Below are 70994 nucleotides of genomic sequence, written 5' to 3'. Positions count from 1 at the left end.
TAAGGCAATTATTAACTATAAGAAAAAACAAAAAGTTACACAAAAGGGGAAAGAAATCAGAACTTTTTACATGATTTCATAGTAAAAGGATTTACATTAATTTAATCAAAAATATTTAGCCAGGGCCGGGGTTGTGGCTCAGTGGTAGAGCGTTTGCCTAGCATGTATGAGGCACTGGGTTCAATCCCTAACACACATAAAAATAAAAATAAAGGTATTGTGTCCATCTACAACTAAAAAAATATATTTTTTAAAAAATATTTAGCCAGGCATGACACATGCCTGTAATCCTGGTGACTCAGAAGGCTAAGGCAGGAGGATCTCAAGATCAAGGTCAACCTCAGCAACATAACTGGGATTAAGGTTCAGTAGTAAAGCACCTCTGGGTTCAATCACCAGTAGAAAGAAAGAGGGGAGGGGGGGAGAGGAAGGAAGGTGGGTAGGAAGGGAGGGAGGAAGGAAGGAAGGAAGGAAGGAAGGAAGGCAGGCAGGGAGGGAGGGAAATTTTAACTCTATTGGCATGATGGAGAGAAGGGAGAGGGAATAGATAAACAAGAACAAATCCCATCTCCCATAATAGGAAGGTCTAGTAAATAATGCCTAAGAAGTAGTATTATAGGTGTGTTGGATTTATGGAGGTAAATACCAAAATCAACAGCTAAACAAGTTGAAACAAACTGTCTCTGTTGTTGGAGAATGGAGGGAGAATGACTCAGGTACTAAATCTTATATAAATATTTGACTTTTCTGAATATAACCAAGTTGGAAAAATAAATTTTACTTCCATACATTCATCTAAGAAGTATTGGAGATGCTGTGGACCACTGGGATCACTGGCTAATGTGAAAACTGACAGAAGCACTTTTTGAAAAACAGATACATAGCACTTTTTAAAATTGCACGGTACCTAGCAATTTCACTTTTAGATCTGTGTCAAAAGAAATTTCAGCACATATACACCAGGAAAAACATGCAGGATATTCATATCAGCACTGTCCATAATGGTTAAAATCTAGAAACAGCCCAATGTCCATCAATGAGCTAATGGACAGATACAGTGGATAAATAGTATATTATACAGCAAAATGGAACTTCAGAAATGGATCTTAGTAATACAATATTAAGCCTTATTTATAAGCACGAAATGATGGGTGCAGACCTCAACAGATTTCAGGGGAAGCCATTTATTGTTCTTCTCAGTCTTGGGTGGATGGGGACTCATTTTCTGGATGCAAAAAATGGCCATCTGTGTTACAGAGGGGATTTTGGTTTTATAGGGTACAATTAGGGTGGTTTCATCATTGAAACTTGTAGGTGTACCACTCAGATAGTCAGGGGCTAGTTATATAGGTTAAAACTTTAACTCAGGAGGGCAGCTGTAAAAGGCTGAAATTCATTGTTACTTGGAGAGATAGGAGTCCAGATTGTGAGGGATGGGTATTTCTTTTTCTGGAACTTATTGACTCCCAGAGTTTCAGTATTCATTTCCTTCCTTCAGAGCCCATTGTTCAGTATTACTGTGTGTTCTTTTAGGACTAATTTGCAATGGGGGAAGGTCAAAGTCCAGAGCCTAACATTCACCCAATGTAATCAGGAAAGGATTTACTAAGGAAGGTTAACACTTGGCTAGTTTCCCCTTCCTTCCCCTTCCCCCAGCTTCATTTCTCTCTGATTGTTTCGGAAGATTATCACTTTCCATAACTCTTCAGTATTAGCAGGTTCCTGGTGTAGGATGTTGCTCAGGAATTATTGATAGTGTTAAGTGTGACAGTTGGATTATGTCAGAAGATGCCAACAATTTTTAAAATGAATGTTAATTTATGTATAAGTAAAATAAGGTGTAGGACTTGCTTTTGAATATTCCAGGAAAATAAAAACTTAATAGATGAGGCAAATTCTTGCTTATTGTTGAACTGGAGTGATGAGAACCATTGGGTGTGTGGGAGACTCCTCACTGAAGTCAAGTCACAAGAAAGTCACCTAATCCCTTACCCCTCCCCCTCCTCTTTGAAGGGTGCCAAGCCAAGTTTTCTCAAAAGTTTTCTCCACCAATCCCCGCAGGACAAGGTGTCCACTCTCTCTGCTCTCCTCCTCTCTTCTCTGCCTCTCCTTTTCTTCCCCTTCAGACAGCCCCCCAATAAAATCTCTTGGTTGAATCTTCTGTCTCCATTGAGTTACTCGCCTTTCAAGAAGGAAGACATTAATGATGTGAATCTGAAATGTCATAAGGAAACCCCTCCCCAGGGATTGAACCTGAAGGATACAGAAAATAAGTCCAAGGACATTTTCCCTATGCTCTTGTCATTTAAAATCCCAGGCCTCAGCCAGAACAGAGAAACACAAATGAAAATGGCACCTGACCCCCCAACACTAATGGGTCACCTGACCCCAATACAATAAGCCCCAGGAAATTCCCTATTCACATTTCTGTCCTACCCCAATGAATCAGGGGGATCCCAATACAATGAACCCCAGGAATTGCCTTCCTGTTTCACCCTAACTGAAGCCTATATAACTCAGACCCTTGCTTCAGCCCACCGCCATTTTCTGCCCTGAAAATGAGCTGCACCAGGGTTCCACCAATTGATTCCACTGCTAAATACTGAATAAAGAAAAGCTTGCTGATCCTAGGTTTGCTTCCCATTTCCTGCCTTCATCATGTGTGCGTTATTTGTCCTAACAGTTCCCTGAACAGGAGTAAGGTAAAATTAACCCTTCGCTGTCCCACCTGAATACTTCCTCTTCCCCTGTAGTTAAGTCAAACAATTGATGGGATCTTGGAAGTGTCTGTTGAGTGTCCAGCATCCCCAAGGATCTCTGAGGTTGGGGGAACAAACCTCCAGCCACAGCTCATGCAGCTAGGGCTGAATCCCTAAACTGATTGCATTTCCCGACCCCATAGAATATAGGCCCTCCACACCCTCTACTGTCCACTTTCTGAAAAAAAAAAAAAAAAAATCATGCATAAAATAGGAGAACTCAAAGCAATTCCCTAGTGTTGCACCAAGGCTTTAAATCTAAAATTTGACACCCCAACAGCCAACAGGGATACCAGATATCAACCACCTGCTAAATTTGTGTGCTTTATGCCCATGGACAGTAAAGGGATTTGTACCAAACCTTTTGTTAATGTTAAAGGAGGCCTACTTCTACTTGCCACCCCCAAACCTTCTCTTCCCTTGCACAACCAACAAACCTCTGGATCAGGGACCTTGCCATTTTGCTTCTATATCCACCACCAGCCTTCTTGTCTTCTCATCTCTTTGGAGAAGTAAGACCCTATTCATTATTCATTTCATCTTTGCTGAACAGCAATTCCGCCCGGAGGATAACTGGGACCATGTCCCTTACCACTTGGATTGAGGGAAAGATGTTTTCCCAACTCCTTGTGGGGAAAGTCCAGTCCAGGACTGGCACATTGATGGCATAAAGAGTGTAAGGTATACCTTGCCCTCTGTTGTCACCTTCTGTAGTCAAGCTTCTCCAAGGCTGAAAACTACACAATCAGCTTCCAGAGATACCCCCTAGGCTGTCTCTCTACCCATTTTAAGACCCTCTTCTCCTAATGACCTCAAAATTAATGCTTAATTAGCCTTAGAACTCAAACTTGGCCACAAAACAAATTAGATAATTTGCACCAATGGTGCAAATATGAAATATTTGATCAAGAAATTCTCCAAAATTCAAAAATTACCTATTATAGATTGGAAAATTTGTCTAAAATTTACAGAACGGCAAGTTTGTCTGAGGTTTTCTACCTCCAAGTTTTTTTCTCCTTCACTCAATTACCAAATATATCACCCCAGACCTTCAAACTCCTGCTGGTACTTTCTTTCCCCCATCCAATTTTTCATAGGTTCTACACTTGATACCCATAAAAACTTAAAACAGTTCCCAGAAGCAACTTCTATATACTGCTTTCAAGACCTTTAATAATAGGGAAGACAAGGCCAAACAGAAGAAAGAAAAGCATCAGCTCCTAGCCTCAGCCATCCATAGGCCTAAAAAAGGCCATTGCTGCTCATGGCCCCACCAGGCCTTCTAATAAATCTCCTGTGCCCTGTTTCAATGTGGAAACTTTGAGCAAAAGCCTGCCTAACCTGAGGCCCCCACCAAGCCCTGCACCAAGTGTAAACAAGTCACTGGACTGAAGAATTGTCCTCAGGGCAAAACACCCCTCCTCTCCTTGCAGCCATCTTCCCAGGTCCCATACACTAAGCTTCTGGAGGGAGAGGACCCAAATCCCACAGCCATGATGGATCCTCAGCACCACATAAAATAAATAAACAAAATAAAGATATTGTGTCCATGGATAACTAAAAAATATTTTTAAAAAAGAAAAGATAATACATCTTAGGAACCCCAAGTTATAGGGATGATGAATGACCAAGCAGCAAGCAAATATTCTCCTTCTGAAGAGATTTTAAGGGCACAACGAGCTAGTAAATGTCTCCCCTTAACTTAAAATAATTATCAAAAGGTTAATTAGTATCTTCATTTTTGAGTGAGATCCCAACCCAAAGTCATATGAACAGGAGACTTATTCTAAGCCCCTACCCTCAATTTACCTAAGGAACAACAATTTAATCTGTTTGTCACTGAGAGGAAAAATACTTAACACCCTCAGTCTCAAAAGTAATGGGAAAGGGCTGGAGTTGGCCCAGTGGTAGAGTGCTTGCTAGTATGTGTGAGGTGCTGTGTTCGATTCTCAGCATCGCATATAAATAAATTAAATAAAGGTCCATTGACAACTAAAAAATATTTTTTAAAAGTTATGGGAAATAATGTTTCATAATTTTATACATCCAAACCTAACCTGATTATTACCAACCAGGGAAAAAAGGGTTAAAAAGCTCTAGGCAGAGATTTCCCTAGTTTGGCTGCACTGAAGCTTACATTGGAATGCCAACAACAGACTCAATAAGGGGTCTAGACTAAAAAGGAGGAGGAGCAGGAGGAGGAGAAAAGTATATTCTTTTTAACTTTTCCCCAGGTTGCAAAACAAAAAAATGACTTCAGTCCGCCCCCACCCTTCTTATTCTCTCATGCTGCTTGACTGTAATAATTAAATATGGTTTTGGTTTTTTGTTTTTGTTTTTGTACCAGTGATTGAACTCAGGGACACTGGACCACTGAGCCAACATCCCCAGCCCTATTTTGTATTTTATTTAGAGGCAGGTCTCACTGAGTTGCTTAGTATGTTGCTTTTGCTGAGGCTGGCTTGAATCCACAGTCCTCCTGCCTCAGCCTCCCAAACTGCTGGGATTACAGGAATGTGCCACCATGCCCCACCAGCTAATTAAATGTTTTAGGATGGAAAATTATAAAAGTTTCCGGATGAGAAAGTATTTTGTCTGGTAAAGTAATATTCCTGGGCTAAATTCCGAAATGAAAGAGGACAAAACTAAAGATATGAAGTTGTGAATGTCAAAGTAGATTGCAGGTTTATGGAAGGTAAATCTCAAAAAGTCTGTGATTAAATTGGCTACAATTAGCAGTCAGATGAGGCTACTTTAACCTTAATGTACTGATATAAAGCAAAATCTAAAACATTGATTTGCTCTTATCTACTTGAGGAAAATAAGTCTTAAGGGAAGTGAGATTACACTTGTTTTCAAATGCAATGATTACTTTGTAACTGGTTTAAAAAAACAACTCTTATTTAGGTTATAACAATATTGTTGACACCCTAAATATATGCAACTAGGTATACATATGTATCTTTCTAAGCCTTGTCTCAGTGTTATATAAAAGTTTATCAAATGAAAGTTTATGTAAATTTACTGGCAAAATAACCAATAAGTGCTCTCTTTTATATATAGTATCTGACATAGAAGGGCCACCCTGGGCTGGGGTGTGGCTCAATGGCAGAGCACTTGCCTGGCATGTATGAGGCACTGGGTTCTATCCTTAGCATAATGTATAATTAAATAAAGGCATTCTGTCCATCTACAATTCAAAAAAAAATTTTTTTTAAAGCCACACTTCATTTGAAGACCTGTCTCATCTGCCTCATATCTGTTTGCTCTAAGTCAATTTCTTTCTTTCTTTTTTTTTTTTTTTTTTTTGGTACCTCAAGGGTACTTGACCACTGAGTTACATCCCCAGCCCTGTTTTGTATTTTATTTAGAGACAGGGTCTCACTGAGTTGCTTAGCGCCTCACAGTTGCTAAGGCTGGCTTTGGTCTCAGCCTCCCAAACCTCTGGGATTCCAGGCATGCACCACGGCCCAGTTAAGTCAATTTCTGATGATTAACACTGTTTCCTAAATGTATAAGAGATTTAAGGCTATCTTTTGATTTTTGTTAATACATGCAGACCTGTGATTATTGTTTGCATACATTCTGGATTCTAAATTGTGCATTAAAATTTCAACTTAGTTAAATGTGAAACATAGGAAAGCATTTTACCAAGTTGTTGTTCTCTAAATTAAAATTATATATAACAAAATTCTCCACTTTGTATAAAAATAACAAATTTGGATAAAGTAACTTGTTGTCAATAAGTTATATATACAAGTTTGTGTTACTCTTTTTTAAGTTTTTTTTAATATTTATTTTTTAGTTTTAGGTGGACACGATATTTTTATTTTATTTTTATGTGGTGCTGAGGATCAAACCCAGTGCTTCACACATGCTAGGCAAGCGCTAGACCTCTGAGCCACAGCCACAGCCCCAAGTTTGTGTTACTTTTCACACTGGAATTAGAATGTCAATGTATTTTTGGAAGGTATTAAGGAGAACCTGATCTGTTCAAAGGTAACATTGTAAAACATGGAAGCATTCTGCCACTTTTTCCCAAAAAAGAAAGTTAAAAGCTCTTTTTTTTTTTTTTTCAGTGTTAAGCCAAAGCTTTATAAAATTGTGACTTGCTTAGGTGTGTTTTCAACTTCTGAATTTCATAATTGATTTTTTTTAATTGGTTGTTCAAAACATTACAAAGCTCATGACATATCATCTTTCATACATTTGATTCAAGTGGGCTCTTAGCCTATCTTTGGTTCAGGTGTTATGACTTGAGGCAAACAAGCGACAAGGAACCAGTCGGGTGAGGGTGAGGGTCCAGTGTTCATCCCACCTTACAGCTAACATCTGTTCAGCGTGCTCCGCAACTAACAACCATGATCTTAAATGGGGCATATAATCCATAACTCAGCAAAATTCAAGATAGCTATTACACAAACTGAATGTGTTTTTTCTCTTGTTAATTTCATTTTGTATTTTCTTTGTATAATTCTATGGCTGTTGCCTGTTAATGTTTTGCAGAAGTACTTCTTCAAGAACAAACATAATAATAAGCCATCACCTACAGGACAGGATATAAAGCTAACTTTTAGGAGTAATACAGACCCTAATTAAATAACAGGGGTAAATGACTGTAAGGTTATAGACATTAAAGTCCAGTTCTCTTACCTTAAGACTGGTGAGATTGGCTTGCTGAATGTTTAAGGCCAAGGCTTAAAGATTCAGGCTTTTTTAGAAAAGAAAACAATATTTGGCTCCTGCCCTCTGAGTCAGCCTAAACCCAGATAATAAGAGAACTTCTCTAAGGTGCTTTACAACTCTGGGCCTCAGGACTTCCCAATCAGGGAGATTAATGAGACTGCTGGAGAACTAAAAGTCAATCGGTACACCTGCTGCAAAGAGGAGGGTCATTGAACAAAGGAGACATCCCTGATATTCCAAGGGAAGCCACATCATCAAGGAGACCCTACCTTTTTAGATGGCACTAAAAAGAGCTAAGAAGCTTCTCTCAAGTTCCCCAAGAGTGACTCCAATGGGAACTCAGCTGACTCTTAACAGCAGATGGAAACAAGGTCAATTTGGTTAGCTTGGTCTTGAGCACCTAGCAAAAACAGTTATAACCAAAATAAGCCCTACCCTGGCATTTAAAAGTGAAAGCAATCATTCTTCTAAATAGAACTTACAATGTACACTTGTGTCATTCTCACAGCCCTGATGCCCTTCCAAATTCTGATGTAAGAAAGCCCCCTAATTTTTACCTAACGCATAGGACTAAAAACATCACCAGGATTAGCACAGGAGCAGCAGGATCAGGAACCTCTATTCACTATAAAAATTGTCAGCACAGGTCATTGCAGATATCCAACAGATCACCAACAGATTACCAATTTGTTTTGACTCTACAAAATCAATTGGACTCTCTGGCAACTGTCATCCTGCAAAATCAGTCAGGAAAGAGTGCCATTTCTATGTAAACCAACTGGGAATAATAAGAGACAAAGTTAAATGGCTCCAGGACCATCTAGAATATGAAAAATAGATCTGATTCAGGATCCTTTGTGAATCTGGAATATAATAAGCTTAAAAATGTCACCCATCTTAATATTTCTTTCATTGGGAATTCTATTTCACAATATATGTGGTTTTTTGGTTTTGTTTTGTTTATTTATTTGTTTGTTGGTTGGTTTGATGGTTTCTGTTTGTTTATTTGTTTTGTTGTTTGTTTTAGTACTGGGGATTGAACTCTGGGGTACTCAACAACTGAGCCAAATCCCCAGCCCTATTTTGTATTTTATTTAGAAACAGGATCTCACTGAGTTGTCCAGTGCCTCGCATTTGCTGGGCTGGGTTCGATACCTGGCACCACATAAAAATAAACATATAAAATAAAGGTATTGTGTCCATTTACAACTAAAAAATATATTTGAAAAAAAGCAAATGTGCTCTTTATTCTGCCTTTAACTTTCCATATTGCTCTGGAAACTAATTCCTGGGGCTGGCTCAGTTTCCTCACCAACAAAATGAGCCATTTTGGCCAAATAGTTGCTGAAGCTCCTCTTAAGGAGGACCACTGAATCCTGACCAACAAATACACAATAGATGTTTCTGGCAAAATCCCTCTAGTCCCTCCCAATTGCTGGGAGCCCTAACCCCCAGCCCACCTGTGCCCCTCATTCATCCCATCCTCTCCCAGGGCCCCATCTCTCAATCCCTATCTATTTCTCCTTCCAGGACCCTGGATTTGGCCCCCACCTTATTTTTGCAGAATCTTTGCTGACCTAACCTCTACCCAAGGTCTCCCCTCTTTCCCAATTGTCCTCCCATTCAGACATCCAGAGATCCTAGCCCCTAAACATTCTCAGGAAATCTGTCCTGGATTAGGTCCCCGAAGATCTAGTGTAAGACCTAAAGGTCCATGAAACTACCACATTCCCTTCTCCATGTCTGCAATGTTGCTCCTGAACACAAAGGTGTAGGCAGATCCAGGTCTCAGCAACTCCAGTCCAGAGAGTGTAACTTGATTCTCACAGCAGAGGTGACTCAGCACAGCTAAGGACATCATCAGAGCCTACTTTGCTGGCCATGCCCCTCCCGAGTCAGTCCCATTTGTTCCCCTGCCTCTCCCCTTTTGTCCTGCCCCTGTGCAGTGGCTGAGGATCTCTGAAAGCCCTCCTGTCACATCCACTCTGATCTCAGGAAGCTGAGACTCAGACTTCAAACAAGAGTTGGAACATGTGACTGACATCATCATGGGTCCGTCCCCATCTCCCCCCCCCCCCCCCCCCGGTTTTGCACTTCTGTGTGTTCTGGGGACTTCCAACCACTGTAGTTGCTTATTCCTGCCTAGAGGCTTTCTCCAAGCTTCAGAAAGTGACCCTACCCTTGTAAAGAGCAAGATAGACATGCAGGGGAGTGAAGTGAACCCCTTGAAGCAGCCCTTCCCAGTGACTGACAGGGGTCAGTGTGTAAGTGTCTCAGGTGGGATGAAACAAGTATTTTCTCACCATTTCCCAGTGGGATGAAGTTCCAACTCCCATAATACTAACCTGCTTCATTGGTTCCTGTCTCACATCCCCCCTCTCCATGAATGTATGAATGTTTCTTTTTTTTTTTTTTGGGGGGGGTACTAGGGATTGAACCCAGGGGTGCTTAACCACTGAGCCATATCCCCCAGCTCTTTTTTTTAATTATTTTTTTTAGTTGTAGATGAACACAATACCTTTATTTTGCTTATTTATTTATTTTTATATGGTGCTGAGGATCAACCCAGTGCCTCACACACGTGAGGCAAGCGCTCTACCACTTGAGCCACAACCCCAGCGCCACCACCACCACCCCCAGTCTTTTTGTATTTTTTACTTTGAAACAGGGTCTCAAAAGGGTGACTTTGACTTGGTATCCTCTTGCCTCAGCCTCCCGAGCCACTGGGATTACAGGCATGAGCCACCATGCCTGGCCCCATGCCCAGCCCCATGCATGGTTCTTGAACCATGCCACTAAGCCCTTTTTCACTGGAATCTTTGTCATAAGATCTGCTTCTTGGAGAACCCAACTACAGTGTGATGTCAGAGAATATGTAGGCCAACTGCTTCCCGCTCTAGATAAGGAAACTGAGGCACAGGGAAGAGAGATATCTGTCCTTTCTGAAACCTGGTCATCACCATGAAATAGCCCACGTGGCTTTCTTTCAGTAGTGTTTCCCAGACTCTTCATGCAATCTACCAACAGCCCCAATTTTCCCCATGATCCATGTACATTTTTCATATCTGTGATAACCACATTACACCTACAGTATTTAGCTAATACAGTTTAATAGACTTTTTATATTAAATTTATGGTTCAGGGGGTGCTAGGGATTGAACCCAGGAGCACTTTACCACTGAGCTATATCCTTCGTCTTTTTTATTTATTTACTTATTTTTATTTTGAGACAGGGTCCCATTAAATTGCCCAGACTGAAATCAAACTCACAATCCTCCTCCTCACTCAGCTTCCCAAGGTGTTGGGATTACAGGTGGGTGCTAGTGCCTCAAGCATCTTTTTTTCTTGTTAATTTAAAGTTATATATCAATAGATAATATATTCATATGATTCAAAATTCAAAAGGTTCAATAATGTTCATAATGAAGTCTTCCTCCCTTTCCTACCACTGGCTCCCAGTTCCATAGTCCCAGTTTCTTGTATATCTTTCCCAAAATAATCTCTTACTATATATATTTAATATATGTATTTAAAAGTTAATGTTATTCAAAAATCATAAGTAAAAGCCAGAATCGATTGCTTTTGAATAGATGGTAATAATAAAAATAAATACATGAATATAAAGGAAAATAAAATTTCTAGGAACATGAGCTTGACAAAGGCTTGGATCTGAGATTTGTTCTTTCTCTGTTGCAAACATGAATACTGGAGAATAGTACTGAGGATTTAAAAGTCCCATCAGAGACTTTCCCCCTATATGAATCAGCAAGCTTACGGGAGTCCTGAAAAGTGAACAACATTCTGTTAAGTATGTCACTGATAACTGCTAAGGCTGAGTCCCACAAAACCATCAACTTATCATTGGTAGTGCATCCCATCCAGAGACAGACCGCATCTGACGGCCTTGAGCTGTAAACTAGCTCTGAGTCAGAATTGGCTTTGCCACTTCCTACTTGTGTTAAGCATTAATATTCTCACTGACTTGAAAAAGAAAATAGCATTGATAATCTCTGATTTACAGCATTCCTAGGCATGTGTCCCATGAGACCTCTCTCTCTCCCTCTCTCTCCCTCCCTCTCTAGTTCTCATTCTGTCATCACATGGACACTCAGATGGCACTTACTCCCTACCAAAAATGAGGAGACACAGAGAAATATAAAAAATAAATCCCGGGGCTGGGAATGTGGTTCAAGCGGTAGCGCACTCGCCTGGCATGCGTGCGGCCCAGGTTCGATCCTCAGCACCACATATCAACAAAGATGTTGTGTCCGCCAAAAACTGGAAAATAAATATTAAAAAAAAAAATTCTCTCTCTCTCTACAAAATAAATAAATAAATAAATAAATAAATCCCATTGGTGGCATATGTTGGCATTTGTTTTATCTTTTTTTTCCAGAGAATTTATTTTCATAACTGCAACCATAGTGGATTTACAGTTTGAAATGTTTGTTGTACTCTCTTATAACATGAGTATTTCATTAAAAATAGTTTGGCTGGGCATGGTGGCACACACCTGTAATCCCAGCAGCTCAGGAAGCTGAGGCAAAATGATCAAAGTTCAAGGCCAGCCTCAGCAACTTTGCAAGATCCTGTCTCAAAATAAAAAATAAAAAGGACTGGGGATGTAGCTCAGTGGTTAAGAACTCCTAGTTCAATTTCCAGTACAGGGGAAAAAAACAAAAAAAAACTGTTTGACATTATATCTCATACTATTTGGTTCATAACATTCCGTGGTGGTTTGAAGGAAAATAAGGTTACACAGTTAGAGCTGTCTCTATCTATTCATCTGGACTGAACAGGGTATGTTCCCTAGCCTCATTGAGTTTCCTCAGTTGAGTCCTTTCTTGATACACCCACCTCCATCCCAGTCTTGCTAAATTCTCTGCTTAGCCTATACTGGGACCAAAGTTGGAAAACAGTATCAATAATTTAGATTGGCCATGATTACCACCAATTTTACTAACATAAGCCATCCCTCAAAGGATCTCAGAATACCTGTCAAACTTAGGATGGGGGTTAAATAATAACTGTGTGGAAAAGATTTGAACTGCCGAAAACTGACTTCATCATTTAGTCTCCAGTGAGAACTACTGAGAGCCTCAGCTATCTCCAAAAGAATGGAGATGTAATTCTCACATTCTGCAAGAGGGTTGAAATGAGTTTATGAATTTGAAAACATTCTATAAAATCCTAAAGCAATACCTACATAAAGTGTGATTGCATTGAAATTAGGATATTATGAGTTAGGGTTCAAGTTTCAAGCTCCAGTTTAAAATAGTCTAGAAACAAGCCAGGTATGATAGCACACACCTGTAATCATAGCTACTTAGGAAGCTGAGACATGAGCACCACAAGTTAGAGGCCAGCTTTGGCAACTTAGTGAGACCCTGTCTCAAAATAAAATAAAAAGGACTGGAGATATAGCTCACTGGCAGAGCACTTGCCTAGCATGCAGGGAGCCCAGTGTTCAATCCTCAGTATCACAAAAAGAAAAAATATCTTAGAAACAATGAATTTTCCTACAATGTGCTGGTATCAATACAAAGAGCACATGCTCAGGATTCAGAAGTCCTGGTCCACTGGCAGGAGCTCACAGTGCAAAGACAAGCATGTGTCATCACTCAAGCACTTTGAGGTCACAAAAATACCCCATGCAGATGACACTTAGGACAGAACTTTTCAAATTTTTTCTCCAAAAGCCACAAGGAAAAGAACTCCATAAAAAAGGACAAGGTGTCAAATTAGGAGAAAATACTTGCAACACACATATGTAATAGACAAGGATAACTATATGTAGTATATAAAGAACCACTATAATTCATCAAGAAAAAGGAGCAAAGTGATAGAGCGTGTGCCCCTGGGTTCAATACCTAGTACTAGAAAAAGGAAAAGAAGCCAGGCACCGTGGTACACTCCTATAATCCCAGAAGCTTGGGAGGCTGAGTGAGGCAGGAGGATCATGTGTTCAAAGCCAGCCTCAGCAACTAAGTGAAGCCCTTAAGCAACTCAGAGACCCTGTCTCTAAATAAAATACAAAATAGAGCTGGGGATGTGGCTCAGTAGTCAAGTGCCCCTGAGTTTAATCTCTGGTACCAAAAAAAGAAAAATAAAAATGAACAAGTAATATATTTATTTATAATTTTATATGTATACATTTATACATATGTATATGTGTATACATATATATTTTTCAAGCTTTATTTATTCATATATATATATATTTCAAGCTATTTTTAGAAGAGGATTTATAACTGATCAATAAATGCATGCAATGATTTTGAGGTGATGAGTAGGCCAATTTTTAATTATTACACAATGTATACATGTGTTGAGAAGTCACACTGTACCCCCATAAATATGTACAATTATATGTAGTAATTAAAAATAAAAATAAAATTTTTAAAATACATGCATGGAGTTGGAAGCATAGTTCAGTTGTGGAGCACTTGCCTAGCACAGGTGAGGCCTTGGGTTTGCTCCCTAGCTCTACACACACACACACACACACAAAAAAAAAAATACATGCAATGAGAAATGTCTGAATTAAAACTGAAACCATGTTATACCATCTGTTTATTTATTTATTTCCTATCATGTCTGCAAAAAGAAAAATAAACTTTGAATTTGATAATATTGAGTGTGCTGGAGAAGATTTGGAGAAACTATTCTCATGTGGTGTTGTTTGGCGGGTAAATTAATAGAATCTTTCTTAAAACTCCAAAGTTGTGCCAGGGGTGTGGCTCAGTGGTAGACTACTTGCCTAGCGTGCATTAGGCTCTGGGTTTGATCCCCAGCACCAAACAGCCTTTTTTTTTTTTTTTTTTTTTTTTAAGACAGGGTCTAAGTTGTCCAGACTGTCCTCAAACCTCTACTCTTCCTGCTTCAGCCTCCCAAGTCACTGGGATTATAGGCACACACCACCACACCAAGCTGAAAGCCCCACATTTAAATAGGGTTACATGGGCTGGGGTTGTGGGGCTGGGGTTGTGGCTCAGAGGCAGAGTGCTCGCCTAGCATGTGTGAGGCACTGGGTTCAATCCTTAACACCACATAAAGTAAAATAAAGACATTGTGTCCACCTATAATTAAACAATAAATATTTTAAAATAAATAAATAGGGTTACAGACACACCCTTCAAGATTTCCCCGCCTAGAGAAAAAGCAGGTCCAGACCTGCAAAGGTTCTACTCTCGTAAACTTCCTCAATGAAACAGAGAGTTGTAGCTTTTCCCCTCATATCCCTACAGGGAATGCCCATACATCCAAGCAAGCAAGAAGTTGCTCCAAAAGAACCCCTTGTGGAGACTAGTGATACCTCTCCTGGGCTGCAGGAACTGGACAGCCTGGATAAACTGGGTTAAGTTCTTAGGAAAACTTATGAGAGTAGGAGATAGAAATGTGTTAGTCAGACAGGATTAAGGGCTGTCCCCCCATCCCATGCAGGAGTTTACAAATAGGGTAGACAGCTCTTGACCAGTGACTCCACTGAAGCCTGAAGTTCTTCATCAGAACCCTAAGCCAGTCCCTGAGGCAAAGCAGCACACGATCAACATACTGATTGGACAGGGGACTCATGAACACCAGGTGCCCTAGTGGACTCAAAGATGAACTGTTTTTAAAATTCTAGCCTATGGTCTTCAAGTCCAACTTACCCCCCCTCTAACCTTTTCATATAAACCCATAGACAACAGACATCTGTGAGCAACTCACCCCCTGCAGAAGCTCTGCTTTCTATTATTTTTTAAGAAAATATTTATTTTTTAGTTTTAATTGGACACAATACCCTTATTTTTTAATAATTTATTTTTTTGTAGTTGTACACAATAACTTTATTTTATTTATTTATTTTTATGTGGTGCTGAGGATCGAACCCAGGGCCTTGCACATGCAAGCCAAGCACTCTACCGCTGAGTCACAACCCAAGCCCCTCTATTACTTTAATATATTCCTGCTACTTTGCTCTCACCCTTCATGTCTATGGATCTCATTCTCAGAATTCAGGAGACAAAAAGTACCACATAGATCCTTGCCTCTCATCTGTTCCTTGTCCTCAGGGTTTGGAGTCCTAAATGAGCAAAGAGACTAGTGTTGGCTTCTAACCTGGAGGATTCCACAGGAGGGATAGATATAGCTGGGAGCAGCTCAAGGTGGTCAGACAAGGAGAGAAATAAGAGCATGTCCTTTTGGCTGGGCAAAAATATGTAAAACACCCTAGAGATCAAGTGAGTGCTGACAAAAGTAGCAGACTCGAGGTTTTGTGATAGGCCCCTACCCAAGACAGCTGACTGCCTTGGCAAAGGGACCAGGCAGAGAGGATGCAGGAAATGCAACCCAGGGAGGAGTGGGAACAGGGCAAAAAAGGGTTGTTAAAGAAGACTGGGGGGGCTGGGGATGTGGCTCAAGCGGTAGCACGTCCGCCTGGCATACGTGCGGCCCAGGTTCGATCCTCAGCACCACATACAAACAAAGATGTTGTGTCTGCCGAAAAAAAATAAAATAAACAAAGAGAGAGAGAGTTTTTAAAAAAAAAAAAAAAAAGAAGACTGGGGCTTTAGCTTGGTGGAGTGCTTTCCTAGCTTGTGCAATCTAGATTCAATACACAGCACTGCAAAAAAATAAATAAGGGAAGAAAGAAAGGCCCGGGTCAATCAGAGTGTCCTCCTAAATCATCTTTGAGGAACCCAACACCTCCCATGGGGAGGATCTCAGACTACAGGCATACCAATCATGCGTCACCCTGCCCTTTCTCCTCATATCAACCCTAACTTTTAAAGAGTCAGCAGAACAATAGAAAGGAGGATTCTGGGGAAGGCTGTGGATCAAGAAGAGAGTGCAGCCCTGTGCCGTGGTGCAGCTTGTAATCCCAGAGACTCGGGAAGGACTGAAGTTCAAGGCAAACTTTGGTAACTTAACAAGACCCTGACTCAAAATGAAAAATACAAAGGGCTACAAGCTCAGTGGTAGAGGGACCCATGGATTCAATCCTGATATAGAAAAAAAATTAGAAAAAAATCCAATTAATGGAGATATGGTAAAATAAGCAATGGCATATCCATACAATGGAATACTATGCAGAAAATATACTTGGTGGGGGCAGCTGGTAGGAATTGAACCCAGGACCTCACACATGCTAGTCAAGTGCTCTACCACTGAACCATACCCTCAGCCCAGTGTAGTAACATGAACAGATCTCCTGACAGTATGGTTCAATGAAAAGAGCATGCACAAAATTACACATAGAATAATGTCAAATTCATGTAGAGTGTCAAGTATATAGAAAGAAAACACAATATATTTTCTATGGGATATTATATACACACACACTATTGTTCTGGGGAACAACAGTAGAAAAAAACAACTCCAAATGCAGTCTCTCCCACTATATATTCAGCATGCTTCTGACGCCAGGGGTGGGAGGTGGGTTTCCTACACATCAAGCAAGTAATGTTGTAGCAACAGACACCAGCTAGGTGCCTTCAAATCTACCTGGGGAAAGGATGAGATCCCACAAGTTGAGGGATCAGTGCCCTGCTGCCCTGATTCAGATGCCAACTACAAGTCACCTGTGCTTCTGACTAACCAGTTATAAATCAGGTGTCAGGTTCCTAAGACCCCTCCTTGAATTTCATTAATTTAATAAAGAGACCTACAGAACTCAGGGAAATACCTACTTATATTTACAGGTTTACTATAAAAGATATTACAAAAGACACAGATGAAGAGATGCATAAGGCGAGGCCTGTAGGAAGGAGTGCAGAACTTCTTTGCCCTTCTAGGGATACTACCCTCCAGAAACTTCCATCTGTTCAGCTACCCTAAAATTCTCCAAGCCCTGGCCTTTGGGGATTTAAGGAAGTTTTATTTTCTTAAATGTAGGTGTGATTGATTATACTTTTGGCCCTCAGTGATCAATTAACCTTCAGCCTCACTCTCCTCCTGGAGGACACTTGGCAGATGGGGCTGAAAGTCCTAATCCTCTAATTCTGCCTTGGCCTTTCCAGTGACCGGTCCCTAACCTGAAGCTCTCCAGGGGCTGCCAGTCATCAGTAAACTCAAGTCAAGCAAAATAACATCACTTTAGAAATTCCAAGGATTTTAGGAATTATATGCCAGAAAAATGGGATGAAAAATCAAATATATATTACTGGCCAAATTGGCAACAAAGGAGGAAGAGGAAGGAAAAGAAGAAATCAGGAGTAGGGACCCATGCCTGTAATCCCAGTGACTCAGGAGGCTGAAGCAGGAGGCTCAAGAGTTTAAAGCCAGTCTCAGCAACTTAGTGAGGCCTTAACAACTTATTAAGACTCTGTCTCTGAATATAAAAAGAACTGGGAATGTGGCTCAGTGATTAAGTAAGTGTCCCTAGGTCCAATCCCTGGTACCAAAATAAAAAAAAAAAAAAATCAGGATTGGAAGATGTAGTTGACAAAAATTGTATCCTTATGTGTAAGATATTAATTACATTCCCTCATTATTTATATTGTTTAAAATAATTTTTAAATCTTATATTGCTGAGAGTCTGGAGTCTAAAATACAAATAACCAGCACCAGTGCAAAACTTCATAGACATCTCTTGTTTAATCTTGAAAACTCATGCAAACTCTGCATTCTGCTTTATAATATGTTTATTTAAATACAAACAGTATGTTCAATTTGTGCTTATGGTTAGATTACACACTCTTCTCACTGCCATCACTGTCAAGAATAATAATAAGGGCTATGGGTGTGGCTCAGTGGTAGAGCTCTTTGCCTGGCTCTAAAGCCCTGAGTTCAATCCCCACCACTGTAAAATTTAAAAAGAAAAAAAAGAGAGAATATTTCAAGATGCACCATACACCTGTAGAGTCAAGTCCTTTAAGGTGATCCTGAAATAGAGCCACTTTTATATTAAAAGTAAACTCCCTGATAACTGGTTTTCTGCAGCCGGAGTTTCCAAGGAAGTTGAAACTATGACACTTTCTCTGATTAGCACAGCCTAGTTAAATCTAAATACGTGTATTTCCTTGCTTTTGTTTCTATAATTTTTTTTAGGGGGGCCATACTGAGGATTGAATTCAGGGGCACTGGACCACTGAGCCACACCTTCAGCCCTATTTTGTACTTTATTTAGAGACAGGGTCTCACTGAGTTGCTTAGTTGCTTTGCTTTTGCTGAGGTTGGCTTTGAACTCGTGATCATCCTGCCTCAGCACCCCAAGTCACTGGGATTACAGGCATGCACCAATGTACCAGGCTTGTTTCTATAATTTTTAAAATATTTTTTTAGTTATAAATGGTCCTTTATTTTATCTATTTATTTTTTTGTGGTGGTAAAGATCAAACCCAGTGCCTCAAGTATGCTAGGCAAGCACTCTACCACTGAGCCACAACCCCATCCCTGTTTCTATAAATTTTAAATGCTTCTACAGTTCCAGCAGAGAAACAACCTAACTGCTTATCTCCAATATGATCAAGCTGCTTTAAATTCTTTTTTTTTTACATCATTTGCTTATTTCTTATGGGCAAGTGACCAATTCCATCAAGCTAGGATAGCCAGGAAACAAGCGTTTCCCTGCCTTTACTGCCAGTAACATCTTCATGCACCCCAGGATACCAAAACTGCAGTGTAAAGAGCCACAGAGCTCTATTAGTTGCAAGGCCTAGAGATGTGAAGATAAATGAGATATGGAGTACCAAATCACTGAGGACATCAGAAGGCACAGGAAATGTCTTAGCAGTTTCTCTAGGTTCCCAGGCCCCCCAAAGCAGATGGGGGAGTATTTGTCTTAGTTCATTTACTGTGGCCATAATAAAATGCCTGAGACGCAGTAATTTACAAAAAGAGGTTTCTTTACGTCACAGTCCTGGAAGTCCAAGAGCATGGCACCAGCATCTGTTCAGCTTCTGGTAAAAGTCACAGGCTGCTCCATGTGTAGGAGAAAAACAAAAGTTGGGTGTGTGCAGAAGAGAGGATCATGTGGTAACAGAGGAAGTAAGAGAAAGCCAAGGAAGCCAAACTCACTTTATAACAACCCACTCTCCCCAAAACTCACCCACTCTCAAGGGAATTACTTTAATACCTTAATGAGGGTAAATCATTTTTTTTTTAATATTTTTTAGTTTTTTAGGTGGACACAATATCTTTATTTTTATGTGGTGCTGAGGATCGAACCTGGTGCCTCATGCATGCTAGGCAAGCACTCTACCACTGAGCCACAATCCCAGCCCATGGGGTAAATCTTGCATGACTCAAAATACCTCTGCTTTCCCGTTTCTCAATGTCATTATACTGGCCAGGTATGGTGGCACACACCTGTAATCCCAGCAGCTCAGGAGGTTGTCATGAGGATCACGAGTTCAAAGGCAGCCTCAGCAATTAATAAGGCCCTAAGTAACTTAATTAGACCCTGTCTCAAAATAAAATCTAAAAGCTGGGGATGTGGCTCAGTGGTTAAATGTCCCTGGGTTCAATCCCTGGTATCAAAAAAAAAAAAAAAAAGAGGGGCTGGAGTTGTGGCTCAAGTGGTAGCACGCTTGCCTGGCATACGCAAGGCACTAGGTTCAATCCTCAGCACCACATAAAGATATTGTGTCCACCCAAAAAAAACTAAAAAATAAATATTTAAAAGAAAGAAAGACCATCATTACACTGGGAGCAAACGTCAATTTTGGTGTGGACAAACGATATTCACACCATAACAGTACTAAAAGAGGAGATACTGTCCTCTAGGACACAAATGCTGAAAGGATCCACTTCTTTGTTTACATTTCATCATCTTACATCCCAAGGGAGATTGACTGGGTCAGACCACTCAACAAGGAACACCTCAATTTGGCAGTGTTGCCCACAAACTCCATCTCTCACCCAGTCAGCCATGGCAGACATGGGATCATTCCCATCAATGCACACAGCTCAAGTCGGGGCAACTCTATGCAGCAAGAACATGTGGCCACTGTGAAAAGAAAGTTCCCTGACATAATTCCAACCAAAGGGAACATAAATGACTGAGAGGTCAGACTATGACTAAACATAGCAGAGAGACAAAGACAAGGATAGTACCTGGAAGACACAGGACTCCTCGGATAGTTGGCTTTGGCTGCAGGAGTCCCCAAAACAGTCAAAGATGCTTCTCTCCTTCCAATCTTCTCTTCTTCACTCAGGGTAGGATTTCATCACAATCTGATGGCCCTCCCCATTTTCTCTCACACAGGTATCTGCCCTTATAAAGTTCTTGAATATTTAATCTTGGTATTGCCTTCTCAAGTACCCACTTCCTGAGAAAGAGACTAGGGACTCTTGGATACCAGCATCTCTCCTCAGCCACCCATATAGAAAGTTCAATGCCATGGATGTACATTAGGAAGAAGGTGCTTGAGAGATCCAGAATGGACAGTGAGTAACTCTGGAGGCTTAGACAGTCAAGACAGGAAAATAAATTGTAGTGTTTGGAGTGTCTTGAAGGCATTCCTAGAGAGAGAGTTCCAAGATGTAGGGAGTGTAGGGACCCCAAGAATTCTATAGGGCCCAAGTGTAGGAATACATGGGACAGTGATAGAGGGTGAGCATGGAGAATGACTGGGAACCTCAAATGCAGAGCCAAAGACTTAGGGCTTGATCCTATAGGCAACAGGGAGTTGTTGAAAGTTTTGAGCAACTAAAACATCTGACCACATTTGTAGGTTGTTATTGGAGTCATTTGCTTGTTTTTTGTTTTTGTTTTTATTTTCCAATGCTGGGGATGGAACTTTTTTTTTTAGAAAGATCATCTAAAGGCAAAGAGGGCAATTCGAAGGCTACTGTCTAAAAACAGGTCATTTATCTCTTCACACAGATTTAATGAGGAAGCTCGATTATAATAGTTTTTATTAATGGTACTGGATTCTACAACCAAGTAATCCTTTTAACTTTATTGCTTTACTTTCTAGCATGAAAGAACTTCTTAAATTAATCCTCCATGTCTCCCAAAGCCAAGGTCTACAGGCCTCCCTCTGAGAGACACACTCAAATGTATTCCCCCTTTAAGTCTTTCTTATCCCACTCACAATCTCCTTTTACCTTCTCAGTCCCATAATCAGCCCCCATCAAGAAAATTGTTGCAGTAATTCACTTGCAGGTCAGCATGGGAAAAGAAAGAAGAAGCAGAGCAAGCAAAACAGCAGCAGAAAAAAAGTCCTTTATTGTGTACAAGCAATCTTTTTATAGTCTTGTGAACAAAGAAGTCAGCCTTCCAACATCAATAAATCAGGTCTTTCAGCTAATTAAACACAGCATACAGAAGTTTTACTTTCTAATCAGAAGTGACCCGCTTCTCATGGCTAATCTACTCTCGGCCCGGAGTATGTTGAGCTCTGCTCTTTGTTAAGAACAGATAATAAAATTTTTCTCAGCGCCCTCCTAGCCCACTTGGCAGAACATCCCGTTTGCAGGCAAGTCCTCCCAAGGACAGCAGACACCTTGTTTTCAAGCATGTCCGCAGTTACCTTATCTAAACCTTGAAGGAGCCTCTCGTTTGCAAGTAGGCCCTCCCAAGGACAGCAGACACCTCGTTTTCAAGCATGTCCGCTGTTACCTATCTATACCTTGACAGAATATCCTGTTTGCAGGCAGACTCCATCAAGGACAGTAATAGTAACACAGTCACATCTGATTCTCTACAGAAAATCCCCACACAGATTCAGGAGCCAAGGGACCCCAGGCTCTGTCTGTTACACAGCAGTAGTGACAGTTCCAGCCTGTGAGAGTGAATGATCAGGGCCATCACCTTCCCTTTGGATAAATGGTAGAGCAGCCTCTAATCCTACCTGCTCAAATCCCCAAAGGCCTCTCCCTCCAGCAAACTCACCTTAAGCCTTAATGGTTACTCTGGAGCAGCCTCTGAGATAAAACTAAAGGTGTGAACCAAGAGGTAAGTAGTGAGAGGTCTATTCTGTAAACCCTAGTGGGAATCTTTTATTTTCCACAAGCAGCAGGGCCCAAAGAGGGTTTAGCATCAGGTTTTTTCTCTTGGTGGGCAACCTGGGGGATTTCCTCGGTGTCTAAAACATTCCAGAAGCAAAGGGAAATAAGTTGAAGTTTGATTTATTTACCCACCAAGGATCTGGCAGTTTTTAAATGTCTGTAGAATGGAGGAATATATTTTGGACTTATGACTTGATCTAACTAGTGGCTGGCTAAAGAGGCAGGGTGTGCTTCTAAGTGTGATCCCACTGTGACCAGCAGCATCAGGATCCCCAGTGAACTTATTAAAAGTGATCATTTCTTGTTGCCTCAGACCTACTGCATCAGAAAATCAACTATCTATGTTTTATCTAGTCACTACTCCATGATTTGAAAAAGACCATCTGAAACAAGCACTAAGTAAAAGGTCTTCAGGTTTGGGGAGTCTAGAGTTCCTGCCCCAGGGCCTTACAGAGAAGTGGGATGTGAGGCTCCAGGCACCCCTTCTACAGATTTCTCAAACTTCTCACCTCAATCTTCACCAAATCTAACCCGCATTCCCTCTTCTCCCTCAACCTCAGTTTCTTCCTGGAACTCTGGGCCTCCTGGTCCCCAGAGAAAGATTACCTAACTGACCTGACTCTGGATCTCCCTTCCTTATGGGTTCCATTCACAAGGACACCCTAATCTCTCTCAGTTGTTCCCATTTATGCCAACTCCCATACTTTTCAGAACTTTTGGAGACACCCCAGTATCCAGCCCCTCTGCCCTGTCTTCAGCCCTGGCCACCCGCCCCCCACCCAAGTCCCTCCAGGCCTGACAAAGGAGACTAAGCCTCCTATGGTCAGGACCCCAGCACCCCTCTCCCACCCAGACAGGTGGCTCAGGCCTCCTCCCCATCAGGCCCCACAAGCAGTAGCGGCTGGGCGTTCTTGCCCTTGTCATGCCAGCACACGTCAAAGAAGGGATACACCGGCCCAGGCAGGCGCTCGTGGAAGGCAAAGAGCAGCTCCAGCGCGTCGGAATTACTAGCATCATAGAAAGAGAGGACACCATCACAGAAGCTTAGGTAGAGGCCCACCCGTGAAGGCCGCCTGTCAGAGTTTCGCAGAGCACGTGGCTCCTTGGCCTCCACGTGCGCCTCCAGGATCTTGCCATCGCGCAGCCCCAGCAGCCAAAGGCCCTGTGAGGGTACTGCGTGCAGTCGGCCACGTCGGGTGGCATCCGCTGCCATCACGCCGAGAGCCCAGCGAGGCTTGTCGCCCACCTCTACCTCCCAGTAGTGCTCGCCATCGGAGAGCAGCTGGTGCGCCACCACCGCCACGGCCTTGTCGAACTGGCGAGTATCCTCGCCAGCTGGCGGCGCTTTCTGCTCGGAGCATTCCACACGGCGGCCGGAGGGAGACACCACCAGACTGGGGTGCGCTGAGCTTGGGTCAAAAGTCAGCTCCTCCAGCACTGCCAGAGAGACAGTAGTCAGGCCCTTGCCTCCTTGAGCCTCCTCTCTACCAGCGTAGGGCCAGCTTGTTTCCTCTAATCCTCTCAATATTTCTGGATGTGGGCCCCTCTCTGCTTTCTAGCTAGGGCCAAAAACACACCACTGAACTTCAGTTTGCTCAGCTGTAAAAGGAGGCCGTGATTACCTCTCTAGGTGGTGGGGAGCAAGACTAAGTTGAAATAAGGAATACCACTGACTATCTGAGTGAGGCCCAGGGTCACAGAGCAAGAAATAGAACAGTTCACATTCTAGCTTGACCTATCCTCTGGGCCATAGTTGTCTCTTAAATATGCTGGGGACACCTCCAATCCACCCCAACCCCCAGAGGCAGTAAGGGCGGCACCAGGCATAAGTGTTTGTGTGGAGCTCTGTAACCTATAGCACTCAGAGGTGCTCTAGCTCATTGGAATGGAGGCTGAATTCTTGGACCTCCCCAAATATAGTCCATTAATATCAGTGTCTCACCTAGGCCAGAGTCCTCAAGGTTCCAGGAATTCTGCAGATCCTCAGCCCCCAATTAGCAGAAATCATCAACTCCATACCCAGAGAAGGGCAGGGACTGGCCAAGGATCATACAGGGAATCAATGGTTCAAACCCAGGCCCCAGCCTCCCATCTGCTGCAGCAGCAAACCCCGAGATTAGCTGCATTCTTTCCTTGTCAGAAACCCACTGTCAACCCCATGCCCTTAAAGGTCCTCCTCCAAGTACAATTTATAGGGCTGCAGAGGTAAAAAGGCAATGGGCACCTTCCAAGCTGGGGTTGGCAGGCCTCTCTACATGTGGCTGGGGTCTGCTATCAACACCCGCACCCCATTACACAAACCCTGAGTCAGCCCCTCCCAGTACCTGGCATCAGAGCCCGGAACATCTTCTTCCACACCTGAAACTTGAAGTCATCTGAGATCACAGGCAGTTGGATATCCAGACGTGCAGGTGGTGGTGATTCTGATAGGATTTTCTGCAGTCTGGAGGTGGAGAGATGAGAGAGAAGTGATTGTGTGCAAGAAGAGTAAGAGAAAGTGCCCAAGGACAGAAAGACAGAGGCTATGGGAGAGGAAGCTCCAGGATCTCCCCACATCACACTCCTGCTTAAATCTCTTCTACTGAAGTTTCACTTTGGGAATGTAAAAAAAAAAAAAATCCTGGAAATGGATGGAGATAGTTGTTGCACAACATGAATATACTTAATGCCACTGAACAAAAACTGTGCATTTAAAATGGCCAAATTTGTGTTATATACATTCAACCACAATATGGGGGCAGGGGACCTTCTGTTGAAACAAAGTCCAAGCTTCTCATCCCTTTCAGTTCTTGCACTTGCTTTTCACTCTGTCCCCCACTGGCCACCCCTTTCCCTCTCCAGCAGCATCAAGCACACAATGATGCCTCTGTCCCTGCCCATGTCTACCCTAAAGTCCTCAAGAATAAGGACCAGGTCTGGTTCATGTCTATGTTCAATACAAAGTTCAGGGACACAGTAGTGGGTGAATAGGGGTTTGCAGATTTATTGTGAGTAGAGGGTAAGCCATCTAGTGACCCTAGAAGACTAGTACAAGTTGGGCTAAGGAGTAGAGCCAAGTTGATCTCACCTGCTGGTCACCAGGCAGTATTTCTGGAAAGAGAGAGAAAAAAAAAAATAATGGAAGTAAAGCACACAGGAAGGACTCTAGGGATTTCTGAGGATGGGATAGACAAACACAAATGCTGAGTATAAGATCAGGAAAAATCAGAGAAATTAAGATACACACGCTCAAGGCCATCCCAGTCTTTTACCTTTATGTAAATTTAAAAAAAAAAAGTGCCCCCTCACCAAGAAACTTGAATTTACCTGTTAAATATTTACACTAATAATGAATAAATAAATAATTATTATTTTTAGTAAAAAAAAAAAAAGAAAGAAAGAAAATTGTGCTACTAATTATGCAAACCTATAATGTCTGTGATATGGATGGTACCCACTTAAAGATAGTATTCTTCTGCAATGTCCAGCCTAAACTACAGTCCTGAAGCCTACTCCCTGAATATGTGACCCTGGTTCATCCCTGACCCTCTCTGGGCCTCAGGGTCCCCATTTGACAATGGGATGAAGCCTGAGCCAGGGGACTTGGGAGAGGAAGTCATTCAATGCTCACCATGAGAAATTCAGTCTGTGGCTTGTCAGCTACCTCCTCCAGCACCTTCTCCATCTGCCGCAGCTGCTCCAGGTAAGAGTTCAAACCTGCCAGCTCCCGCCGCAAAGCAACTCCTGCCTCACCCCGAACTTTTTCTGCCTCACGGTCTAAAGAACCCTCCAGCGCAGCCAGGAACACCCGCATCTTGCCCAGCTGCTCCCCAACAGCACTCCGGAACTGACGCACTGTCTCCTGGGGGAAATGGGAGAGAAGCAAAAGTATTTGGCTGGGAACTCCCAGCCTGGACCACCAGCAGGCTCTGCCATGCTAGCCCCTCACCTCCACCTCCATCAACTGATGCTCCAGCACAGCCACACTCTTCTCCTTGTGCATACAGGCCTCCTGCAGCTGCAGCTTCTGCTGTGGGAGTTGTGTCTGGGAAGCAGGGCAAAGAGGGAATTTGTGCTGCCCACTCCAAACCCACACCTTCTCCCTAAACTCATCCTCTGTAGCTCAACCTCAAAGCCAGCTCTACTTCCAGCCACATCCTCAACCCCAAACACATTTGCATGCCTTAAGGCCCTGGTCAGTCAGTTTTGTTAACTCGTCTCTGGCCTTACCTTCCACTGACCCTATCCTCTCATAGGTCTTTGCCAGAATCATAAACACAAATGCTGTTTGGACTCCCCCCTTCCACCCCCAGTCAGGGAAGTACAGTACTTGGCACATAACTGGCTTTCAGGATGAATAAAGGATGTGGAAAAGAAGAAATGTAATCTCTCCCTATTCCTGACTTCACACCTTACTTAAAAGCAGAACATCAGCCTAATTTCCAGCCAGGCTTCCTGCACACTCTGGGCTCTGGGAGCAGGCAATTTAATACATAAGATCCCTGCATGGACCAAGCAAACACAGCTGGATCCTACCCAAGACCTGTTAGTTTGTGAAATGAGAGTATAGGGAAACTCCTAATTGCTCCTGCCAAAGCCACTTCTTGCTGCAAGGTCCTAGAATCACCCATGCCTTACTGCCTACATGGCTTCCAACCTCGATTTTTTTCCTCTGCAGAATGGGAGCAGCCATGCCCACCTCAACAAATTGGAACCTTCTATTCTCTCAGGGGGAACCTGGGGGCCCATTAGGTGTTTGCGGAGTCCCCGCCCAGCAGGAGCCAGCCTCCTCCTGGGCTGGCTGCCAGATCAGTCTCCTCCCTAAGACGTCCTCTCAGGCGTAGTCCGACTGGTGCGGGACAGACAAGTCCGGAGGCTCAAGGAGCTGGCTTTCGGAGGTTCAGAGGTTGCAGAGCTGAGCCATGGGGAAGAAACGCGACGCCATCCTGGAGGCATTGGAGAACCTGACCACGGATGAGCTCAAGAAGTTCAAGCTGAAAGTGGGGGCGGTGCAGCTGCGCGAGGGCTGTCGGAACATCCCGCGGGGGGCGCTCCTGCCGCTCGACTCAGTGGACCTCACCGACAAGCTGGTGGCCTTCTACCGTGAGGACTACGCAGCAGAACTCACCGCAGCCGTGCTGCTGGACATGGGCATGCAGGAAGAGGCGACGAGACTTAAGGGGGTTGCATGAGTCTCCAGCACCAAGGATTCATTCATTCTGTATGAGTCTGGTACCGGGGCACGGGACCCAACCCCTCTTGCTCGCAGGGCTCCAGGTGTCCAGTTCTGCCCCCCGAGTCTTCCTGACCCCTCCTCCTTCAGGTTCCCTCTTAAGCTCCCCTTCAGACCTCTGGCCAACCCCTCCCTGTAGTTTAGCGCTGGGCTGATGTGGATCCTGGATGATTGGGTCCCTGGAACCCTTCGAGGTTCCTGGGTCGCCTAACACCCTGTTCCATTTAATGGGTTTTGTTCTATCTTCACAGATAAAAGATGGGCGAGTTTGGGAGTTCTGGAGTCATCAGCAGAGGTGAGAGCATGGACTGGGCAGGCCTCTGGGAGGAGGCTCCTGCCATGGGCTAGGAGACCACCAACCAGGACTGGGCTGACTGCAGAAAAGCAGAAGCGGGAGGGGCTGTTAGGCTACTCCCCTGGGGAAGTCTAGAGGCCTCAAATACCAGCATAAAAATGGTTATCTACCCCCTCTAGGAGACTGGGGGCTAAGAAGAGGAGCAACAAAATGCTGATGAAGCACCCACCCCCACCCCGGCCCACGCATACACAACAGTAGGGGAAGACAATGACTTCTCCTCAGCAGGTCTCCTCAGCAGAGATCAATCTAGGAATCCGCCCTTGCCTCCAGACTCCGCTTCCCCCAAACCTGCACCTGTCGTATATAACCCAATAAATACTTCAAGACAGACCTTCCTGGACCTTTGGATCTTCTTGGCAGCTACATGCATGTGATTTGCATTCGTATAATATGCGCAAGCTAATGTGTGCCATTGTCTCCATTCCTCAATGTTTGTATCTTTCCTGGGTGCCCATGAGGTTTGCAAAACTTGGGGCACATACAACTATGCGTGAGCTGTCGAGGTATTAAGGACTTATAGCTCCTCCAGAAAAGCAACCTGGACTGTGCTCTTAAGTGCCACCCTAGGCCTGCACACTGAGGTGCAGGACTAGGCATGCCTTGCCCTTCCTGCCTCCCTTTCTCCCTTTCAGTTAGGCCCCATGTGGTGACTCTCAGGCATGTGAGTTTCGCAGCTTAAGTTCGTGTTGGGTGCATGGGCCTCAGCCAAGCAGCTGTGCACTACAGGAGAGCATGTGCCCCGCCTCCTGGCCATGCCTCAAATCTCAATCCTCTAGTCTTATGGGATCCCACGCCACACTTACTTGCCAGCCTGACAGGACCACCGGGGTCATTCAATCACACATGGGCCATCAGGTTTAGCCCTCAGTTCAGCAGACTCCGCCCCCACAATTCTAGGTTACTCCTGGGACTGCCACTGGGAAATCTAGTTGAGCAGCGCTGCTCCCAGCCCGCCCCCCTACACTGGCCACCTTGCCCCATCCGCTTCCCCTAGCAATTCCAGGAGCCCAGGGACCTCTGAAGTCAGATTCAAATCAATGCAGCAACTTCCTAATCCTTCAGGTCCCATGCTATCCAACAACGCCATCCCACCCGGAACCCTGCAGGGTCCAGCACCTTGAGGCGCGCATGGGCCTCAGCCGCAGGCAGCAGGCGGTGGCCGCGGTGTGAACCAAGAGAGGCACAAACACCGCACACTAGTGCTCTGTCCTGCTCGCAGTAGATGCTCAGAGGATCTAGGTGTTCCTCGCAGTGGCCTTGTGGCACCTGTGCCAGACCTTCCACCAGGCGAGCCAGCTGCAGGTTGGTGTTAAGCGCCTGCGGCCGTGTGGGTGCCTGACAACAGGGGCAAAGCACTGTGCCATCCGCTGCTGGCTCCCCTGCCACACGGCCCAGGCAGGCGCGGCAGAAACTGTGGCCGCACTCAGCAGTCACAGGAGCGTCGAACAGCTGCAGGCACAACGGGCAGGATAGCTCCTGGTGCAGGAGACCTGGTGCAGCAGACATGGGGAACCTGGGAGGAGAAAAGGTGGGTCAGGGAGGCCCAAGGGCCTTGGCTGAGTCCTAGTCTGTGTCAAAGGAAGGAGTTGCAGCCTAAAAAGACCTCACATCCCATACTGGAAGGGACTCTGGTTTGGGCCAAGGGGAAAGAGAACTCAATTTCAGTCACAAAGGCAAATTCAAACATTTCTTCATTAAAAAATATATCTGCCATCCGTGTATGTATAATATGTCAAAATATACTCTATTGTCAGGTATATCTAAAAATAACACATTTTTAAAAATATTAAACACACACACTCACTCACATATCAGTACCCTTAACAACCCCAGTTCCTAAACACAAAGTCAGGCTCCAAACAGTCTTGCCCACTATTCTTGCCCATCCTGGCCCCAGGCATCAGCCTCTAACTCAGGCCTGGTCAACCCCCAGCCCCAAATCCTATAGAAATTCACCCCTAACCCTCCTCTCACTCATTTCTTGGATTCCCCAGCCCACCCCTCCCCCATATCTCCAGGCCCACAGGACTCACAGGTCTGGTTGGAGATCTTAGAACAAAAGAGACTCCCAGGAGGACCAGTAAGGGTCAACCCTACCGTAGGAGAGTCAGATACACAACAGGAAGACTCAAAGCAAGGACAGGGATCTTACAGGGGCAGCTGGCAGTGGACACCACAGATGATGGGCACATAGTGAACAGAAGTCAGACCCTCCCAGATTAAGCCATGGCCCCAGGACTATATTTAGCTGTCCTGCCCATCCCCTCCCATCACTTCTGGAAACTGTTCTAAAAGTGAGGGCTTAGTCGTCAGCAGGCAGGCATCTCATATCAGGCCACCTGTCCTGGCCCATCAGCTGCTCTCTCCCCAGCCCAGACTGGAGACAGAGCCTTCTACACCACAGAAAAGCCAGAAAACTGGGAGAGCTCTCCCCTTCTTCATGTCCACCTCCACACCCTATGGATTCCTTCCTCCTTGCCTATAACCCCTCCCCAGTTTGCCACACACTCATTTCCCAAGTTTACAGCTCATCAAGTCACAATGATGTTATTATCTTGCAGGAGGGCTTGAAACCCTGAAACAGTTTCTTCTGAGCTAAGGGAAAAGGATTTCTTCCCTAGTGCCAGCACAAGCCCTGAAACAAAGTGGGCTCCCCTAAATGCTTGGAGATTGGAAGTTAAACAGATGAATAAATGAATGGACTGAATCCAGAGCCTGAAGCCCACAACTCAATTCTTCCTTGGGAGCCTCAGGCCTTCCTGTAAGCTTATCTTTCAAGTTTCAGTTTAAATTTCATTCAGAATAAAAAACCAAAGTCCTCCTGAGGCCTACAAAGCCCTACCCCATTTGACCCCTTTCATTGCTCTGATCTGTTTCTCAACTCTCCCTCCCCCTTATTCTTCAGGGACTTTGCACTTGCCACTCCTTGACTGGAAGACTCTCAAACCCAGATATTACAAGACTTCTTCCTTTTCCTCTCAGATCTGTACTCAATGTCACATTTTCCTTTAGACCATTTTTTTTTTTAAGACAGCATCACACTAAGTAGGCTAGGCTGAGCTCAAACTCAGTATCCTCCTGCCTCAACCTCCCAAGTAGCTTGAACTATAGGACATAGTACCATACTACCACACCCAGCAACTCCCTGATTTTATAACTCTTATCTCCCCAACACCTCTCCTGCTTATTTTTCTCCATAGCATTTATCTCCATCTGACATGCAATGCATTTTACTTGTTCGTTGGTTTATTGTCTGTCTTCTCCTATCAGAATATAAATTTTGTTCAATGCTTGACTCCAGCTTAAAATGATGTGTCCCACCGTAGGGGCTCAATGAATACTCAAAGAATGTAATAAACACAGACTCAGACTCAGTCCCTCTCATCTGGCCTCAGTCTCAGCTTTGCTCAGCCTTTACCCAGTTTTGCTCATTCCTACCTTGAACTCTCTCTGTCCCTCTCAGTCTGAGTTTCTGTTTCAATCTCTTAATCTCTCCCCTTTGGACTCTCTCTTTGCCTCTCTTTTGGGTTTTTAATATTCAGTACCTTAAATGTGCACATGAGATATTCTGAATCAATCGTCAGATTTTTATTAAATAACTCACAGTAAATGCTCTGGACCACCTTGGCCCTAGGATGATGTGATTTAAAAGCCAGGTCATTTAACCTATGTAAGTAACCAGACTCCCCAAAAGCAACAAGAAAACACTATTTTCTTTGCTTAAAAAGGGAAGGAAGCAGGCACAGTGTGCACGCCTGTAACCCAAGCAGCTCAGGAGGCTGAGGTAAGAGGATCATGAGTTCAAAGCCAGTCTCAGCAATTTAACAAGACCCTAAGCAACTAAGTGAGACCCTGCCTCTAAAAAATAAAAAGGGCTGAGGATGTGGCTCAGAGGTTAAGCACATGGACTCAATGTCTGGTACCAAAAAAAAAAAAAAAAAAAGAGGAGGAAGCAGTTGTCACCCTCCTCTGCTTGAATATTTCCCCCCTACTCCAACATTTTAGTAGGTACATAAAATCTCACCAGGAATCAGATAGCCCCTTGCATGTCTTAGCTTTTACGACTAGTCCCAGGACTTGTCTCCAAGTTTGAGAATTCATTCCTTTTTGCATGTTCCATGCTGACAGTACAAGCTCACAGTGACCTGCTTTAAAAAATAGCTACACTTGGCTTCTTGGCATCTTGGAGGCTGAACCTAGAGACATTGCTCAGGCTGTAACCATTTGGTCCTCTCAGGAAGGAAAAAACTTTATTCTTTTGCATAAAGAGCAACTACCTAAGGCTGGGATTATGGCTCAGAGAGAGAGCACTCACCTAACATGCATGAGGTACTAGGTTCAATCCTCAGCACCACATAAATATAAAGTGTGTCCACCTATAACTAAAAAATAAATATTAACTTAAAAAAGAGCAATTACCTATACAAATAACTATAGATCTAATTCTGTTAGCAGGGAAGTCTCAGGAAGAGTAGTATTCTTTACTGGGATATTGAGAAATAGAGGTAAGTCTTATTTCCCCAGTTCTTTTTGTCTCTGAGTCTCTGATTTCTTCTCTGCCGTTTTTTGTTTTTTGTTTTTTAAAGAAAGAGTGAGAGAGACAGAGAGAGAGAGAGTTTTAATATTTATTTTTTAGTTTTCAGCGGACACAACATCTTTCTTTGTATGTGGTGCTGAGGATCGAACCTGGGCCGCACGCATGCCAGGCAATCGTGCTACCGCTTGAGCCACATCCCCAGCCCCTTCTCTGCCGTTTCTGACAGCTCAGACATGGCCTTGAGTAAGTAACAGGAAGGGTGTGGGGACTGTGGTGTATTTGGAGGTGGTCTCTGAAACTACAAGTCACTTCACTTAGGCTCAAAATCCACCATCCAGAATTTAGATTACATTTGAAATTTCCATCAGTTCCAAGTAGGACTTGACCCTCTCATCCACAAGAGTGGGTATCCAGGGTTGGGGTTGTAGCTCAGCAGTGGAGCACTTGCCTGGCACGTTTGAGGCCTTAGATTCGAACCTCAGCACCACACAGAAAATATAAATAAAACAAAGGTATTCTGTCCATCTACAACTAAAAATATATTTTTTTAAAAAATGGGTATCCAGGACTGAGAGGTGACATCAACTCAATCCTTCTCGGCAGATGAATCTGGCCTCTATCCCATGAAAGGGACATTTGACTATCTTAGGCAGGTGGCAAGACAAAAGTGGTGCAAGAAGCCATATCTAGGGAAAGATTGGCTCAAAGACTTTGTGGGAGGTCTGGCCCAGGCACAATTCTTTTTTTTTTTTTAATATTTTATTAGTTGTTGCTGGACCTTTATTTATTTATATGTGGTGCTGAGAATCAAACCCAGTGCTTCACACATGATAGGCAAGTGCTCTACCATTGAGCCACAACCCCAGCCCCCACACTTCACAATTCTTAACTCATTTAAGTTTCATAACCCTATCACTATTTCTCTTATAGAGAAGCCTTAACAAAGAGATAAAGTAGCTCGCCCCATGTTCTGGCAATCTGTGGTCCATCCGGCCCCAGAAGGCATAGTCTCACTTCAGCAATTCAATAGTTACTTTATTGAGTAAGGATAACACATCCAGGCATCTTACCTCCACCAATCATTCTGGCTCTTGTCCAGGGGGGCAAGGGTAAACCTGAGCTGAGACCTGGAGATTCTTGCCTACCTAGGGTCAAAGCTCAGAGGCTTGAGCCTCTGAGGCTCAGAAAGGGGTGTGGATGGGTGGGTATTAAAGGAGAAGGGTATACTGTGGATTCCCAGAAAGTCAAATGCTCCCATTCCTACCTTCCCAGGTAGAAACCATGGTGGCAGTCTTCAGAAACCAGCAGGCTTTGTCTTGATCTCCCTGGGGGACACAGGCAAGTCACTGCCCTTCTCAGAGCACTGATTTCCCTATGGGTTGGTGAGGTGAACACATCATTGACATAGCCCCAGAGAGAAGGGACTTAACTTTCCTAAGTCACACAGCTAGGAGACAGAGGATATGGGATTCAAATCTGAGATCCCTCAACTTCCTGCTTTTCCCATTATTCCTTATTTTCTAAATGTTTTGTAAGTTCTAGAGCATTTTTAAAATAGAAAGTTATACCATTACTATTAATGTTATCAAACATATTTCCTGTACACATAAGCTCTGCAAGCAATTTGTCAGTTTTTGAAGGCAGGGAATGGGACTCTGGGAATCTTGGTTGCAATTTGGGACTAGGAGATAGAAGGACATGTGTTTAACCATTTCATCACTCACTAGCAGGGTAGGCTGCCAAAATAATTTCTGAAAACCTGTTTTCCCCACAGTAAAGTAGAAATAAATACACATATCTCATGGGATTAAGAACTAAATGAGATTATGCATGTTAAGTGCTTAGCACAGTACCTATAAAACAAGAGTCAAGACATGGAAGTTCAATAAGACAGTGAAAAAAAGATTCTTCGTAAACTTTGTTTCCTTCTGGGTTCACAATGGCAGTATGCTCATTAACCTGCCCAAGGTATCACTTGTATTCACTGAGCTTCAGTCAAAAACTGCTTGTAGGAATGAGGATTCCAGCTCTGAATCACTGCATTTTCCTTGTCTCTTATGTCCCTAACCAAAGTGCTAACACTCTGAGAAGACGTCAGTTAACAATAGCAGCCAGGAGATTGAGGGGCTTAGTCTGAATATGTGTGTAACTAGGATAACACTGGTTGGATGCCACATGGGCTCAACAGGAGTGGTCCTGGATAGTGTTACCCAGAAACAAAAGAAAGGGACATAGTATCACCCCACCATAACCTTCATGCTCACCTCCCTTACCATCAGAAAGTTGGGAATGAGTAGTCCACTGATTGTTCTAAGCATCACACACATACACACTTCCTCTCACACTCCCCTCAGTGCATGTTCCTGCAGCACCAAAGTTTAAGTTGAACACATTACATTGGTTTTACTGGAAGCAAAGTCCTCCCCATCCAAACACAGGTTCAAGAGAAAACAGGTTTAGCCAAGTGCAGTGGCCTATACCTATAATCCCAGCAGTTTGGGAGACTGAGGCAGGAGTCCCGCAAGTTCAAAGTCAGACTCAGCAACTTAGCAACACCCTGTCTGGAAATTTAAAATATAAAGAGTTAGAAATGCAGCTAATGGCAAAGCACCCCTGGCTTCAATCCCTGTACAGAAAGAGAAGGGGTGGGGCAATAGAAAGGAAGAGAGGGAAAGAAAGAAAAGAAAGAAATGCATGTGAAGGATCACATCCTAAAGAAGAGCACAAATAATTTTTTTCTTAGAAAAGGTGATTACTGATAAATGTCACAGGAACTCGCCAGGTGGTACATGTGGCCCAAAGGCCAGCAAGGTGAAGGCCTGAGAAGATTAGCAACAGTTGTTGAAGGTCAACACAAGTGGCTTGGCCTTGATTCTGAGAGCTCTAGAGAGAAGGGACAGGGCCATATACATGGGTTAGAAAGATATATCCTTCTGGCCACAGGGTATTAAAAAAAAAAAGAGTTGGAGAGTCTAGAAGGACAAATACCAGTGAGGAGCCACAATAAACTGCCATAGGTCAAGGAACATTGGCTGTTGCACAAGTGCCACTCATGGTAAGGATAGCTTACCCCAGCCTGTGAGGGACATGCTACAAGGATAGGAAGCAGGGCCCTGCCACCCTGCTTGAATCTCTTGACTATAACATTCTTCAGACACCACAGCTTCATTCACTCCTTCATTCAGCCAGTCTTTACTGATAATCTACTATGTACTGGATACTGTCTTGATGCAGGGGATTCTGCAATGAGCAAGACAGATCACTGAACCTGCACTGAATCTGAAAGAGAGGGAATTGAAACTAAGAACTTTTCAAAGAACCAAACTTTTCTCCCCAATTTCTACAAAAGGAAAAGAGGACCAACAATACCTTTTGCTACTTTTAAAAGCTCTAATTCCCATCTCTTACTACCGCTCCAAAAAAAAATAATAATTGATCGATGCCCAGCAGTGGCAGACTTAGGAGGCTGAGGCTGGAGGATCACAAATTCAAGACTTAGCCATTTAGCAATACCCTGTCTCAAAAATTTTTTGATACTGAGGATTGAACCCAAGGATGCTTTACCACTGAAGTACATCCTTAGCCCTTTTTTTTAATTTTATTTATATTTTACTTTTATTATTCTTATTTTTGACATCAAGGATTAATCCACTTAAGGAATGAGCCATCCCCAGCCCTCTTTATTAAGATAAGCTCTAAATTGCTGAGGCTTTGAACTTGTAATCCTCCTACCTCGGCCTCCTGTGTCGTTGGGATTACAGGCATGCATCACCCACCTGGCTCAAAATAAAATTGAGTTAAGGATATAGCTGAGTGGTAAAGTACCCCTGGGTTCAATTGCCAGTACCCTCCCAAAAAAGTCTGCATTACTCTAGACTCCCCATAGCAGCCACTGTTGCCCTGTCTTCTTGTCCTGAGAAGGCACCTCCAATAAACATCAGCAAATAAACACCCCCAACAAAAAATTTTTTTAAATCCCTGAACCAGAGTCAACCTTCTAATGAGATGAATATTCAACAAATGAATAAATGCATAATGATGTCAGGTCATTTCACTAAAAATAATTATTCTTCTAACCCACCTAAAATGGGAAAATTAAGGATTCCCAATATTCATTGCTATGGTTCATGTGTTGGAAACTTCAACAGTGGAAACTTTAATGTGATTAAGCAATGGTAGAACATGTATAGCATGCATGAGACCCTGGGTTTTTATCCCCAGCAACATACACAAACATATAATTGCTGAGAGCTACAAACAAGTGTTATGAACAAGGGTAGGAAGGACTCTAAGCCTGGTATCCCATAGAAAGTAACATTTCACTTGAGGACTAAAGATCCAAGCATTTGTCAGGCAGAGATTTCAAGGTTGAGGGAATAGCACTTGCAAAGACAGAGAGGCAAAGGATCCTGGCACATTTGAAGAACTGAGAGACTGCAGCTTGGAGATGGAGGGAAAATTGGCTGAGACACGTTAGAAAGGTTCACAGGGTCCAGACCAACAGGACCTTTATTAGTCATGTTAAGGGTAAATTAGGGGCTGGGGATGTGGCTCAAGCGGTAGCGCGCTCGCCTGGCATGCGTGCGGCCCGGGTTCGATCCTCAGCACCACATACAAACAAAGATGTTGTGTCTGCCAAGAATTAAAAAATAGATATCAAAGAATTCTCTCTCTCTCTCTCTCCCCCTCTCTCCCCCACTCTTTCTTTAAAAAAAAAAAAGGGTAAATTAGCCCAGGCACAGTGGCACACTCCTGTAATCCCAGCAGCCTTGGAGGTTGAGACAGAGGATCTTGAGTTCAAAGCCAGCCTCAGCAACGGCAAGGTGCTAAGCAACTCAATGAGACTCTCTCTAAATAAAATACAAAATAAGGCTGGAAATGTGGCTCAGTGGTTGAGTGCCCCCAAGTTCAATCCCCAGTACCACCACCCAAAAAAAGAGTAAATTAGGGCTGGGGATGTGGCTCAGTGGTAGAGCACTTGCCTGGCATATGTGAGGCACTGGGTTCAATTCTCAGAACCACATAAAAATAAAGGTCTGTCAACAACTAAATATGTATTTTTTTAAACAAGTAAATTAAGGCTGGGGTTGTGGCTCAGTGGTAGAGTGCTTGCCTAGTGCATGTGAAGCACTGGGTTCAATTCTCAGCACATTAAAAATAAATAAAGGTATTATATGTCCATCTACAACTAAAAAAAAAATTTTTTAAAGAGTAAAATTAGCTGGGGGATGGGGTTGTGGCTCTACTAATATTGGAGTGCCTGCCTCTCAAGTGTGAGGCACTGGGTTCAAGGTATTGTGCCCATCTACAACTAAAAATATTTTTAAAAAAAATAAATTAGCTGGGTGCTTTGCATACACTGGAATTGGAACGATACAGAGAGAAGATTATCATGTCCCCTGCACGAAGGATGACATGCAAATTCATGAAGTGTTCCATATTTTTAAGAAAATGTGAACTAGCCAGGCATGGTGGAGCACACCTGTAATCCCAGCTACTCAGGTGACTGAGGCAGGATTGCAAGTTCAAGGCCAGCATCAGTCACCAAGTGAGATTCTGAGCAACTTAGCTAGACCCTGTCTCAAAATAAAGGGCTGGGGATGTGGTTCAGAGGTGAAATGCCTTGAAGAAGAAGAAGGAAGAAGGAGGAGGGAGGAGGAGGAGGAGGAGGGGGAGGGGGAGGGGGAGGAGGAGGAGGAGGAGGAGGAGAAATAATTAAAGGTTCCAAATGTAGCAAAAGCTCCAAAGCCATCCCAATCTTTCACCTGCTCTTCTGGGTCAAGTCCTAGGGGTCCAAAGTAGCTGGTTCTTTACCCACAATTCCCTCAACCAGTAGCTCTAATCATTTCCCTGGAAATTTAACCTCCAGGAGGAAATTCTGGCTCCCCTAGGAAATAAAAGTAAAGGAAACATCAGACAGCCCAAGCTAGTACATAACTGAGTGTTATTATCTCCATTTTACAGATTATGAAATTCAACTGAGATAAAAGTACACAACTATCATTTTCTTTCATACATTTCTCCCTAAAATGTTAAATTTGGGGGTTTTGGAATTCTAGCTGCTATTATTCTGACACGTACCAGTTAGGTAGCCCACATCTATAATCCTAGCTCTGAAGAAAGCTGAAGCAGGAGGATCACCAGTTAGAGAACAGTGTGGCCAATATGAGACTGTCTCAAAGAAAGTAAAGATAATGACATGCGAGTCAGGATCCTAAAGTTCAGGGAAACATGGAGATTTCAGGGTTCTAGAAATCCAAGATTCTAAACCTCTGTACTACAGTAAATGCAATATGAACAGTATGAACAGTTCCTGTTCTGTAGCGGCTGGTGCAAGCCTGGAGACATATCACTCAATGAGCCCCTCAGCAGCTCATCTTCCAGGCCTCACCTCACTGACCAACTAGAAGATAATATCCTGCATCCCCTATGGAGTATAGAGGATTCACTGGGCAGGAACCAACAGCCACAAATGGTTCTTGCCCAAAGCCAACCAGCAGGGGAAGTGATGGGAGTGGGAGGTGCAAGTCCCAGGTCCTGCCCCTCAGCAGACTTCCTGGTTTGCAGGAGGCAGGCAGGGTGAGAAGCAGCTGCAGCAGCCAGGAACCCCAGAGCCATGGGGCGCGGGAGGGACGCCATCCTGGAGGCACTGGAGAACCTGACTGCCGATGAGCTCAAGAAGTTCAAGTTGAAGCTGCTATCAGTCCCACTGCGTGATGGGTATGGGCGCATACCAAGGGGGACGCTGATGCCCATGGATGCAGTGGACCTCACTGACAAGCTCGTTAGCTTCTATCTGGAAGCATATGGCACAGAGCTCACGGCGGCTGTGCTTCGTGACATGGGCATGCAGGAGATGGCAGAGCAGCTGCAGGAGGCCATGCCCAAGGGTAAGTATGCCCAGCCCCTTCATCTACCAATTTCCTCCATCCAGCCAAACATGTTTTGCCCTTCCCACTCTTCTGCTTTCTGTTCCCCCTCCATTACAAAATAAATTCTCCTATGCTAGAAAGGGACCTTCCCATTTAGTGTGGAACTTGGCATTCTGACCCAGGGGGCCCTAAGACTCCCAGATAGGGTGGAAATGGAAGTTCATTTTTTTCCACAGGTTCTGGATCTGTGCCAGCTGGAATCAAGGGCCCTCCTCAGGTAGCAGCCAAGGCAGGTGAGGCTTCCACACCCTATTTGGAGGGGCAGGGATCTCTAGCTCTACCCCATCACCACCACCACCCCACCCCCCCACCCCCCGCAGTTTGTTGTCCCTCTGCCAGAACTAGACTGGGCAAACCGCCCCCCCCACACACACACACACACCTCTGGGAGGGAGCTTGGTCTATCTCACTCCATCTGGAGCCCTGATAAGTTGCCTCCCGGGTATTTTTGAAGAGTATTTTTGAAGGGAACAGGCTCAAGCACCTACCCTGGGTGCTGGCTCATCTGTTCTCTCTCCCATCACAGCACACTTTGTGGACCAACACCGAGCAGCACTCATCAATCGGGTTACAAACGTCGATGGGGTGCTGGACGCCCTGTATGGCAAGGTCCTGACTGAGGAACAATACCAGGCAGTGCGGGCAGAGACCACCAACCCAACAAAGATGAGGAAGCTTTTCAGCTTTGCTCCAGCCTGGAACCTGACGTGCAAGGATCTACTCCTTCAGGCCCTGAGGGATACCCAGCCCTACCTGGTGGCCGACTTGGAGCAGAGCTGAGGCATCTTTCCCATCAACCCATTGCAGCTCCAGCTCCCGCCAAGTCATCCCAAATTTCTTAATTTTTGATACACAATATACAAAAACAAAAAACAAAAAACCAACTTGTAGTTGTGTGGTTCTTTTTTTTTCCTCCAGCTCTAAACATGATGTGCAGAGCCATGCTAGAGTTCCTGAGCCATACAGGCTGAGGGTGTCATAAAGCCTGTGCTTTATATACACAAAGCCCTAGAATAAATCCACAGGCTTAAGTTCATTTGACTGTTCATGCTCATAGGGCATCAAGCTCACCAACTGCTTCCTAATTCACCATTTTGTGGTTCTTCCTGCGCTACCCGAGTCTGCTCTTGTGATTATACACAAAAAGCCCATGGCCAAGATCACAAAGAGAGGCATGTATAAAGGATCTAGAGCCATTGGGGGCCAGATTTGTCCAAGGCATTTAGAAATAAGACTAGCCTACACAGAAGAGCACAAGCCACACATTAATTCTGGAATTCCTTTGGGCACTGACATAAGTAGCCTTTCTCTGGTAAACCCCATCCCAGAGTTACACAGAGAACATGCCAACCATAAAAGCAAACTTTCAGGAAATGAGTTCTGGTGGCTACTTTTTCTCGATGATATTTTTGCCTCCAAAGAGAAATATTAGTTTCCAAGGAAAAGCATTAAAGAGCCTTTCCAGAGGCTGTTTAGAGAACCTAGGGCAACTGAGTACATTTCATACCCAACTCTTCCTGACCTTGAAGGGAGAAATTTGCAAAGCGAACAGCAGATACCTGAAAGACCCAAATCCTATTCTGGAATTAGAATCTTCAACCACTTTCCTACTTCATTGCCCCACCAGGTATACCTGCAACAGGCCTCCTCTTGAGTCTATCTCCTAGTGGCTGTCACTAAAACTGATGGTGAGGGCTAGGAATTTTTAGCACCGTGGTAGAGCATTTGCCTAGCACATGTGAGGCAGTGGGTTTGAGCCTCAGCACCACATAAACAAATAAAACAAAGGTATTGAGTCTTATACAAAGAAAAATAAAAATTAAATAAACTTAAGACTGATAGTGAGCCAGGCATGGTGGCACATGCCTGTAATCCCAGTGGCTCCAGAGGCTGAGGCAGGATAGTGAGTTTAAAGCAAGCCTCAACAACTTATTGAGGCACAAAGTAACTAAGAAAGACCCTGTCTCTAAAAATGTAAAGGGCTGGTGGTGCATGCCTGTAATCCCAGCGGCTTGGGAGGCTGAGGCAGGAGGATCGTCAAGTTCAAAGCCAGCCTCAGCATAAGTCAGGCACTAAGCAATTTAGTGAGACATCTCTGCCTCTAAATAAATACAATAATTTATTATTTTAGGGAAGCTGTTTCTTGGGAGTCAGTGGGCAGATGCCACTGAATTCAATGGCCCCTACCCAAAAAGCAGGGAAGGGGACTGAGGATGTGGCTCAGAGGTTAAAACCCTTGGGGTCAATCCCCAGTACCAAAGAAAATAAAACTAATGGTGACAAGAGCTGGGCACAGTGGCACATGCCTGTAATCTCAACAGCTCAAGAGGCTGAGGCAGGAGGATGAAGTTCAAGGCCAGCCTCAACAACTTAATGAAGCCCTACAACTTAGCAAGATCCTGTCTCAAAAGTTTCCAAAAAATAGGGCTGGGGTTGTGTTGTGGCTCAGTGGTAGAGCGCTCACCTAGCATGCACGAGGCACTGGGTTTGATCCTCAACACCACATAAATGGAAAATATTGTGTCCACCTAAAACTAAATATTTTTTTTAAAGTTTCAAAAAAGTAAGGCTGGGATATAACTCAGTGGTAAAGTGCCCCCCAAAAAACTTCACTTACATAACTTCCTTCAAGCCTATCTAACCTCTCCCATACCCCACCACTATCTCAGCAACACTATTTTGTTCAACAATCAGCATCATACATCCAGCACCTATATCCCTTAGCTCAACAACCCTGAAATCTTCTGTCTGTCCCTACATGCCCAAAATCGAACTTTTCTCTGGCTCCAGTGGAACTTTAGGTCACAGCAAACCACTTGTCATAGTGTAATGAAGGAGTCTTATGTGATGTACACTAAGTTCCATAAGAGACATCTTCTCATGCTCTATATAAATGCCATGTTAAACTGGGTGCACTGGCACACACCTGTAATCCCAGCAGCTTAGGAGGCTGAAGCAAGAGAATTGCAAATTCAAAGACAGCCTTAGCTCAGTTGGTGGAGGGCTTGCATTGCATGCACAAGGCCCTGGGTTCAAACCCCAGCACCACCAAAAAAGGGGGGGAAAAGGTTGCAAAGCCAGCCTCAGCAATCTAGTAAGGCCCTAAGCAACTCATTGAGACCCTGTCTCTAAATAAAATATGAGGATGTGGGGATGTGGCTCAAGCGGTAGCGCGCTCGCCTGGCATGCGTGCAGCCCGGGTTCGATCCTCAGCACCACATACAGAGATGTTGTGTCTGCCAAAAACTAAAAAAATGTTTAAAATTCTAAAAAAATAAAATAAAATAAATAAATAAAATATGAAAAAGGGCTAGGGTTGTGCCTTAATGGTTAAGCAGTCCTTGGGTTGAATCACTGGTACAAATAAACAATAAATTGTAGTTACTGGGCTGGGGATGTGGCTCAACCGGTAGCGCGCTCGCTTGGCATGCGTGTGGCCCGGGTTCGATCCTCAGCACCACATACAAAGATGTGTATGCCGAAAAATAAATAAATATTAAAAAATTCTCTCTCTCTCTTAAAAAAAAATAAAATAAAATAAAAAAATAAATTGTAGTTACTATGTATTCCTAGTATCTAACATTTTTTTAACAAAACTTCACCTAGGAATAACACACAAATTTCCTTAAGATAGGTGCAAAAAAAAAAAAAAAATCAGTCCTAAAGTGAAGTGGACCCCAAGAAACAGCTTCCCTAAAATAAATCTTCAGGGAGGTGGCCTCCTTTTCCTTTGGTGAGGTGAAAGGGAGGACTTCATTCCACCCAAAATCTCCTCACACTGTTCAGCATACAATAGTGGTTAAGAGCAGGCATACAATCTTAAGGGCAGTTTTACTAAGGACAGGAATTCAAATTCTAGCTCTACATGTGTCACAAGCTATCGGATAGTTGGTGCCTCAGAAGCCCATATGCAAAGTGGGAACAGGACAAAGTTCATCATCTAATAGCAAATTCTTCCACAGAAAACATACTTGTTAGCAACTCTCTGCTGGATGGTTTGTTCCTAGCTCCCCAATGCCTCAGAATAGCATCTGAGCAATCTCCACTGTCCCAAGAGCAGTTCAAAGTGCACCTCTAGCCCCACCATCTGGCTCATCCTGCCAGTCCCAGATCAGGTGGCAGTTTCTTGAGAGCTTTTGAAGGTCTAGCCCCAGTTCAGACAGTCCCACACATCTTTAGCAAACTGAAGCACATCCCAGGTAAGTGAAGAGTCTGGAAACACCCTGGAAGAGTAGAAGTAAATAGCAATTGACCACATCAAGTAGAGAAATTCCTGCAAAGACCCAGAATTGGGTTGTTTTTGTTGTTGTTGTTGCTTTGTTTTGTTTTCGATGCTAGGGATCAAACCCAGGGTCTTGTGCATGCATGCAAGGCAAGCATTCTACCATCTGAGCTATATATCCCCAGACCCTAGGATTGGTTCTGAGACATTCAACAAAAGAGCAACTCAAAGAACCTTTCTCTATATACTGGCACTCTATCCCCATCCTCATTGGAGCCACACTAAAATTTTCCAAATTTCAGCCCCATCCCTCCATGATGCCCAGGACCTCACACAAAAATTAAAACCCGAAGGGAAATAAAAAAGAGCTGTAAAACATTTCTTCCTCAAACTTTACATTCAGCCCACCGTGCAGTGTAAGTATACTGCCTAAAATCCCAGCAGCTCAGGAGGCTGAGACAGGATCACAGGATCGTCGAGTTCAAAGACAGCCTCAGCGAGACCCTGTCTCTAATATAAAATACAAAATAGAGCTGGGAATGTGGCTCAGTGGTCATGTGGTCCTGAGCTCAACCCCCAGTACCAAAAAAACCCTTACACTGAATATTCAGAAGACTCAGAAACAAGCCAAGGCTGACTACGCCTGTGCTATTTAAATCTAGAACTCATATGCAGGATTCACACCTTTTTTTCTTAGCTCCTAGACAGTACTGTAGCACTCACTGTTTGCATAGTCAAGTTCCCCCTTCATGGTGAAGTAGGGGGAATGAGCAAGAATTGAGAGACTGTCCAACTCTTTTTTTTTTTTTAAAGCATTACTCTTAAGTAGGCTGCTGCCTTCCAATCCACCATTTGCACTGGAACCACAAAGATTTTCTTAAAAACCATTACAAGGTTGAATCCTCAGATGCTAGAGAAAATATAAAGGCCACCATACAGAAGAAATTCCTCCTGATTAGCCTCAACTATCAGAAGATGGACATACAAGTGTCAAAAGGAGTCCACCCTTCATCTTGTCCTGAGGTTCTGTGGTGGTGCCAAGAAAAGGAAGTCATCTCATAACCACTCCCAAGAACAAGCGAAAATAGCTGGCTATAAAAATGGCAAAATTAATCTCCTTCATCAGAATGCCCCAAGATGATTGTGGTGCTTGAGTTTTTATGCTCAACCACTCTGATAGACATTACTGTGGCAAGTGTTGTCTTTCTGCTTCAACAAACCATAAAATTGTTGAGTTAAAGACATGAACGAAAAAATTAATTTAAAAAACACCCACAGCGTATTACCAGAGCATGTATTAGAAATGCACACCTTAGCTGGACACTATGGGGCATGACTGTAATTCCAATTCTCAGGAGGTTGAGGCAGGGAACATCAAAAGTTAGAGGCCAGCCTGGCCCACTTAGCAAGACACTATCTCAAAAATAAAATAAAAAAGGGCATGGTGGCACACACCTCTAATCCCAGCGGCTTAGGAGGCTGAGGTAGGAGGACGGCAAGTTCAAAACCAGCCTCCATAAATTAGCAAGGCCCTACAGCAACTTATGAGCTCCTACCACTATTTAAAAAAAAAAAAGCTAGGTATACAGCTCAAAGTAGGAACCAAGATTCAATGCCTAGTTAACACCCCCAAAAAAAGTATACAATGTACATATTAACCATAAGTGAACTATGTTTAGCATCCCATCCCCAAGATACTTCACTATGTGTAAACATTCCAAAACCTGAAAATATAAGTCCAACCTGAATCTTAAAAAAAAAAAAAAAAAAAAAAAAACTTGAAAACATCTGAAATCCAAAACACTTCTTTCTGGTCCCAAGCATTTTAGAAAAGACATGCTAGTTAATTATACATTCAACTTGCAAAGTATTTAGTTCTAGCAATCTCAAAACTGACAGGTCTACATAAGCCTCTCCACAAGAACTGGGATCTGCCTTTTATTCAGGGATGGGCCAGCTTCCCTTCAAACTCTAGGGGTGGGTGCAGTGTGGGGGGAGAAGTCTTATCATCCTAGAACATTTCAAGTAAGGCCCTAAAGATACTGCACCAAACAGCTACAAAACCTGCAATTGTGCAATACTGCCACCCCTAGGTAAAGTGTTTACAGTCAGGATTCTACCTGGAAAACAGCTCCTGTTCCCTTTAAAACTTTTTCTCACACTCCCAAACCACAGCCCAACCCTTGGAAACCTTATTCTCCACTTAAAAAGATGCCTAGCTTGGTAGAGCTCTTGCTTGACGCGTGTGAAGCAATAGGTTCAATCAACTAGAGAAACCAGACTGGCTGCTAGTTTCTTACTAGGTAATAAAAGAACAGAAGGCCCAAAATCCAAACACATGGGTCTCACACTTCTCACCAGTGATGACCTGGCACCAAAACCCGATTCTCAACAAACAACATCATTCTCTCCACTGTTATTTCTTGTCTTCATCATTGTGGAAGTTCCCCCACTACCCCAAACTATATCTACCCAAAATTAGTCACCTGTGACCCTACTTCATTTTAAGGGCAAGGCCAATCACTAAAAAGCCTTTTTTTGGAGAGGGAGCAGTACTGGCAATCAAGCCACACATCTCCAGTGCCCCACCCCCACCCCTTTGGTACCAGGGATTAAACCTAAAGAACCACAATCCCAGCCTTTTTTTTTTTTTGGGACAGGGTCTAACAAAATCACTGACACTGGCTTTAAAACTTGTGATCCTCCTACCTCAGCCTCCCAAGCTGCTTTTCTAGTCATGCCCCTAGCACCACACCTGACCCATTTATTTTTTGAAACAGAGTTTCACTCAATTGCTCAGGGTGGCCTCAAACTTAACAATCCTCCCATCTAAACCTCCCCACCATTTGCTGAGCTTGAAGCACCTAAACCATTTGAAAGAATCAAACCAGGTGCAGTGTCACATACTTGTAATCCCAGCCACTAGGGCAGGCTGGGGCAGAAGTTGTTTGATTGAGGCCAACCTCAGCAACTTAGCATGACCCCATTTCAAAATAAAACATTAAAAGGGCTGGGAACATGCCAGGCGCAGTTGTGCATGCCTGTAATCCCAGCAGCTCCGGAGGCTGAGGCAGGAGCATCACAAGTTCAAAGCCAGTATCAGGAAAAGCAAGGTGCCAAGCAACTCAGTGAGTACCTCTGAATTCAATCCCCAGTACTACCCCCCAAAAGGGAAGGGGGATGAGGTCTTGGTTCGGTTTTAAAGCATCCCTGGGTTCAATCTCCAGTACCAAAGACATCAAAACTTGATAGTGTCAGCAATCCACTCACGAGCTTCAATCTCCTTCAATTTTAACAGGAGGAATCAGGGACCTAGGCCAAATTTTAATATTAAAACCCCAGCACAAGCGTAAGACATCCACAGACTAAAGGTGAAAGGATGGGGAAAAAAAAATGCCACTAACATGGATCATGTAAATAAGCAGGAGTTTCTACCCTCATAATCAGATAAAGTAGGCTTTAAGCCAAAGTTAATCAGGAGGGACAAAGAAGGCCACTGAAGGGAATTATACATCAATAAAACATAACAACTGTAAATACTTATGTCCCAAATAATGGAGCATCTATATCCATCAAACGAACCCTTCTCAATTTCAAAAATCAAACATGCCACAATACAATACTGGGTAATATGCCTGTCACCACTAGATAGATCCTCCAAAACCTAGATAAAGCAGCTACAGAAATAAAAAACGCAAGTGATAATTTAGACAATACGTATAGAATGTTTCATCCATCAATGAATGAATACACTTTCTTCTCAGAAACATGGATCCTTCTCTAATATAGACCATATTACAGTTGGCATACAATTGTATTATTACCTTAATATATTTTTAGTATCTTCAGGGTTATTTCGGTAACTCCTTTCCATTATGTGCCTTTCTCATTATTTTTATCAAATTTTAGCCCTATTATTTCTTCTCTATTTCATATATTTTTGGTTATTCTACCACACAATTTTAAAATAATTATGGTTTCTTTATGAATATTCCCATCTACTTTTCTTGTGTTTTTTCCTTGACCTATAAATAAGTGTGCCATTTAATTTTGAAATAGTTGACATGTGGGGGTGGGGTTCTACATATCTTAAGGTGACTGATTTCTAATATATCATGCAGGAAAGTCTGCATGATTTCAAATTTTAAAAATTAATGGAGGACCTGGAGTTGTAGCTCAGTGGTAGAGTGCTTGCCTAGCACATGTGAGGCACTGGGTTCAATTCTCAGCACCACATATAATTAAGTAAATAAAGCTCCAACAACTAAAAAACTTTTTTTTTTAATTAACAGAGGGGTTGGGGTTGTGGTTCAGCAGTAGAGTGCTCGCCTTGCACATGCGAGACCCTGGGTTCAATCCCCAGCACCACATAGAAATAAAGGAAATAAAGGTATTGTGTCCAACGGAAATAAAGGTATTGTGTCCAACTACAACTAAAAAAATAAATATTAAAAAGAATTAATGGAATGATCGTATTGGTTACATACATGTCAAAACTGGTCAAATTACATACTTCAAATAAGTGCATTTTATTGTACTTAAATTTTACCTCAATAAAACTATGGGGGGGGAGTAAAAAAAAAAAAACAAAAACCTAACACAGGAAGCGACAAAAGTAAATGTCTTAAGAGACCTCAACCAGGCTACTCAAACCAAATAAATCAAAATCAAAGTTATCCTTGGCTCTAAATCCAAAGGTTCTCTCACATGTTCCAAGTTCAATAAGCCAAGCCATAACATGGCCTGGAGACTTAAGGCCACTCCCAACCTACTCTTGGTTAAGAGCAACCCCTTTCCTGCAGGAAGATTAAGCAGCTGATAACCTTTTATAAAAAGCCAACACCAGAGATGAAATAACTTTTCTAGAATACATATTTGAACAGAGAATGTACGTCAGCATAGCTTCAAGTGAGGCAGTAAGTGACATGACTCCAATGAAATAGCAAGTACCTAGAAAATAAAAGGATCTGGGTTCAATCTCCAGAAGCAAGGGAAGGGGGACTTTCATAAGAAAATACTTCCAACAGTGGGTCTCAGTATGTGCCAGACCCTGGATATGATCTCTAGCATCACCAAAAAAAAACTGGGTTTGCTCTTGGCTACTTAACTTCTGTTCACCAAAGTTCATGTTCAACAACTGGCTGGCAGGCATAAACAAGTTTACTTAATTCAATTTGAGTAGAAAAAAATATTTTTTGTACCAAGAATTGAACTCAGGCACTTAACCACTGACCCACACCGCCCCCCAACCCCAGTCCAAGAAAAATGAGTCTCTAAAGGTCATATGCTAAGCGGTTGGGAGTCAGTGTTATATAACTCAATACCCTACCCACACCAGACTTCCCATCCATAGCAATCATGAATCTTCAAGCCTAAAACCTCAAAATACCATAGGCAAAATATAAAAGTGATCTAACTAGACCAGCCTTCCTATAGCAGATTATCTACTGAAGATCCAATTCCCCAAAAACTAGATAGCAGTCCACTTTCTCATCTCCTTTAAATACAAGGGACCACCCTGTACATTCCTTTCCCAGCCATCTAACCCACCTCACGCACCATCTCCAGACCTCTTCAAAATTTAACATCCTCTTAGCATTTAAGCAAACAAGTTTGGGACAGAAGTTTGCCCCCTTCAAAACCTCCTGCACAATTGTATCAGTATTAAAATGCTAATAGAAATGATATCAAAAGAGTAAACTCAATTCTGATTCCTAATCTCTGATTCTGAGACAGCAACATAACTGCTGCCCCTCATTTTCAGCTTGTAAAGCAAATGGCCTGGTTTTCTAGAGTTTACGATTACACCATCAAAACTCCATAGAACCTCCATTGGCACTAAACAATGGAATGAAAAGAGGCACTCTAGTTATTCTCCCAACTTGGTAATGTGCTCTCTCCCATAGTCAGATTTTGTTTGGGGTTTTTGTTTGGTTTGGTTTGGTTTGGTGGTTGTTTATTGTTGTTGGTTTTTCTTTTTTGGAACTGGGGATGGAACCCAGTGCTTTGCAAATGTGAGGCAAATGCTTTGCCACTGAGCTACATCCAGCCCATCATGGTCAGATTTAATACTGCTCCAAATACAAATCTAATTTGTTTGAACCTCAACAGCCAAGAATTCTTAAAGAGTAAATCTGCTACAAATGGTAAACAAAAACCATCATGTAAATTGTGGCAAAACTCCCATAGACAGGCAAACCTGGAGCAATCAATACTCATCACATCCTGTATTTTCATTTACCCCATTACACACCCAATTTTGCCATGACATAAATTTAAACTATACTCTCAAGGATACCACTTGTCCTTTTCTCCCCTAGATCAAGTATCAAATACTTTATTTCTAGTTCCTGCTGGGCAGGAACAAATCATTATATTCCTGCTACACAGCATGATCTCAGAGGCATACTCTCCACATTCCTGTCAGGGACATCAATCCTCCAGGAAAGTGAAGAGGGGGAAGAGTAACAAATTTTAACTAAAAGGATGTTTTTTTAATGGGAACCAGAGGTATGGCTACAATCATGTAGTCCAACACAAATCCATGGGTGTTCAGGAGGTGGAAGGTCACAAAAAAAAAAAAAAAAGGGGGGGGGGGGGAACACTGGGTACAGGAAGAAAAGCTGTTCCAGAACCTCAGGAGCCAGGCTAATACGGCCTCTCCCTGCGATCCTGTCTGTGCTCACCCCTAGGGAAAAAGAAAAAGAAAAAGTTAGATTTGAATTACCAGCTTCTCCACCTACTCCATACCCCCAAATATTCTACCAGACCCTCTTAAGTCTCAACCAAGCAAATGCCTTATCTGTAAGTAAAATGCATCTAAAGAGTAGTTCCCGATTTTCCTCCTTTCTCCCACCTCCCCACCTTTCCCAGCTCTTTTGACAAACAGGGTACTGAACCCAGTGCTGCCCTACCACTGACCTCACAATCTTGCTAAAAGCCTCATTAGGTTACTGAGGCTGGTCTTGAACTTGAAATCTTCATACCTCAGCCTGGGATTACAGGTGGATATACCTATCTATGCCTGGCTCAACCCCAAACCCCCCTTTTTAAATTTTTAAAGAGAGTCTCAATTAATTTGCACAGGCTGATCTCAAACTTAGGATCCTCCAAACACAACTGTCAGTATTAAAGGTATATGCCATTGTGTGCAACTTTTAGCTCTTTACAAAGAAACCATTTTCAACACAATCTTATTACCCCATGTCCTGTGTTCAATTGCTTTATTTTCCTTTTTATACTCTTACTCACCTGGAGTCCATCTTGCCAGGGCCAAAGCCGCCTCTGTCCCCACCTCCCCGGCCCCCTCGGAAGCCCCCACGGTCCCCTCCACGGCCCCGGTAGCCGCCCCGATCATAGCCTCCTCTGCCGCCTCGTCGATCATCTCCATAGTTACCCCCTAGGACAAAAGAAATATATAAGATCTCTATCCTCCTACTTCCCCCTAGCCTCCCTGCTAAAAACTAAGCGATTTTTTTGTCCAACTCCTCTCTCTTACCACCCATGTGGGAGCCTCCTGGTCCCCCTCCTGGGCCATCTGGTTTAGGAGCCTTACACTGGTTGCATTCATTTCTCCAAGAGAAGTTCATGTTCTCACACGTACTAAGAAAAAGAAGGCAAGTATTTTAGAAAAATAGAGGAACAACTAGAATTAACGAGACTTAAGAACAGAAGACAAGAACAACCAATGTGATTACCACTGAACAACCACTAAACCCCAGTCCATCACCTTTCCTGATACAATATTCCCCCACATGCAGTTGTTTCCTATGATCAACCAGTTTGAAAATCATACAAAATTCCAAATTTTTTAATTGCAGGCTTTCTGAGTTGCAGCATGATGGAATCTCTTTAATTCCACACCATCCTGACCCCAAGATTCACACAATTTGTTCAATAGATTTATTCTGCATACATCCTAACCCCACCCACTTAATAGTCATCTAAACTATCAGACCCACTATCCCAATATCACAGGGCTTGTTTTCAAGTAAGCATACAGGATTTTGATACTCTAATTTCCAGCACCCTCATAGGGATCTTGGATCGATAGTTATCTCCCACAGGTAACAGCAGAATATATACCAACCTTATCTAACACACTCAATTGAATCCTCCCTCAACCATGCAACCCAAATTTCTCATTTCTTAGTTTAGAAATATATCCAAACAATTCTACAATAAGAGTACTAAAATTAAAAGAAATACTTTCACTCACGGATTAGGACATTTCCAGTCCCCAGCTCGTTGCTGACCTCCACCACCACCACCTCCACTGGGGAAACCTCCCCGGCCACCGCCGCCACTGCCACCACCTCCATAGCCTCCACGGCCCATGGGTCCTGGGTGTAGATATAAGAAGTCTGTTCCACTTTCAAGTTTGGTTAACCATCTTTTCCATGCAAGCCCTTACCATCTTCAACATTCACCACCAGGAGGTAGTAGCTCACCTCCTCGCCCTCGGCCTCCACGACCATTGCCACCACCCCGATTGAAGTCTGCTCGGCGAGTAGCAAATGAAACCTTGATAGGATTCCCGGAAAATTCTTTGCCTAAAGAAAAAAAAGGACGTATAAAAAAATATTTAAGTGAGGCATGTAGCTCTGTGATAGAATACCTGCCTAGGATATATGAGGGTTCTACCTGCAGCATCTTGAGAAAGACACTTGATTCAAGGACTGTAGATTCAAAAACACTTGGTACAATCTAAGAGTATACCTTCCTAAAAAGGGTTATAATCTAAAACATAAGCAAAAATTAGACTACAATGAAATTATAAACTAAGTGGTGGAAGATTCAAAAGAAGCCTCAAAATGTAACATGCTTCCTAAGGTTAGACACATATCTATGCCCACCCAACCTGTTTCCTCATACATACCATCAAACCAGTCAATAGCTGCTTTGGCAGAAGGTGGGTCATCAAATGAGACCGTTGCCTCTCCCTTCAGCTTGCCGGTTTCCCTGTCTGTGTACAAATTAATCATAGGCTGTCCAGTTTTCTTATTCGTCTGAAAAATGCAAAATATTATCAATTTTGGAGGATAACAATGAAATTTTCCCTTGGTATCCTTGAGGGATTAGGACCTTCCCAAATCCCCCATTATCTATATATTCCATTCCATTACTTAAAAGGACCCAATATTTGCATGTAACAAACACACATGCTCCTATATATACTTTTTATTGGCCAGGGGATGGGGGCAGGGGAGGGATACTGGGGATTGAACTTGGGCACTCAACCACTGAGCCACATCCCTAGCCCTATTTTGTATTTTATTTAGAGACAGGGTCTCCTGAGTTGCTTAGCACCTCGCTTTTGCTGAGGCTGGCTTTGAACTCGCGATTCTACTGTCTCAGCCTCCTGAGCTGCTGGGATTACAGGTATGCGCCACCACTCCTGGCTCCTGTATATACTTTATTTCCTAGACACTACACTGAGTTAGACCCTAAATTCCTAGGATCTAGGCCTGTAGCTCAGCAGTATACCACTTACTTAGCATGCAGAAGCCCAAGAGTTTGATCCCAAGCACCACACACAAATAAAAATCTTCGATTATTTATTAATACCTAAATGTAAATGCTATGTAATTGTTTTACTTCTTGTTTACGACTGATAAGAAAAAACGTATGGACAAGTTCAACTCAGACACATCTATTTTTCCAAATATTTTCAATTTTGAGTTTGGCTCAAAGCAGAACCACTGGATCCAGACAGCTTCTGGCATGGCAATGATTTAAGTGAGGCATATAGCTCTGTGATAGAATAGTTGCCTAGGACATGAGGACCTGGGTTCTACCCCCAGCATCTTAAGACACTTGATTCAAGGACTAACACACCTTCCATCTTCCTCTTCCAGAACTGAAGCTTTTATCATTCTCAAACTACAGCTCTTCCCTTCCCAGTTACTTCTTAGTATCTCACATTCAATCTAAATTAAAACCACAGTCTACACTGTCTTGGGGCACCTTCCTTATCACTCATTCTTTTTGTGCAATTTCCTAAAAAATGGCAACAACTACTGTTCTTTGCTCACCAAACTAAGCTGGCAACGGCCATTAAGACTTCCATTTTTGGGGCTGGGATTGTGGCTCAGCGGTAGAGCGCTCGCCTAGCACGTGCGAGGCCCTGGGTTCGATCCTCAGCATCACATAAAAATAGATATTGTGTCCAACTACAACTAATAAATATTAAAAAAAAAAAAAAGACTTCCATTTTTAGGAGCTGCGGTTGTGGCTCAGTGGTCCACCAACAACTAAAAAAGAACTTCCATTTTTACTACTGGCAATCACTATGACTGATTTTTACTAACGTGTCAAATCTAAATGCCTGCCAACCAGTAGAAACTATGTACTCTGTTCCACAGTACCTTAATAATACCAATCTGCTTGAAGTAATCAGCCACAGACTCAATTGTAACATTCTCACCCAGGCCTTGTACAAAGATGGTGTTGTTGTCTGAATTATCCTGTTCTGCTTGTTGAACACAGGGGAACATGAAAAATTTAAAAAGGAAAAACAAAGTTAAAATATAAAAAAATTAACAGCCCTTCAATTCTCACATTTGAATACCCATATGGGTTTAGTTTTACAACTATCCATTAGAATATTTTATAACACTGTACAGAAACCAGGACTCAGGTGTTCACTGCCCAAGATCACAAAATTCATCAGTGCTTATCAACTTTCAACTGAAGATCCCTAAGACAATTTACATGAAAAAAAAGTAAAGATTTTTTTTAAATGCTGTCCAGTTCTGGAGTATGGTCCACAGATGAATTGGCATCACCTGTGAATTGTTACAGATCCTCAGGCTCATTCCAGACCCTCTAAATTGCTGAAGAATTATTCATTTACCAAACATTTCTGATATACTCATTTATGAATTGTTAAGTATATCTAAAACACTCTTCCCTTCTCTATCACTGCTTTTTCAGTTTTTTGTTTTATAAATTTCAAAAAACATCTAGGTGAAGTCTAGATACTAACTTTAACAACTTTTTCATGCCACCACCAGCGAACTCACCAGAATCATGGCGTGATCCTTGGTCCCGAGGGCCTTAAGTGACACCAAAAACAAAAACAAAAAAAAAAAAAAAAGAAAAGAAAGAAAACAAAAACAAGGAAAAGAGCAACTGTTAGTCAACAGGAAAGACAGACAAGGAAAAAAACTAATACCAAATTCATATTCTTGCAAAGTATCAGTTAAGTGCTCACAGCCTCACTCCAAACCCTGTCCTGGGCCTGCCCAGAGGAGAATATCATCGGCAGGTCTGGGGGAGACACAGGCCCATTTCTTAAGATCTGTAACCTGAGTCCCCACAGGGACAACGCCACACTTCAGAAAATGCTGCCTCCCCCAGCTCAGGCTGGGAATTGTCCTCAGCGCAGATTTGGGGGGGGTGAAGGGAATTATCCATTAAAGTTAACAAACCAACTCATAGCTTCGCCCTTTTTCTCTCACCCCAGAGAGACATGGGCTCACCACCAGCAATGTGATGTGCATCCATCCAGTTTCTCCAAACTTTAACACCAAAAACACTTATCAATTGTGGAACAATTTTTAATTTCATCTTTAGAAACCATTCTTAAGACCATGTTAAGTTTCCCCAAAACCACATGAAAATTAAAACATACATGATAGCTATTGTATTTTTAAAGCATGTCCCAGGGAACAGACCAGAAATCTTATTTCCATAATGCAGCCTCTTTTTTTTTTTTCCAGAGACCATCTTTGACCAATGTTTATCTGAATTCATCATATGCAAATATTGTACCCATACGCAATGACACCTAAATCATGAACCCACGCCTTTGGCTTTAATGTTGAGACAAATCAAGAAACCTTTTGTTAACCAAACCAGAAAAGTTCCAGCTTACTGGGAGACTTCTCAAATTTGCCATTTTTCCATGAATTCAGTTTGTGCTGTTTAAGACCTGGTTATTTCCCATGAGCCACACATGCTCCCAAATCTTTCTTGAAGTAGTCCACACCTTCCTTCCCAGAGCTAGTTTCTATTTGCCCATCTGAATTAAGTACATTATGTAGAATTGCATTGACACCACTTGGTACTTAATATAAAATATATACCAACTTCACCGTCCTCAGGCAGGGCAATATTTCATGTCCTCACAGAATTAAAACATTTGGAGGTTGTTACACACACACATACACACACACTAGCCTTGGACACATACTGATCAAAAGGATCCTAAAGCCAAGTTGGTACCATGTGTTCCAGCACACTCCCTCCAGTTTCTCAAAATGGTGGTCACTAAATGCCAGGTATGGCAACACCCCTATCAAGAGGCCTACTAGATACCTCTATGAACCTGGGTCAAACCAATTTGATACCAGACGACTGCTGAGTCTTACCCCTGCCTGCCTCCAGGTTAGCACACATCTGGCAGCAGGGTGGCATTCTACCCCACTACTTTCTGGAGGTGGTTATGGACACTTCAAAACCTTTGACACTTAAATTAACACGCTAAGACATCTGCAAATGAACAATCAGACAAAGCATTACCGGGAGTTGGGAATTTTGTAAACTCTGTTCACTTACCACCAAATTTATTGAAGCCACCACGGTCACTTCCGCTGGAGAAGACAAGTTAGAAGAAAGGACATGAAGCTTCCAACGGCTACAAAAGGGTGTTTTTGATTTTAACATTCCCCAAACATGGGTAGGTGTTTTGGGAAAAAGATACAAGTGGCTACTAAAATACATCCCTTCCTGACCAACCCTTGTCTGACCTGTGAGCATGTCACACACACGTGTGCAATTTCTCAGACACAGTTAAGAATTTTGCTTTAAAAGATTATATATCTATTTCCTCTGGAAAAAAAAAATGACCCATTTTCCTTGGTTGTTCTTCCGACGTAGCAGATGTTTTTTTCCTCGTCGTGAATGTTGACAACCCAGTAGTTGGTTTAAAAACCCTACCCCCAATGTACCCAGAAGACATTTCACACCAGGCTGGGGTAGCCCTCAACACATTTTTGTGGATTTTGCTTTGAAAGCAGCAAGCAGACCCAACCCCATTCCATAAAAAGTCAAAACCAAAGGCAATTTCCCCTTAAAGCAAGACAGACTTAGCTAAGCCCTATCCTAACTACTGAGCTGTTTTTGATCACCCTCCACCCCCGGGGTCACCCCTTCTACACTGTGAGAAGAGCGGAGTATTTTGCAATGTCACCTTTCATACCTGTGGCACATAAAATGCAGAGCAAGTTAACAGTCACATAACAGTTGTTTTTCTTTTTAAAGTTTTGCAATAAACACACGCACACAACAGAGTTTTCCTTATTTTGCACATTTTTGAGATTGCCCCCACCCACCTCTGAATACTTACCATATACAAAACTCATTTTAAAAAACCTACTTTTTCCAAAAAAAGTAACACTGACATTCCTCCCCTTTTCAAGGAGATAGTAGGATCCTTCAAATCCTATATATCCAACAGATTTGACAAATGTTTTAACATCAAATCTAAGGTTCTACTTCAGCAGAAGGGAAGGAAAGAAGATCCAGTTGGACAAGCTGATGCTTTTAACCAACCAGGGGAAGGCAGACAGTGGAATAAATAGGTGGGATTCCACTTGTCAAGCATTATCTTGCCCCAAAGGTCTGCACACTTCAGTCAGATGACCCCATAAACCAAGTCACACACAAAATCAGTCAGTCAAATTAGTGCAAATCACGTTCTTGGATTCAAGTGACTACAGAATACGGGAAGAATAAGTAGCCAATTCCTGGAAGCTGAAGTCAGGTTATCCATTACCAACTCCCCTGGAGAACACATGGGAATGCACATGCCAAGTTTCCCTATTTCCCAGGAGTGGGATCATCGGTTTCCCTTGCAGAGTTAAGAAGTCTTTACTTCCATGTTTCTTGCCTAGGATATCAATGACTCCAATCCATACACAGCTATGTACTTTCTTTCTTTGGAAATAAAAGCATCATACTCAAACATCTACTCACAGGTGTGGATAGGAATTTAGCCTCCCAAGTTCTCATAAAAATAAAATGGGAAAGTACAAAGAAAGTCACTGCCCCAAAATCAAAGCCCTCACAGATCCCCAGAGAATAAGAATATTAACCATGCACTAGGGACTGGTTTCAAGGGAGATTCATGCACCCTCCACACTCCCCAAAGATAAACCCTGACTCACAAGACACCTACCCCATGCCGCCTCTGCCTCCACGGCCACCTCCACGACCTCTGGGTTCATAGCCACCACTGCTGCGGTTATAACCACCGCCACCGCCCCTGCCACGGCCCCCTCGGTCCTGTTGGCCTCCCCCGTAGCCACCGCCGCCACCACCACTCTGGTCCTGATTGCCATAACCACCGCCTCCACCACTCATGGAGGACTGATCTTGGCCATAGCTGCCTGTGGGAGAAGAAAAGATACTTTTTTTGTGGGGGCAAAACCAGGCTGGAGATGTAGCTTAGTAGTAGTGTGAGAGTGCTCAGCATGGACAAGACCTGGGTTCAATCCCCAGGGTCAGGGGAGGAAGCCAGGCCAGGCGTAGTGATGAATGCCTTTAAGCTCAAAGGCATGGGAGGCCGTGGCAGGAGGATTTGAAGTTCAAGGTCAACTCCAGCAATTCAGAGAAGCCCTCAGCAACTTAGCAAGACCCTGTCTCAAATAAAAAGCGCTGAGAATGTGGCTCAGTGGTTAAGCATCCCTGGGTTCATTCCCAGGTACCAAAAATAAGGAGGTAGGGGAAATGAAACATTAGTAAAAGGACCAACAGTCCCAAACAATAAGAGACAATAGAAATAAAAGAATGAGAGATAAAAATAAAAAGAACTAAAAAAAAAACTCTTTGATAAGGGCTAAACAATAGAATACAGAAAATAAGTAGGAGACACAGCTGAAGACCCCTTCTTACCTCCACCACCACCACCTCCACCTCCTCCACTGCTACTGTTGTACTGATTCTGTTGTCCATAGCCCTGGGGGGGATTATAGGAGCTTTGCTGCTGTCCATAGCTTTGCTGCTGTCCACCATAGCCAGACTGTTGGCCATAGCCTCCACTTGGGGGTTGCCCATAGCTGCTGCTCTGAGAACTGCTACCATAACTATGTGGGAGAAAAAACATCATAATCTTACCATATCCATTATTCCCTTTCACTTTCATCCTACCCCATTCTCTTTACCCATCACTAACAATTCACCCTAATCTTTTGTGTCATCCATCCCCCACTACCAACTTACCTTCCAGAGGTGCTACTGGGAGCCGGTTGCTGGCCGTAGCCAGGATAGGACGACTGCTGCCCATAAGATGATTGGGAACTCTGGCCACTGCCATAGCCACCAGTGGAGCCATATCCCTGGGGAGCTGACTGAGTGCCATAGCCTGCTACAAAGAAGAGAAAGGAAGACGTAAAAGCTATGAGGAAATTTAAAACAAACAAAAAAAGGCAGGAAATGGGTTAAACGTTATGTATCACTTTACTTGAAAAGTCAGTTTAGAAAAATGCTAGTATCTCAACTGATCAAGTTACCCTCTTTTAAATCCTAAAATTAGCAGAGTGTGGTGGCACATGCCTGTAATCCCAGCAGCTCTGGAGGCTGAGACAGGAGGATTTTGAGTTCAAAGCCAGCCTCAGCAACTCAGACAGGCCCTATCTCTAAGTAAAACATATAAAAGAGCAGGGAGAGATATGACTCAGTGGTAATCCACTTGTGGGTTCAATCCAAGTTACCAAAAAATTATAAATCCTAATTAATGCTCCAATTTCACTCTTTAAGATAGTTCCAATTCCAATTCCCTTACCTATCCCACCAAAACCAAAAGATCCGTATGTGTTAGATGCATTTTAACATGCTGGTATGTATACAACATATACCAGACAATCCACATTATTTACGAGTCCAACATTCAGGCAAATTTAACCTCCTTGTATACCACATGATGTATGGTAACCTGACTTAAATCATTTCCAAGCCAACTATTTCCTCCATGTAAGAATCAGCCTAAGACTCCTCTCCTTTTCATGTCAATAAAGGAAACAGGAAAAGATCAACATATACAGAAAAGTTTCAATTTAAGAAAAAAAGGAAATAATTACAATCCATAGCACTTTTGGTTTGAAAGGACTAAGTCTCCAAGGAATTTTAAGTTATGAGATTGAAAAGAAAATATAGGAACCAGTTTCAACATTTCAGCACTATTCAGGTTTTAGAAAAGCAGCATTCAGAAAGAACAGAAGTAACCCAGAGTAAGAGGGACTCAACTGTTTTGGGTCTGTCCATAAGAAGAACCATAGCTGCTCTGGCCATAGCCTGAAGTATCTGCTGACTGGCCATAACCACTGTAACTCTGCTGTCCATAGGGCTGATTGCTCTGCTGGGAGTAGCCCTGCCCAGGCTGGGTGGGGTAGGCCCCATAGCTAGAAAAAAAGAAAAAGCTGCACTGAGGAAAAATTACCTTAGAAAAGAAAAAATGAAAAACAAAAAAATACAAAAGGGAGAATTACCTTGACCACCCTTGCCCTTTACAAACTCTGGAAGCCCAGAAATGGCACTCACCTTTGGGTTGCTTGTTGAGTATAGTCTGCAAAACAAAAACACAATCACATTATCTTCTAATCACAGAAGTAAATTCCTCAACTTAATAAGTGCTAGGGCCCCAGATTAAGAAAAGCCAACAAAACTTGATTGCAAGAAAAGGCATAAGTCCCCCCACGAGATACTAATTTGTAGACAAGAGGGCAATACAAGTTTTCTTACAATAAAGAAAAACAATACAAATTTCTTCAAAGAATCTGAGCAAGTTCAAAGATCTTGGTGGACATGGACAGCTATTATGTTCTGCAAACTCAATGCCACAAGCTGCTCTAAATTTACATATATTTCATTTTCACATCCGTTTTAGGAGAAAGCTATTATACTAGTTAAGATTCTGCATAAAAGAGCACAGGTTTGAATTCAAGTCCAAGGCAATGGTGTTCACAATGTGGCACCCTCAATAAGACCTAAGATTTGTCTCTCAAAAAAAGCCATTCTTCACCCCTTTGACCAACCTTGGAAAAAGCCAAAGCGGTGTTTTATAGCACAGAGGCAGAGAACCAAGACAACAAAGACCTTTGACCCCAAATGTCAAAGACAAAGTGATGTCCTCAGGAGGCAAAGTCACCTGATCCTCAAATCCCTAAGCCTGTGGCTTCAGATTATTATTTTCCACAGAGATGAAGAGATTCTTCAAGCTAAAAGCAGAAAACACTTTCAAAATGCTATATTAAAAACGCACTAGGCAAGATCGGGTCATCTCTTCTGTACAGGAAATGAAGCACTTCCCCCGCAGGAAAAGGCAAAACGACAGGGAGAGGGCGTGGCCTCGGGGGCCGTACTTTTCGGTTCTCACCTCAGAAAAAGGGAAATTTAGGCGGGAAACCGTAGTGACCCCGTCCCCCAGTCAGTTGATCAATTTCCCTGCCCGTCCCCAACCGTTAAGCGGGCGCGAAGCCCCGATCCCGAGCCTCCGCCCCGGCCGCGTGGCAATCTGGGCGGGAACCGAGCAGTCCCGCCCATTCCCTAAGGACCCCAGAGGCAAGGCCCACACCGGACGCGCGCGGCGGAGTCTCCTGAGGGTCTCGCGACAAAAAGTCGGACGAACACGAGGCGGAGAAGTGGGATACGCGCGGCGAGAAAGGGGGAGGGGCCAGCAGAGCGCGTGCGCGCACCAAATGCCCGGATGCAGCACTGCGACAAAGCGGACCAGAGCGCGGGGTTGGGTGGGGGAGGGGGCCTATGCTAGAGAGACTGGGCATTTCCACCCTCCCTTTATGCTTCAATCACCAGGTAGCCTCCCTCCCAACACTCACCTCATATAAACGCACTGCAAAACCAAGACTTTCAATCCCGCGAGAGTCGCCAGAGGAGCGAAACAAAATGGCGACACCGACCTGCCCCTTCTACTTTCTCCGCCACCTCCCGCCACAAAGGTGCGAGAAGACCTTACACACGAACGCCTCCCCAGGCCCACCGAAAATCAAAAGCCCAGCTGGGAAAGAACGAAGCCCTGACCAGGCGCACCACAGCCGCCTCGCGCCCTTACATACCGTTTGAGGCCATGTCCGCGCACGCGCGCACAGGCCGACAAGCAACAAAACTCCGACGCGACTGAGCACCGCCGCCTCGAGGACTGAGCAACCCCGCCTCCTGCGTCGAGGTTTATGTACGCCTCCCCGCCTACGTACCGCGGCGGAATGTACCAAATATGGAAAAGGAAAGGGGAAGAAGGATCGTATTCCCACCATTTTCCGAGGAATAAATGAGTCCAAACGGACAAAAAGGAAATAGCTTAGCTATAAATTGATATACTAATGTATATTATAATTTTTTGACGAATAACTCCTGTTTATTTTGAAGGACTAGCCCCCTACTCATGTCAACCCCTATATGTACACAATGGTATGGTCTAGCTGCCTACTGGGGGCGGGGCGAGAGGGCCCAGGCGGTTGAGGGCGGAACTGTAGTCACGGCCTGGAGTGCTGGTGTGGGAACTGAAATTCCACTGGGTGGCCCCTTTCGCTGGCCTCACTTTCACTCTCCGTGGTGTGTTTCTGTCCTCCGTTGCCCTTCCACTGTATTAGACGCCTCGTCCAGTCCGACCACTAACCTCTCTGGTTCTAACGTTTCCTCACTACCCACCCTCTCTCCGTGTGCATGCTTTTTTACGAAACGGTTTCAGGGTGCCTTTTCTTTAGTCTTTACCAGGATTTGTAGATTGTGACGTTTGACCTGAAAGAAAGCATGGACGTTAGCCTGGTTTCCTGGGTCCCAGGCGGGTCCAGCACTGATTGTTAAGCAAGACCCTTTCCACTTAGCCGTGGATAGGGAAAGCCCAGCAGGCCTTCCTTCCACTTCAAGAACCATTGACGTTAGATTTGGGGTCCCCAGCCTTTTACTGGAAGGATCTACTTTTTATTTTTCTGAAGCACTACCAAGGAGCCAGTGTGCAGATCCCAGGGATTTATATAAGGCTTAATCAATGATTTCAAAATGTACCATTGATGTCTTTCCCATCACAATCTTGTTAAAGTAAAAAGATTTCCATTTTATAGATAAGACCAAGAACAATCTGTGATTATAGTGCAGCTAAGGGTCAGGACTTGAGGTACCGGTTCAGGTGTGAGATGTCCCCCAAAAGCTATGTGTGCGACAATGCAATTAAGTTTAGAGATGAAATGATTAGGTTATGAGACTTTTAACCTAATCAGTGCATTAATCTTTGATAGGGATTAACTAGATGGTATCTAGGCAAGTAGGGTGTGGCTGAAAAGTACCCTGGAGGCACACCTTTGGTGTATATGTTTGCCCTTGTTGAGTGGAGCCCTGTGGTGCCTTGTTCCTGCTGCTTTCCTCCACCACAAACTTCTGTTTTGATGTTCTGCCTCATCTTTGAGGATGGAGTTGGCTGTCTATGAACTGAGACCTCTGAAATTGTGAGCCCCAAAATAAACTTTTCCTACTTAAAATTGTTCTGTCAGATCTTTTGGTCACAGCAATTTAAAAGCTGACTAAAGGGGCTGGGGTTGTGGCTCAGTGGCAGACTGTTTGCCTAGCATGCATGAGGCACTGGGTTCATCCCCAGCACCACATAAAAAAAATGAACAAATAAAATAAAGGTATTGTGTCCACCTACAACTAAAAAAATAATTAAAAAAAAACTGACTAAAGCAACTCCTGAGTGAAATCCAGGTTTGTGTAACAGCAAGACACTCCTTTTGTTGGTTACATGGAGGCCTTAGAATGCTTGAAACCCTGTGTGCTTCCTGTGAAAGCAAGGACAAAATATGAAATTCAAATTAACTTCCAACTTGTGCTCAAAGTTGAAATTCAAATTAAATTTCAACTTGCTTGAAGAAGGCAATTTCAAACTATTGAACAAAACAAGTAAGACAAAGGACTCATTCTGGAACACATGCCATACAGCTTTTCCTTCTCACCTTCATTTTGTTTTTGGTGGGGTAAAGTAGGGAGAAATTAGGAATTAAACCCTGGGCTTTTCCCATTCTGGGCAAGCACTCTACCACTGAGCTAGGTGTGTGGTCTTTTTTTTTTTTTTTTTTTTTTTGTAACAAGGATTGAACCCAGGGGGTTCTTAACCACTGAGCCCTTTTTTAATTTTTTATATTGAGACAGGGCCTCACTAAGTTACTGTGGCTGGCCATGAGCTTGTGATCCTCCTGCCTCAGCCTCCAGAGCTGCTGGAATTACAAGCATGTTCTATGTTCACCATAGCCCATTTTTTAAATTGTGTTTTGAGACAGTCTTCCTAAGTTGCCCAGGTTGACCTCAAACTTGCAATCCTCCTGGCCTCAGCCTCCCTTTCCTTTTCCACCTAACCTTTGGCCTGGGTTCCAGATGTTCCTTTGTAGGTTGGACACATTTTCCTAGAGAAACAATGAGCTGTGCCCCAGACCTGCCACAAACTACTACTTAGCTACTTATTTCAACCATAAGGGCCCTTGAATACCCTGCTACCTACTGTACCCTATTGGAAAGGCATTGTGACTCTGGAGTAAGGGCAATAGAAAAGCTCTTATTCATGAAGTCAACAAATATTTACCAAGTACCTACTATGTTCCACGCACTGTTCAGGGCACTGGGGTTGCATTGTTACCGCTGTTGACAGGTGACAAGTCCTTGCTTCCCCAATGTTGAAGAATAACACCAGAAAGCACGCCGAGGCAAGGTCAGAGTAGAAATTAGAAGTTTATTAAAGGACAGCAGAAAAGACTTCTTCCGGAGGAAGAAGGGGACCCAAGAGGTGGAATCCGTGGAAGTGTGGTTGTCTCTCCATTTTATAGTTTCTTTCAGTGATGGAATGTAGGTGGAAAGGCCCGAGGGGTGGGACACAGGTGGGCCAAAGAAGTAGTCTGAGCAAGAAGGACTTCATTAACACTTCTTTGAGATGGGCTATTTTCAAATTCATTAACATTCCTTTGGGATGGACTTTGGGCCTAGGGCTTTTCTTGGGACTTCATTAACATTCCATGAGTTGTCCTTTCCCCCGCATGGCCTCCATTTTAGATCTTACTCGATATTAGACCCGATTTACCTAACTACACTGACTACCTAACTTTAAATCTGGCTTCAGCATCAGTGTTCAAAATAGATGAAACTGACAATAACAAACTTAGAATTTAATAACACGTTATTATAATATTTTTTTAATTTGTATTAACTTTTGGTACGGGGATTGAACCCAGAGGTGCTTTACCACTAAGCTACATCCCCAGTTCTTTTTATTTTTTGTTTTGAGGCATGGTCTTACTAAGTTGCTGAGGCTAGCCTCAACTTACAATCCTCTTGCCTCAGACTCCCAAGTCACTGGGATTACAGGCATGAATCATAAAGCCTGGCAATATATATTTTTATAGACTATATAATAGCTCACATGTTGATAAGATTAACTAAGTGGCAGGCACCTCTGAGTATTTGTTTTTGTTTTTGTTTTATTTTCTTCTTTCCCAGGGACCCATGTATTTTTGGCAAATGTTCTACCACTGAGCAACACCCCCAGCCCTGAGTATATCACTTGTTTAATTTTATTTTTCACAATAAAATGTTGATATATTACATTTTACAGATGATGAACTAGGCAAAGAAAGATCCAAAACTGTGCCCAAGGCAACAGAGTGGCTCATTCCTGTAATCCCAGCAGCTTGGTAGGCCGAGGCAGGAGAATCACAAGTTCAAAGCCAGCCTAAGCAATTTAGGGAGGCTCTAAGCAACTTGGTGAGACCCTGTCTCAAAATAAAAAATAAAAAGGTCTGGGGATGTAGCTCAGGGTAAAATGCCCCGGGTTCAATCCCCTGGTACAAAAAAAAAAAAAAAAACAGAAATTGTTTCCCAACCCAGGTGGCTTAATATACTTCCTATTCTTATTCCTAACCATCACACCTCATCAAACATCACTTTGAGCACTGACTAGTACATACCAACCCTTATAGCCAGGGAGTAAGATGTGAGGAAGGTACATGACCAACAAAGTGTGCTAATGTCAAATGTAATTGCCTGGAATATGGAATAAAAGATTTTGAAAATCCCTCCAGGGGAATAAGTCCATCAATCAGGTGGACAATTGCGGAACACTAAAGAGAGTTGATAAGTAACCAGTTGAGGTAGGGCACATGAGCTACTCAGGAGGCTGAGGCAGGAGAAGTACAAATTCTCAGGCCATTCTGGGCAACTAAGCTAGACCCTAGACCCTGTCTCAGAAAGGCAGGGGTCGGGTGGGAGGGTGTCTACACCTGAAATTCCATCGACTCCTGAAGCTGAGGCGGGTTGATCACCAGTTCAAAGCCAGCCTCAGCAATTTATGGAGGCTCTAGGCAACTTAGTGAGACCCTATTACTAAATAAAATTTTAAAAGGGCTAGGAATGTGACTCAGTAGTTAAGCACCCCAGGTTCAATCCCTGGTGGGGGTTGCAGTATAGGGGAAGGTGAAGGTGTAGCTCAGAAGTCGAGTGCTTGTTCAACTTACACAACGGCTCCAGTTCATGCCCAGCACTGGGGTGAAAAAAAAACACCTATTCCTAGGCATGATGACCAAAATTGCTTCTAGGCATTGCCAAATGTCTCTGGGTCAGAGCAAAATCACCCCAGGTTGAGAACCACTGTAACAATAGCTTTCCCATTGGAAATCTTTTTTTTTTTTTTTTTTTTTTTTGGTACTAGAGATTGAACTCAGGACACTTAACCACTGAGCCACATCCCCAGCCCATTTATATTTTATTTAGAGACAGGGTCTTGCTAAATTGCTCAGGGGCTTACTAATTTGCTGAGGCTAGCTTTGAACCTGTGATCCTCCTGCCTTGGCCTCCGAAGCTGCTAGATTATAGGTGTGTACCACTGCACCCAGTTTACCATGAGATTTTTTAAAATGAAATAAGTAGGTCAAAGCACATAGCTAGGAATACCACCCAAGCTCTATAATGGGAAGAAGGGGAACAAGGTGCTGAACAAGGTATGATACTACTTTAGTTTTGACTTTGGTATTAGGGATTGAACCAAGGAGCACTTTATCACTGAACTATATTCCCAGCCCTTTTTTGAGACAGTATCTCACTAAATTGCCTAGGCTGGCCTCAAACTTGTAGTCCTTCTACCTCAGTCTCCCCAGTAACTGGGATTACAGGCATGCACCACTTCACTTGACTCTTTTTGGGTTTTTTTTAAAGGGGGAGGAGAGTTGCTAACATATTTATTTATGCATAAGTTTATCTTTACTAATTCAAAAAGGAAATCAACTCTAACAAAGTCATGGCAGGCAATAACAGGATATTACAGGGTGAGACCACAGAGAAGGGGTAATTCATTTTGCAGTAAGTAGGGTGGGATGGGCCCATTTTCCCTGAGTTGACATTTCAACTGTGAGTTTACAAGGTAGATGAGCATTTCTCAACATTTATGTTCATACCAAGAATGGTATCAACAGAGCCAAGTACACATCTGTAATCCCAGCAACTCAGGAGCCTGAGGCAGGAGGATCACAAGCTCGAGGTTAGCCTCAATAACTTACCAAGGCCCTAAGCAACTTAACAAAACCTTGTCTCAAATTATTTTTATTTTAAAAATTTAAAAAAAGGCTGCAGGGCTGGGGATGTGGCTCAAGCGGTAGCGCGCTCGCCTGGCATGCGTGCGGCCCGGGTTTATCCTCAGTACCACATACAAACAAAGATGTTGTGTCCACCGAAAACTAAAAAAATAAGTAAATATTAAAATTCTCTCTCTCTCTCTCTCTCTCTCTCTCTCTCTCTCTCTCTTTAAAAAAAAAAAAAAAGGCTGCAGATATAGTTCAGTGATAGAGCACCCCTAGGTTCAATCCCTACTACCAAAGGGGGGGGGTATGAACAGAGAGGGACAAGCTTGACAGAGAGCCCATTGTGCCCAGTTATTTATCTGGTCCTTGTAGAAGGGCAGGAAGAACAGCCAATGTCCCTCTTCTCAGGATCCTTCACTAACCTGAGGAAGAATGTGGAGGAATGGTGAGAGTACAGGGTTTGGGCCAGACCCAGACCCCTTCTAGCCTGCAGCATATCAAAGACATCCCTTCTTCAAGGCAGACTCGGCCCTTGCAGAGTCCAAGGCTTGGAAAAGAGGCAGGGGCTGGATTTCATTCAGCCCTGAGTAGCCCCTCAGCAGAACAAAATCTACTCAGAGGCCCTGTGCTATACAACAACTGTGCTATTTTATATCACTCAAAAGAAGAGTTAAAGGAAGCATGGTAGTTTTGCTGTGAATACTAATGATTATTTCCATCTGTGAATCACTTTTATCTGGGCCTAGAATATAGTAGGTATGAATAAGCATCCTTTGCTCTCTCATTCTTCCTTCAAGATGTACAGCTTCAAGCAAGAAATAATTGCTTTATTATTTCCTTGGGCAGGCCCAGGACAGGAAGTTTTCCTGCCTGCTTGAGGCCCACTCAGGTCTTGTGTGTCTTGCAAAGGTTGTCATGGTAAACACAACTGGGAAAGTAAATGCCAGGCAGATAATTGGCCTGCGCTAAGAAAAGACCTGCTCAAACCAGTTAGAAAAGGGCAACACAGTTCATTGCATCTGTGCTAGAGCCACAGAAAGCCTCCCTGGAGGCAGGGCCAGGAAACAGGAAAAAGAGTGCTGAGCAAGGAGTTTGGTGGTCATGGTGAAGGTGGGAAATTGTCCCATTCTTGTGACAGGTAAACTTCCAAACAGGTTAAAGGTCCCAGGGACAAACTGGACATCCCCAAAACACCAGTACCTGATTTATAAAAATGTAAGGGAAAGACTCTGTGGGTGTTTCCACATTTTTGCCTTTTTTAAGGTCTCTAGCTCTGAAGAAGCTGGATACCATGGTGCACACCTGTAATCCCAGCCACTCCACAGGCCGAAACAGGACAATCACAATTTAGTGAGACCCTAACAACTTAGGGAGACATTGTCTCAAAATTAAAAAAAAAAAAAAGAAGAAGAAGAAGAACTGAGGGTGTATCTCAGTGGTAAAGTGCCCCTAAATTCAAAATAGAAAAGAAAGTGAGAGAAGGAAGAAAGGCTGAGAAAGGGCATCAAGTTCAGGGGCTTCCTGACACATGCAAATGAATCTGAAGAAACTTGTCAGATGCTTGACTCTGCAAGTAGATGTTTCAACACAAACATGACAAGTATATATTTATATACATACACACACTTTATTTTCAGATTCATTTGCAAATTTGACAGATTCATGTGAAACTACCAAGGAGAGAGTTCTCCTTTCTCGTGAGGGGCAAGCAAAATGAAAATTACACTTTTTTTTGGGGGGGGGGAGGGGCGGTGTGTGTGGTGGTGCTGGGGATTGAACCCAGGGCTTATATGCATGCAAGGCTAGCACTCTACCAACTGATCCCTCAACCCATATTTTCTTTATTGGTTCTTTTTAGTTATACATGATAGTAGAATCCATTTTACATAATTATACAAGCACAGAATATATCTTGCTCTAATTCATACCCCAGTACCTCTCCTTCCCCTTCCCTCTACCCACTGCTGTTTCCTTCCTGATATTGATCTTTCTGCCATTTACCCACAGTTATTTTTTTATCTTTATTTTATTTATTTTTTTATGTGGTGCTGAGGATGAAACCCAGGGCCTCACACTTGTGAGGCGAGCGCTCTACAACCACAACCCCACAACCCCAGTGCCCCCCACACAGTTATTTTTTAAATTAATTTTCTGTGGATCTGCATGAGCAGGGCATGGTGGCACACACTTGAATCCCATCTACTCAGGAAGGTAGGATTGCAGCTTTGAGGCCATCCTGGGCAATTTAGTGAGACCCTCACAAAATTAAAAGAAAAAAAATAAGGGATGGGGTTCAGTAATAGAGGGCCCCTTGGTTCAATTCCCAATACCACATTTTTTTTAATATTTATTTTTTTTTAGTTTTCGGCGGACACAACATTTTTGTTTGTATGTGGTGCTGAGGATCCAACCCGGGCATACGCATGCCAGGCGAGCGCGCTACCGCTTGAGCCACATCCCCAGCCCAATACCACATTTTTTGAAATATAAAATGAATCACTGAGTACTTCCTATGTTGCACAGGCTAACCTTGACCTCGAGGTGCTCCTGGGTCAGTCTCCAGAGTCACAGAGATTATAAGTGTGAACCTCTGTGACTGGCTTAAAATTTGTTTTGTTTTGCTTTGCTTAAACACTAAATCTTCAAAGTCTGGTATATTACCAAGATGACCTGGCCAGGCTGCACGCAGGGAAAGAATGGCAACAAAAAAGTTTGTGTGTGTGTGTTTTAAGAATTCTATCCTAGGGGCTGGGGATGTGGCTCAAGTGGTATCACGCTCGCCTGGCATGCGTGCGGCCCGGGTTCGATCCTCAACACCACATACAAACAAAGATGTTGTATACGCCAAAAACTGAAAAATAAATATTGAAATTCTCTCTCTCTCTCTCTCTCTCTCTCTCTCTCTAAAATAAAAATAAAAAAGATTTATTTTAAAAAAAAAAGAATTCTATCCTAAAGCTTTTAGGTGATTAGAAAAAGAGAAATTAACAACTGTTTCCTTTCTTTAGCGAAAGCTTCATATGAAATAATTTTGGAAGATTTGCCTTAGGAAAGAAAAAGACTGGGAAACTGTGACATAATAAAACTGAAGGATTTGCTTCTCATTTCAGGAGTTTTCTTACCTAATCATGCTTATTGAAATGAAAAGATTTTTTATTGGTAAATTTAGCTTCAGTGGTTTTTTAGATGATGTTTTTCTTCTCTGTGGTGGAAAAAGAAACATCTACCACATCAACTAAAAACCTGACCAATAGTGTAAAATGGAGATAGAGTCATGTTTGTTTTAGTCCACAGGGAAAAATGATGTGGCTCTACATATGAAAATTGTAACCTGCTATTTTTCCTGTGGTCAGTGATAGACAAAACCATGTGTATGGGCCAGTCCCAAAATTGTATGGAAATGTTCTGATAATCATATCAAAATATTTCTAAATGTAGTAAATTTAGCTCACCCTCACCAAAAGTTTTTGTAGTTCAAGACTTCCTGTTTTGGGTCTATGACAAGAAGTCATGTTGATACTGAAATGATTCAAATAAACTCTAGTGCTGGGGATGGAACCCAGGGCCTCATACATGCTGAGCAAGTGCTCTATCACTGAGACCTGAGAGACCTGTCCTGTCTGTCCTGTGTAATCTTGACGACATTTCTTTAACTTTTTTTTTTTTAATCTGGGATTGAACCCAGGGGCACACTAAGCCACATCCCCAGCCTTTTTTACTTTTTATTTTTTTGAGACAGGGTCTTGCTAAATTGCTGAGGCTGGCTTTGAACTTGCATTCCTCC

General features: G+C 43.1%; 4 protein-coding genes and 1 non-coding gene across 6 annotated transcripts; 3 read left to right on the top strand and 2 right to left on the bottom strand.

The window, feature by feature from the left end:
* Positions 1 to 23194: 23194 nt before the first annotated feature.
* Trim72 (tripartite motif containing 72) lies at positions 23195 to 29914 on the bottom strand. Its single transcript, XM_046454737.2, has 6 exons — positions 29069 to 29914; positions 26311 to 26406; positions 25993 to 26223; positions 25450 to 25472; positions 24707 to 24825; positions 23195 to 23819 (listed from the first exon to the last, which is right to left on the bottom strand). Exons 1-6 carry the CDS (start codon positions 29456 to 29458, stop codon positions 23245 to 23247), a joined length of 1434 nt encoding a protein of 477 aa, XP_046310693.1. The 5' UTR covers positions 29459 to 29914; the 3' UTR covers positions 23195 to 23244.
* Positions 27179 to 28280, top strand: Pydc1 (pyrin domain containing 1). Its single transcript, XM_046454738.2, has 3 exons — positions 27179 to 27582; positions 27846 to 27889; positions 28069 to 28280. Exon 1 carries the CDS (start codon positions 27284 to 27286, stop codon positions 27551 to 27553), a length of 270 nt encoding a protein of 89 aa, XP_046310694.1. The 5' UTR covers positions 27179 to 27283; the 3' UTR covers positions 27554 to 27582; positions 27846 to 27889; positions 28069 to 28280.
* Positions 29915 to 37829: 7915 nt separating the features above from the next.
* LOC124099587 (U6 spliceosomal RNA) lies at positions 37830 to 37934 on the top strand. Its single transcript, XR_006854003.1, has one exon. It is a non-coding gene; the product is annotated as a U6 spliceosomal RNA (small nuclear RNA).
* Positions 37935 to 39034: 1100 nt separating this feature from the next.
* Pycard (PYD and CARD domain containing) lies at positions 39035 to 40305 on the top strand. Its single transcript, XM_046454594.2, has 3 exons — positions 39035 to 39379; positions 39598 to 39654; positions 39948 to 40305. The coding sequence occupies exons 1-3, from the start codon at positions 39106 to 39108 to the stop codon at positions 40199 to 40201; spliced, it is 585 nt and encodes a 194-aa protein (XP_046310550.1). The 5' UTR covers positions 39035 to 39105; the 3' UTR covers positions 40202 to 40305.
* A 9659-nt stretch (positions 40306 to 49964) lies between these two features.
* On the bottom strand, positions 49965 to 61807 carry Fus (FUS RNA binding protein). Of its 2 annotated transcripts, none has more exons than XM_046454513.1 (15): positions 61718 to 61807; positions 60186 to 60210; positions 59892 to 60046; positions 58869 to 59013; positions 58547 to 58732; positions 57826 to 58038; positions 56205 to 56239; positions 54668 to 54700; positions 54011 to 54114; positions 52522 to 52651; positions 52094 to 52195; positions 51862 to 51985; positions 51142 to 51245; positions 50895 to 51042; positions 49965 to 50331 (listed from the first exon to the last, which is right to left on the bottom strand). In XM_046454513.1, exons 1-15 carry the CDS (start codon positions 61728 to 61730, stop codon positions 50292 to 50294), a joined length of 1557 nt encoding a protein of 518 aa, XP_046310469.1. In that variant the 5' UTR covers positions 61731 to 61807; the 3' UTR covers positions 49965 to 50291. The 2 variants fall into 2 exon arrangements, with proteins under 2 accessions (XP_046310469.1, XP_046310470.1); XM_046454514.1 differs by having other exon boundaries at positions 58869 to 59010.
* Between the last annotated feature and the right edge of the window lie 9187 nt (positions 61808 to 70994).

This window comes from Marmota monax, unplaced genomic scaffold (genome assembly GCF_021218885.2).
Source record: "Marmota monax isolate L192 unplaced genomic scaffold, Marmota_monax_Labrador192_F-V1.1 WCK01_AAM20220418_F8-fsc00086, whole genome shotgun sequence".
Lineage (NCBI taxonomy): Eukaryota > Metazoa > Chordata > Mammalia > Rodentia > Sciuridae > Marmota > Marmota monax.
Note: the sequence above shows the minus strand (reverse complement) of the source record. Positions and strands in the feature narration are given on the sequence as shown.

Bases quoted from the DNA above. Each gene is read 5' to 3' on its own strand.
- Pydc1 (XM_046454738.2), top strand. From the start codon at position 27,284: ATGGGGAAGAAACGCGACGCCATCCTGGAGGCATTGGAGAACCTGACC.
- Trim72 (XM_046454737.2), bottom strand. From the start codon at position 29,458: ATGTCTGCTGCACCAGGTCTCCTGCACCAGGAGCTATCCTGCCCGTTG. The intron at 26,407-29,068 runs GTGCTGGACCCT...CCTGCTTCCCAG, and splicing joins AGGCCCATGCGCGCCTCAAG to ACACAACTCCCACAGCAGAA. The intron at 25,473-25,992 runs GTGAGCATTGAA...CTCTCTTTCCAG, and splicing joins CACAGACTGAATTTCTCATG to AAATACTGCCTGGTGACCAG.
- Pycard (XM_046454594.2), top strand. From the start codon at position 39,106: ATGGGGCGCGGGAGGGACGCCATCCTGGAGGCACTGGAGAACCTGACT. The intron at 39,380-39,597 runs GTAAGTATGCCC...TTTTTTCCACAG, and splicing joins GCAGGAGGCCATGCCCAAGG to GTTCTGGATCTGTGCCAGCT. The intron at 39,655-39,947 runs GTGAGGCTTCCA...CTCCCATCACAG, and splicing joins TCAGGTAGCAGCCAAGGCAG to CACACTTTGTGGACCAACAC.
- Fus (XM_046454513.1), bottom strand. The intron at 58,733-58,868 runs GTAAGTTGGTAG...TCTCCCACATAG, and splicing joins CCCAGTAGCACCTCTGGAAG to TTATGGTAGCAGTTCTCAGA. The intron at 58,039-58,546 runs TGGAGGTAAGAA...TTCTTCTCCCAC, and splicing joins GGAGGTGGAGGTGGTGGTGG to AGGCAGCTATGGCCAAGATC.